Source organism: Furipterus horrens, unplaced genomic scaffold, assembly GCF_987537825.1.
Source record: "Furipterus horrens unplaced genomic scaffold, mFurHor1.1.pri manual_scaffold_7, whole genome shotgun sequence".
Lineage (NCBI taxonomy): Eukaryota > Metazoa > Chordata > Mammalia > Chiroptera > Furipteridae > Furipterus > Furipterus horrens.
In genome coordinates, this window is record NW_028327177.1 from 21,055,662 (window position 1) to 21,116,609 (window position 60,948).

Consider the following 60,948-nt stretch of genomic DNA (forward strand, 5'->3'; position numbering starts at 1 on the left):
AAACATATGAAAAGATGCTCAATGAAACTAATCATTAGAGAAATGCAAATCAAAACCATAATGAGGTATCACCTTATACCTGTTAGGATGTCTGTAATAAAAAACAAACAAACAGAAAAATACTAGTGCTGGCAAGGATGCAGAGAAATTGGGATCTTTGTGCAATGTTGATGGAACTGAAAAGTGGTGTGACTGCTATGAAAAACAGTATAACAGCTCCTCAAAAACTTAAAAATAAAATTACCATGTGATTCAGCACTCCCACTTATGGGTTGCTATCCAAAAGAATTGAAAGCAGGATCTCAGAGATATTTGCACTTTCCTGTTCATAGCAGCATTATTCAAAGTAGCTAAGAAGTGGAAGTAAACCATATGTCATTGACAGATGACTGTGTAAATCATGTGCAATCCATATATACAATGGAATATTATTCAGCATTAAAAAGAAAGGCAATCTTGTCACATGCTACAATGTGGATGAACCTTGAGGACATTATGCTAAGTGAAATAAGCCAGTCTCAAAATGACAGATACTGTTTTATTTCACTTATCTGGGGTACCTAAGGTAGTCAAATTCAGAGAAACAGAAAGAATGGTGATTGCTGAAGGTTGGGAAAGTGGAAAATGGGGAGATGTCCGATGGGTACAGAGTTTCAATTCTGGAAGGGAAAACGTTCTGGAGATCTGTCGCACAACAGTGTGAATATATGGAACACTGCTGAATTTTACACTTATCAATAGTTAAGGTTTTAAAAACTTACCAAATTGTGTATTTTCAATATGTGGTTTATTGTATATCAATTATATCTCCATAAAACTGTTTCAAAAATATATTGGAAAGTGTAATTTTAGCAAGTGACTAAAGACCAACTCCAAAGTCAGAATGCCTGGCCTCAAATTCCAGCTCTGCCTCCTACTAACGCCATGGCCTTGGGCAAGTCATTTAATAACTCTGTTCCTCCACCTTCTCTTCTGTAAATTAGAGTTTATAATAATACCACCTTACAGAATTTTATTTGAGTTAAATAATCTAATACTCATAAAGCAAGTAGTCTAGTACCTTGATTGTGCTAAATAAATGCAATGACCTAGTAATCTCACTTCTAATGTATTTGTATATATGAATACTAACAGATTATTTCTAAGTGATTATTCTACCATAGATTTTAATTATTTTCTTAGCTTATCTGAATTTTAAAATCTTTTTATTACATATATTTTATATGTGTGATTTTATAATAAAAACAACAGAAGGTATTTTATGAATAAATTAGATAGTTTATCTAGTTTAGAAATTAGTCTCTTTTGGTAATACTAAGAAAAACATGGGTTATTCATTATATTTTAGAAATCCTTCTAATATTTTTAGCATTATTATTGAAAAAAGACACTATTAATATATGTAGGAGAAAAACAGCATTCAAAAAAAATATGCAACTGTTCTGAAAATGAAGGTTTATAATCCTCTAAATTTTTATATTCACATCATCAATAATAATTTCCTAATTGTGTGTAGGCCGGATGACAATAACCCAAATTAAATGCAAGGCTGCAGAGGTTTTTTATACGGGTTTCATGTTGACCCATTACCTTTGCAACACTGGGAAAGCCATGGTGGATTTGGTGTTGATCCTGCTTTTCCCCTGGATAGAGTCAGTTCTGGCCTGCTCTATCTCTCATTGCTGCGATGACGGCTATATCCAGATGCCAAATACTCAGGAGACACTCCAATACAGTGTGAAAGACTGAACACTTCATCCCCGAAGAATGTAGCATTCCAAAAGAAAACAGGCCTCCTTCTGGCACTAGTAACATTGTGAAGGTGTGTGATAAATCAGGCATCAAAATGAGAGCCCGCAAATTCTTAAAGGTGCTCTGCCCCTCACAATGAGTCCCTCCTCCTCTCTTTCCAACACAGAAACAGTCATATATTTTAAATAATGGTAATAATAACAAAGCATGTAAATATATGCTAGTAGAAACAACAAAATATTTTCAAATATAAAGTATTACAATAAGCTATTGTACAATTAAGAAGGCTGTTCTACATGGGAATTAGAGAATAGCTAGAAATATAACTAACAATCAAAACATGTGGAATATCTGAAACTGTTTGAGGGGACTTATTCTGAGAGCATGGGCAAGAATATTTTGTCCTTAGGGCACTGGTTTCTTCCATTCCTTTTCCTTCTTTTCTTTCAGGCATTCATTGGTTGATTCTTGTTTGTGGCCTGACCAAGGATTGAACCCACAACTTTGTTTTATCAGGATGACACTTGAACCAACTCAACTACTGAGTTACCTGACCAGGGCTTAAATAAAAAAAATAAAATAAAAAAAAAAATGTTATTTATATCAAAGAAAACATGATGGCTTGTTTAATTGCATTTCAAACCAAAAGTATGTGAAATATTGTTTCTGAAATGCCCAGTGCCAAAATTTACCTTAAAAAATGCTTAGTAGCCCTGGCCGGTGTGGCTCAGTGGATTGAGTGCCAGCCTATGAACCAAAAAGTCCCCAGTTCAATTCCCAGTCAGGGCACATGCCTGGGTTGTGCTGCGTAAGAGGCAACCACTCATGATGTTTCTTTCCCTCTCTTTCTCCCTCCATTCCCCTCTCTCTAAAAACGAATAAACAAAATCTTTTTAAAAAATGCATAATAATCTGCTTCAGAAAAACAGAAACAAACTACAAGTGTTAATCAAAATTTACTAAATAATAGATTTACTTATTTTGCTAAAGTAATGTATAATTCCAAGTATTTTTTTTGTTTCTTCTTACATTGTACTGTGGTGTAACTTACATAAAGTATACAAGTATATGTCTTGATAAATTTTTAAGTTATAGCCATAATACACCAACTAGATCAAAATAGATAATTCTTAAATGATGATATTTTCTTCAATTTTAGGTATATAAGTCATCCCTGAGGATATTGTTTAAAATGTAAATTCCTATGCCACACTCCCAGGGATTCAATATCAATAAGCCTGGCATAAGTTCCCTGAGACTGAATATTAAATAAGCACTACCATCTGGAGAAACTACCCATGAAGGAAGCCTAACTTGAGTCATAACTCTAGATGTTCCATTACTCTCAAGATAATTTTACTGGAAAAATCTAGGTGGTTTTCTACTGAGGAAGAATATATATGACATTTGCCGTCTCTAAGTAATTTTAAATTTTAGTGTTATTTTCTCCTTCTTTGAAACAGAGTCTCCAAATGAAGTTTGTACCAGTTCATGGCAAAATAAAAATTAATTGCTTAGTGAGTTTTTCATAAAAGTTAAGTGTACTTAAGGATTGTTCTTTATTTTTGATATTATGTTCTTCCTGCTTTCTGGATTTTAAAATCCCCTTTATTTTATGAAATCATTCACAGTAAAATGGTTTTGTTTTTTGTTTTTATTAATTAAGAAAAGTAAGGATTTAGAAAGTCTCTGTTCTCCAAATTTCAAAAATCTGTGCTACTCTGCTTTCAGGTCTGCTCCTGAAATTTGAGTGCCATCAGGTGAAGCCGAGTGCTGTAGCCTGTTCAACCAAAAAAATGGGGCCATTTTTCTCTGCCAGAGCATATCTGATTTGACTGAAAAATGTCTACTGCTTAAAAAAAAAGGCAACTTTTCTCTCCTTACATAAGTATCATATCTGGGGAGACATAAAACCACCAAACCATTGCTAATATATTAATTTATTTTTCCCAGCATTTTTAATGCACATTTTTAAAAACAAGTCAAGGATATATATATGACCACCTGATATTTTCTGCAACATTTTCCAATGGCACTAAAAGTCTTTTCAATGTAGTTTTGTTTGTAGACTGTTCTCTCCTATGAAAGCATACTAATTTATTTTATTACTCTACATATAAATTTTAAACATAGATGTTGTTTCCACTTTAAAAATATATAAATAACAATACAGTGAAAATTTTTTGTACACATTTAAAAATTCATTTAAAAGCATTTGAGCCCTGGCTGGTGTGGCTCAGTGGATTGAGCACTGGCCTGCTAACTGAGAAGTTGCCAGTTCGATTCCCAGTTTGGGCGTATGCCTGGGTTGAGGGCCAGGTCCTCAGTTTGGGGTGTCTGAGAGGCAACCAATGGTACATTAACGATGTCTCTCTCCCTCTCTTTCTCCTTCCCTTCCCCTCTCTCTAAAAATAAATAAATAAAATATTTTTTTTTAAAAAGTATTTGAGCGTTAAAAGAATGTGGGGTATTAGCATTTTTTATATATACATATTGTGATTCAGTTATCTATAGCTGCATAACAAAAACTCCAAAACTTAGTGGCTTAAAATAAGAACCATTTGTTATTTCTGTATATAGTTTTAGCTTGGTTCATTCATGCAACTGTATTTAGCTGAAAGTTCAACTGAGGCTGGAATCTCTAAGATGGCTTTGCTCATGTGTCTGGTACCTTAGCTGGAGTAGCTGGGGGCTGGCTTGGTCTCTGTCTACATAGCCTCTCATCATTCAGTAGTCTAGTCCAAACTTATTCATTCATGTGGCAGCTGGATCCCATGAGAGTGAAAGTGGAGGCTGCCAGGCATCTTATGACCTAAATCTAGAAGACAAAGCAAGTCATGACACCAGACTGGATTTAGGAGGACGAGAAATAGACTCCATTTTTTAATGGAGGAGCTACAAAATCACATTGTAGAGCACATGGGTAGAAGATATTGCTGTGGCCATCTTTGAAAGCAAATGACCATATATTGTTATATTTGTATTTTTAAAAGCATCAATTTATAATAAAAAGTGTATGCAAAATATACCTCTGTCAGATTGGCATGAATTATAAAGTCAGCAAGAATGTAACAACGATTCTCATATGGTCCTAATGGGAATGTTATTTTGAATGTCCAGTTTAGAAAACAGTTTGGCAGTAACTGCCAAAGCTCATAGGTATATACCTTGAAGAAATGGGTGCACAGGAAGAGTAAATAAATATATAAGAAGGTTCAAAGCAGCATCATTCATAGTCCATTATAGCCCTAACTTTAAAACAACCCTGAAGTTCACTGACCCTAGAATAGATTTTAAGAAGAAAGTGGGATATTATTCAGGAATGAAAGTAAGCAAATTATATTCTCCACAACATGGATGAATCCTTTAAGCATAATGCTGAATATAAAATACGAGTCCCAAAAGGATGCATACAATGTGACTTCATTTATGTAAAGTTTAAAAAGAACCAAAACCATTTTCTGAGTCCAAGGTTTTTCCCAGCTTTGAATGCAGTTCACGGGGATTCAGGAGAGCTGGCGGAAGCCCAGGTTTTAACGCTCTGAATGCCTACAAAACAAAAAGCAAATACACAGTAACTAATGACGAAGCTAAAATATCAGGGCAGCATTTACAACAAACCTAGGGGACCCAAAATAACAAGTGGGTGGGGCCAAACCCCTGCTAGTCGCGGATTCTCAGGGTCTGTGCGGGGGGAGAAGAAGGGAGCCAATTGAAGAAGGGAGCCAGCTGACGGCAGGGATAGCCTCGGGCAGGTGAGCTCAGGTGCCGCAGGTGCACCTGGCCCCCGAGATCGCGCTCCGCACTCGGCAGTGGGCAGCGCTCAGCCCACCTGGGAGCGAGCGCTTAGTCCGTTCCCTCCGGGCGACGCTAAGCCCGCCAGAGTGCAGGGACCAGAGCAGCACACCCCCCTGTAACTTGGAAACTGTGACTGGACGGGGCTCCGAACTGGGACACGACCCCACACAGAGGAGGAGAAGCTGTGAAAAGAGTCAATCTCAGAAGCACCTGTACAACTGGGATGAAGTAAAGGTCCCCGGGGATCCCAGAGCGCAAGCCACCAAGGCTCCCACCACTACACCGAAACAACAGAAGAGGGAGCCTGCTGAAGTCGGAAAAGCCCTTCTCCACCTGCCTCCCTATAAAAGTTCAGAAGAAAAATCAGTTTCCCAGAGAAATGAGCGCGAGGGGAGTGTCAAGGGAAAATCCCGTACAAAATTATTATTTAAAAGAAAAATTAAGGAGCAAACTATCATCTCTACAGACAAGGAAAGCGGGCCAGGAAGATGTGATCACAAAACACTGAACTGTAACCTACCATTTCAAAAGCCGAAAAGACATGAAGAAAATGAATCAAGGTGTGAATGGACTCATAAATCAGTTAGAAAAGCTCAGCCTTGAGGTTACAGAACTCAGAGAAAAAATAGAAATAAAAGGAAAAAAATCATTTCAGAAACAAAAACGAAAACAAAAGGAATATTAGAGCATATAAACACAAGAGACAATGCCCGAAAAGACATAGAAAGTGAAATAGAGAAATTAAAAAAAAATTAAATTATTAAAAAAAAATGAATATCTTTTCCAGCTGCTCCAGACGGGGGTCTCTGCTTTTTACCTGTTGCTGCTTCACAACCTCCCTCTTAGGCATCTTTGTCTCTTGTAGCCCCACTTAGTTTTTGTCACATGGCAGGTACAGAATAATACTTTTGTTAAATAAATGGTGTTTGCCTCCTGTGGTAACTCCCTCATCTCCTATCTTCAGGAGAAGCTTTCAAAGATAAGAATACCACTAAGCCTGCTCCTTTCCTTCACTGGCATTGAGTTAATTTTTCCATTGTCACTTAGAAGGATAAAAAGGGGAGCGTGCCCTTTCAGAGATCAAATACCAGAAATTAAGGCATTTTCCATGTTCTTTTCTTTTTCAATAGTTCTACTTCCCCTTGTGCCCACTGTCTTCTGGTATGTAAGTTTTTTGCTGTCATATAAGAAATTTTCAGGACACAAACATTATTTTGGCCTACATCACATATATTAATTCATTCAAAGCAAATAATTATAATGAAACAAAGAGTTCGTTATTGAGCAGTAATAAATAAGATCACAGATTAGGTTCCCGCCTTCACAGAATTACCTTAAGGTGAGAAGGATGTAAACCAGTAAACACATAAACAATATCATTATAGATTATGATAAGCACTGGGAGGGAAATAAACAAGGAGTGAAATGGGGTAAGTGATTCTAGATAGCAAATCAAGGAAGACTTCTCTAACCATGCCATAGTTTGATAATATTAAAATTTCACGTGTCTTTCCATCGGTCCCAGTTGTTCTTCTCTGGGGCTACCTACAGGCCTTTTTTTCCTTTTCTTTATTTCTTCCAAAAGGTACATGAGTATAGAAATAAATACACCTCATTCCTGACCTTTTAGAAGGTCATAGTTTAGTGGGAGAGACAGCCATGTAAACAGACAAGTAAATACAATGTGACAAAGGGTATACCACAGCTATGACATTGTTACTCTTCTTCCTAGTTAACTCTTATGCCTTGGGCCTCTGGAATTACTGGAAAAAATTCTGTTTTCCTGTTTGGGTTCCAGGCTGAAATTCTGCCTGGCTCCCTATATCATCTCAATATTTACTTTTTATTTTTTTGGCTAGATCAGAAGAAACTTGACTTGCATAGATCCTACGATTGGCTTGAGACACATAACCTAAAGTAACATGGAAAATTAACTTTAAAATGCCTTTCTTAAAGAGCCCATATTTTTCACATCAAACTTTTCGAATAAGTGCTAAATAAGACTTTTAGCCAGATAATTGAAGCTGGTTGTTATCACACAAGAGAATGTGTGCAAATGATAACCATCACTGTTAGAAGTCTGTACTGCATTTCGGTATCACTGTATTTCTATCAGTATGTTAACCAACCATGTTGGTCTGGTAATCAAGCAGTGAATGTTTACTTGGACTGCAGGAATTTTTAAAGACAGATAACACAGATACCAAATAGCATATAAAAGACAGAGAATCAGAAGTATTTGAACAAATACGTAGTAGGTATTTTATGTTCTGAAGTGGCTAGTCATTGATATTAGCTTGTCGACTCTTAGATTCATCACAATTCTTTCAGATTCCTCTCAGATTCTCCCAACTACTAGGAATTACTGCTTCTTCCCCAAAGAATGGAGAGCCACATTCCAAGTCCTAACACTGGGGACAGATGAGAAAGAGCAGTGAGAGTCCCTCTGTCTAATATCCTTCACTTCGCATACTATAAGGCCCCAGAATAGAGTAGCTTTAGCTGTCAATCCTAGCTTTATATGAGGTGGTAAGTGAAGAAAGAAGGGAGTTAAGTCTTCTGAAGCCGCCTTCTCTCTGTGTGATTTTTTCATGAGGATGACAGCAAGACAGAGGCTTCTGGAAATTCTCACACAGGCGTGAGGTGGAGTTCCAACAAGGTCCCTCCAGAGCAAAAACACAAGGTCAGGAAAAAGTCACCTTCTTAAGATACACACTCCAAGAAGCAATAATTATTTGGGGAAAAAAAATAAACTTAGCAAACACCTACATGTAAGAAGTGTCTGTGCTTTCCATGTAAAGAAAGCCCTCTGTGAGTCCTGCACGTACATCTCTGTCACTGCACTTACTACAGTGAAGTATCATTGGTCTATGTCTCTGTCCCTTCTGCCTAACTGCAAGTTCTTCTATGCAGGAACAGCATTTTACTCATTTCCGTAACTTCAGAATCTAGCACTGTGTCTGGCACAGATGAGGAAGAAAATAAGTGTGTGTTGAATAGACAAACTGGAAATGTAACCAATGGAGACACACATATTAAAATGCAATAGCCATGTCCATGCAGCATATAAAAAGTGATTGGATTAAAGCAATGTTATTTAGTGTTATTTAGTAATATCTAAGAGAGCTAATCAGACATGAACATTCTAAAAATACATCCACTAAAGTAGACTATTACAAACTACGGGTTAATTTCTTTCAAGATTGTGCAGGTCTGGATATCCAGGCTCTATGCACACTTACTCATCTATAGAGCATTTCTTGAGTACTTGTTATGTGCCAGGGACTAAGGTTGGAATTGGGTCTACAATGACAGATATTCATAGTCCTTCTATTCAATACATTTACAGTCTAGTAGGAAGAAACATTCAAAAATGGGCTCAGATATTACAGACCCTGAGATAAGTTTGTTGCCAGCAAGGGGTGGGGTGGGGATGTGGGTGATTACTTCATATACGCTCTGCGAATGGGCTGCACCTGGATCTTAAAAAGTGAAGATGTCAACAAGGTGGGAAGGGGCAGAAATGCATTTTAGACTAAAGGAGTTGCTGAAGAGCAAGTAAAGAAACAATGAGCCTGGTGGCCTATGTGAGCACAGCTAGTGTGGAAGGGCTGTAGGGTTCTGGAGAGATCAGGTTCTGAAGAATTTGATACATTATGCTGAGAAGGTTCTGCTTTATACGATATAAAACAGGAAGTGCAAAGTACATTAGTTTGCTCAGACAGCCATAACAAAGTATAACAAATCCTGTGAACTAAACAACAGACATTTATTTTCTCACAATACTGGAGGCTATTGGTCCAAGATCAAGGTGTTTACAAGGTTATTGTTTCTAAGTCCTCTCTCCTTGGCTTGTAGATGGCCATCTTCTCCTGTGTCTTCACATGGTCTCTCCTCTGTACATGTCTGTGTCCTAATCTCCTTTTATTATTAGGACACTGAGCACATTGGATTAGAGCCCACCTAATGACCTCATTTTAATTTGATTACCTCTTAAAAGACCCTATCTCCAAATACTAGGGGTTAGAGCCCTCAACATATGCATTGTGGGGGAGGGATGGGGACATGATCCAATCATGACATGGTTAGATGTGCATTTAGATAACCCAGGCAGGAGGGTAGAGGACAAGCAGACAGGTGCAGAACCCAGGACAGAGAGACTATGGCAGTTGTGTATGTGAGAGACAGTCAGAACCTGAACTAGAAAGACAGAGGAATATACCAAAAGACTATGTGAAAAGAGTCACCATAAAAACTGGCCTGCAGGATACAATTCATACTTTTCAGTAGAGTCCACAGCATCTTTGACAATAGACTCCTACATGCCATTTGACATGCTACCCTCTAGGCACGAAATTCTTCCCAGAGTCCCCTTTTCTCAGGGCTAAGCCTGTGTGCCTGCTTTGCCCAGAAACATTCTTTCCTCTTCTCTCTCTCTTTTTTTTTTAAAGATTTTATTTATCATTTTTTAGAGAGAAGGGAAGGAAGGGAGAAAGAGAGGGAGAGAAATATTGATGTGCGAGAGATACATTGATTGGTTGCCTCTGGCATGCCCCCAGCCGGGGACCTGGCCTGTAACCCAGGCAAGTGCCCTGACTGGGAATTGAACCTGAGACCTTTTGGTTCACAGGCTGGTGCTCAATCCACTGAACCACACCAGCCAGGGCTCTTTCCCTTTTTCTTAGGCAGCTGAACATCTTTTCAGGTCGAGGTAGTCATATGTTGCCTTTCCCATGAAGCTCCAATTTTCTCTGGTAGCACGACATTTCCTCCCCTGGACTCCCAGGAGCACTCTAGCATAGACTCTCTCATATTGGGCTATGATTATTTTCCTTTTTTACATTCTTGCTACTTCCATTAAGCTGTAAACTCCTTGTGGATTTGGATTAGTTTTTGTTCTTTGTTTCCCCAGAGCCTGAGATGGTTATCAGCCAATTAAAAGCATTCAATAATACTCAATGTATGTATGAGAAAGTCTTCACCTGATTCTACCTAGATACTAGCAGGTGAGCCCTTGCCTGTCTTTCCAATGTACTCTCTCTTTTAAACTAAAACACTAGGAAGAGACTAAAGTAAAAAGTCAGATTTTCCACATTTTGGGCTAAATCTCTCTTATAAAAAAGAAACAAGATATTTTCAAAAACCAGCAAGGAAAATTCCAGAGGAAAAGCCAGGCAAATCAGCAGAGTTTCCAATCTGTCACCACTTTAAACCGTCTTGTAAATCACTTCCAGTTTAATTTTAAAGGACAAAACACCACTGTCTTCATGTCTTTTTCTTTTTAAGAATTTAATGAGAGGCTCCCATTGCCTATCTGATCAAATCCAAGTTTTCCAGTCTGGTTTTGAAGATCTTCCACAGCCTGGCTGCATTTCCTCTATACAATCCACTGTCCGTGAAGCTATCAGAATTGCCTTCCAGAAACACAGATTGAATTATTCACTTCATACTTAAAAAACACTTTAAGGGGCCTCATGACCTCAGATAAATTTCAAATTCCTCACATAGGCATTCTACTATTTGGCCCTGGTCTTTCTTTTCTGGTATATCTTCCCTGGTATCTTCAATCTTCAGCTAACTTTCCAAGTTGTCTTTCTCAAATATTTATTACATTTTCCTAGTTTTGTGACTCTACAGTTTAAATTGTTCTTGAACCACCTACACTACTCTCTTGCTTATCTATTGTAAAAGTCAGCAGTCCCAATAGAAAAAAAAAATCCTATCTACCAAGCTTCCTCCACTTTTTTCTACCCCCATTGAGTATCAATATGTTTGAGGCCAGTCTGTTTGGAACCTCAGGTTTTTCCCATATCCCTATTTATCTAACACTCTATCTTTCCATTACAGTTGTTTAAATAAGTATTGTATCATGTCTATCAGCATACATACATCTTTTAAAACACCCTCCCTAGACCCCATATCTATTGCTATATTTCACTGCTTCCCTTTCATGTAAAATTCCTCAAAAGATCTGTTTATATGTATTACTTCACTTTCTTTTCTCCCATCCTTAGAGCTCACTCCAGACTTTCATCTACCGCTCATTGAAACTGCTCTTATCAAAGTCATCAATAACCCGCATATTTTCAAAGCCACTAGGCAATAATACTCAGTCGTCACCTTGAACTAATAGCGCCATCAGACATAGTTCATTGCTTCTTGTTGCTTGGACCATTCTCCTTTGGTGCCTGAAACACCACTTTCTCCTGCTCCTCTTCTCTTGTCCCTCTACTGGCCAGTCCTTCTCTGGCTTCTTTATTTGGTCTTAACTGTCCCGACCTCTAGAAATTGAAGTGTCTAAGATTTAGCCCTGCTCATCTCTTTCCCAACATATTCACGATCTGATCTCATCTAGTCCCATTGGGTCTAAATTTCACTAATAAATTGACAGGATCTAATTTTCCCTCTCCAGCTCTTACGTTTTTCTTGAATTCCAGTTTCATATGCACCACTGCCCAGTCAATATCTCCATTTAGATGCCTAATAGGCATCCCAAACATAAGATGTCCAAAACTAAATTCTTGATTTCTCTCCTCTTTAAAACATGCATCTATCATACCCCGCCTATTTTAGCAAATGACCCCTCAGTTCTTCTACACAATAGAATCATCTTTGACTCTCCTCTTTCTCGTCGAATCCATTAGCAAATTTTGCTAGTTTTGCATTTAAAGTACATTGAGATTTCACATGGTCCGCAGCTCTTTTTCACTGTTCAATCAGCTCTTGAATTTCTAGACTGCTTGCTATTCTTCAAGGATACCAAGCACACTTTTGCTTCAGCACCTTTATAATTACCTTCCCCTGGAATTTTCCTCCTCTAGAAAATCACAGGCTCCCTCTCTTTCGTTAGGTCTCTTCAAATTCTACCTGATCAGAGAGGCCTTCCCTGACCACTTTATATAAATTAACAACCTTTCCCCATCATTCTCTAACTTTTACCTTGCATATTGTTCTTCATAGCACTTATCACCACCTAACAAAGTATATATTTGTTAATATGTTTTTATCTCTCCTTCCACTTGAATATAAGCTTCTTTAGAGATAGATGGTGGCTTGCTTTCTTTACTGGTAAATTCCCAGGACCTAGAACAGTGCCTAGCACATGGTCAGTATTAAATTTATATTGAATAAATGAGAATTTGTCACCTATCAGATAGAAAGCATTTGTGGCTAGGGATTAGCTCTGGCTGATTATATATTCCCATTAACATCTAGTTTAGTACTTTTCATATGCTAAAAGTTTAAAATGTTTGTCAAATTAAATTACATCTTACCTCTCTCTGATTTTCACAGATGCCCTGGTTTTCTTTTTTGTTTGTTTGTTTGTTCGGCAAGTTTCTATAATGTCACCTGCTTCTGTCCCCACTCTGTCACAGTTCACTCTTACTGAAAGCCTCAGTTCTTGCTATTTTTCTCTTTAATTTCCCCTTTTCCTGTCTGTATTCTATTACAACTTTTGTCTCTGGGATTCCAGGGAACTTCAGATTACAGTTGTCATTTCTAAGTTCTGAGAGGCTTCAAAGACTATCCCCCAGAGCTTAACAGCCTCTATGATCATGTATTCTCTATTTCCTGGAAATTCTGCCCTACTTTCCAAACAATACTATAAATGGCAAGATGACAGAGATCATATCATACTCCCAAATCTTGAAAACATCTAGCTCAAAGTTACATTCAACTTAAATAACTAACAACTATACCAACTGATCCAGAATAGTACCTCCATTTGCATACTTGGCATTACCTCTTAGATATCTAACAAGGATCTTGTCCTGTCTCAAATAGAACTCCTGATTTTAGCACCCATACATATTCCTTTGCCATTCTCCCCCATATTCCAGTTACCAGCAGGTATCCACTTTCTTAAGTCCAAAGTCTAGGAATCATCTTTAAAATTAAAATTTTATTTTATTCTAAGATAGTAGCTTCACATGCAGTTGTAAGAAACAATACAAGGAGATCCTGTGTACCCTTTCCCCCAGTTGTAACATCTTGCAAAATTATAGTACAGTCTAGCAGTTCCTCTAACAATGAAACATAGTTACTACACAACCCAGCAATTCCACCTCTGGGTATATACCACATACCCAAGAGAACTGGAAATATATGTCCACATAAAAATGTGTACAACACTGTTTGTAGCAGCATTACTCATAGTAGCCAAAAGGTAGAAACAACTCAAATGCTCATCAATGGATGAATGTGTAAACAATATGTAGTATACCCAGGAAATGGGCCTTATTTGGCCACAAGAAGGAATGAAGTACTGATACATGCTCCAGTGAGGATGAACCTTGAAAGGATTATACTAAGTGAAAAACATCAGACACAAAAGGCCACATAAAAGTCCTGAATAGGAAAATCTACAGAGACAGGAAGTACATCAGTGGTTGCTTAGGGCTAGGGGAGAGTGGTCAACAGGAAGAGATGGAGAAAATGATGTCAGAGAGGTAATGCATTTAGGGGAACTAGGGCTTTTTAGGCCATTATTAGACGTATCTTTTAGAATGAGTGAGATAACAAGGCTTGGAGGGTTTTGAGCATAATAAAACTTTAAAAGTCACTCTGGCTGCTGTATGGAGAATAAACCATAGAAGGAAAAGAGGGGAAGCAGGGTGATTACTGAATAAGCTATCCAAAAAATAAAGCAAGAGAGATGATGGTTTGGACTGGGGATTAACTTTGGAGGTGGTTTGAACTGATTGGATCTGGATGTGCTTTAAAAGTTAGAACCAAAGGATTTGTTGGATTCAATTAAGAGAAAAAGTCTGACAACAAACTCACAACTATCAACAACTGAATCTAAAAAATAACAAAATCCAACTAAGCAAACCAGAATAGGAACAGAATCATAGGTATGTGGCTCACTTGGAGGGTTATCAGCTGGGAAGGGGAAGGGAGAAATGGGGAAATGGTGCAAGGATTAAGAAGCATAATCAATTGGTACAAAATAGACAGGGGGATGTTAAGAATAATATAGGAAAGGGTGAAGCCAAAGAACTTATATGCATGACGCATGGACATGAACTAAGTGGGGTGGGATTGCTGGACGGAAGGGGGGTACTGGGCAGAGGAGAGCAAAGGGGAAAAATTGGAACTACTGTAACAACATAATCAATAAAATATACTTAAAACCTTAAAAAAAAAAAAAAAAAAAAGAGAGAGAGAGAGAGAAAAAGTCAAGGATGACTCCAAGGTTTTGGGTCTGAGTATCAGGACAGATAGAATTGGCATTCACTGAGCAATGAAAAGGAGCAGGTTTTGATGAGCTCAGTGGGGGGTTTGGTTTTGGCCATGTTAACGCTGAGATGTTAGGTAGGCCCGTTGGATATATGTGGATCTATGGTTAACTAATAGTCTCTGTTGAGGCTGTAATTTGAGAGTTGTCAATATGTAGATTTCACTTAAAGCATCAGGTTGAATGACATCACTTAGGACACTGGCCTAGAGAGAGAAGAGGTAAGACCCCAAGACACTCCAAAATGAAGAGGCCTGAAAGGTGAGAAGAACTAGTGAAGGAGACTTCACAGTACTTAGAATAAAATCCACCTTTCTTACCTTAATCATGACCTGGCCCTTCTCATTGTCTTTAACCTCACTCTTCAATCAAACAAGATATTAAGTTTTTGACGCACACGAAGTCCTTTCCTGTGTCATGGCCTTTGTTTTTGCTGTGCCTTCCACCAGGCATGTTTTTACCCAGGTTCTAATTTTGGTCACCTCTTTCTCCTACCACAACTCTCAGGTAAATTGTTACCCTGAGTTTTCCCTAACCACCTTAATTTCCAACCGAGTTTTTCTCTAACTACCCTAATTCAAAAAGGACAAACCTGACCATCTCCACTAAATTATGGCTCTTCCTATAATCTGAAATTATTTTGCTTGTTTTCTATCTGGGAGCAGTTTAACAAACCATTACTGCCTGCCAAATAGAAGCTCATATTCCTCCCTGCATGTAACTTTCTGAAGAGCAGGGACCTCAACCTACACTGGCTCAGCAATCAATTCTGCGTCTTCAATATTTATTAACGGAATGAATCGCAGGACACCGACAGACTTTCAAACACAAGAAACGCGCCAGGAACTCCGCCCTGTCTCAGAGTAGCCTAGAGCACAGAATGCTCTGCGCATGCGCTACTGTTCTCGAGCGCTAAGGCCTAAACCCGCCCTTTTCCCGGGGCTAGCTTCGCAGTGCGCACGCGCACTGCAGGGACTGTCTGTTCGTTTGTCGCGCTGTCAATAAAGTTTTAGTGAGGAGAGGTTTTCCTTTTCTTTGGCAAGATGGCGGAGTACGACTTGACTACGCGCATCGCGCACTTTTTGGATCGGCATCTAGTGTTTCCGTTGCTTGAGTTTCTCTCCGTAAAGGAGGTGAGTGGGGTTTTAAGTGCGAGGAAGTTGTAGGAGTGGGTGAGGTGCGGGGCAAGGCCGAAAGGCGGCGGCGGCAGCCGTAGGCCTGGCACACGTGTGGGGCGGCCGCGAGCTTGGTCCCGGCCGGGCACTGAGGACCTTCTGTTAATTTAGCATCGTCGGATTCGATTGGTAGAGCGGAATTCGGTCTCGAGGAGGGGTGAAGTGGCAGTATGAAAGAAATTCAGGGAAGAAAGCTGTCTCTGCTTTACTTGTTGAGGTGCTAGTGCCCAGGGGACTTCCGCGTCCATTCCTTTCGGGAGTTGACGATTCGCTGCTGGCTTTGCTGTGGTGACGCTTCTAAAAGCAAATGGGAGGGTTAGAGATTTTTATTTTTCTTTCGTGAACTGCGGGAAGGGTGTACTTGGCTTGCCGGGTTGTTTGGATTGATTTTCTTACACTATCCACTATGTACTTTAATTCCATAAAGTTGTGAGTTCTTTATATTGAGTTTTTCTGGTCGTTTCGGTAAGTAGCCACTTGTGCAAGTGTGGCATATTTTGTCGGATGGGGACGGGGACCCCGACCCTCCAAAAAAGCAAAACCGACAAGTTTGAACTTGGAAGTTCTTTTCCCGTTATAGATAGATAGACTTCCAGTGATTTGAATTGATGGGTGACGTTCATTTAGCTATTCAAGCGTTACTGAATAAGTACTTTGTGACTCTGGTACCTCAACTTTTTTTTTAATGTCTCAACCCTAAAAGTTTTGAAATAGTGAGCTTAGGTTCTACTTTGAGTTCATTGGGAGATTGATGCAGTTTAGTAGTCAAAGTAGTATTACTGTGATGAGGGGATCAGAATACAGGCCAGAAAAATGAGTGAACTCTGTTTCTGGAAGCAGATTGCAGCATAAGTCTACTTTGGGAACTCTAGATTTGGCAAACAAATTCGGTGTCCCAACAGCAATACGACAAAACAGCCCTAAAAGTAAACATTATATTGTTCTGAGAACTTTTCAGGTTTAGGTCTTCCTGGTGGTTAAGGTTTATTAGATAAAATCCTCAAATTCATATGATACGAATTTAGAGTTATATAGATAACTCTAAAGTTGTTGATGTTAGGGAATACCAAATTTTCGAAATGTTCAAAAATGTCATACAGCTTAATCTTGAAAAGCTATATTTTTGCCTTGGTTTTTCTTCACATAGGATATACCTACCACCTATATTTTAGAGTTTGGCCATAATAACCCAGTTTGCATTCTGTTCTCTTTTCTGGATAGGTAAGGATAACTCACCCCAGCTTAAGGATAGGGAAATAACCATATTTTGAAATCTTTGCCAGCTACTTGTAGAAGTGCTTTTTTATATTTCCATTTTTCAAGACAGATAAAGGGGAGGAAGATAAGTGTAAATTAGTATTTCGTAGGACAAAACAAAAATCACAAATGGCAGCTGAGAATCAGTACAAGGGCCCAGGGCTCCCCTCCTTGGTGAGAATGTTTGTGAGGTGGCCTAATGCACCCAAGAGAAAGACAGTTGCTGGGATATTTGTTTAGCAATTTACCAAGTACAGGGCTACCGAGGAAGTGTGACAAATCCAAGGTAAAATCCAGACACCTCACCGCTAAAACCTTACCTGTACTTTAGAACAGAGGAAGGTCTATAAGTATAAGGCAAAATATGATGTGTCAAAGTTAAGTACTAGCAGAGTTCTCTCAAAATTGAGGAGATTCTAGTCAGTGGGCGAAAAGACTTTGAGGAAGAGAGGCTTTGAGTTTTGAAGGCTAGGTGGTTAGAGTCCAGGATCGTGATACATGAGGGCAATTCGATACGTTGGAGAATATAAGCACCATGAGAGCAGGAACTGTGTTCTTTGCTGTGTTCTCAGCACATAAAATAGAGTCTGGCATAAAGGCATTTAATGATTATTTAATAAATGAATAAATGAACATATATTTGTGTGTACTGTTTTTTATTCTCATGTGAAATGAAAGGCCAGGTAAAGTTTAGGGTTCTGGGCACTGGGGTCCTACTTGGATTAGGATCTTGGCTCTGTCGCTTAATACCTCTGTGCCCTTAAGAAGTTTCTTTTTCATCTTAACTAAGCATTTACTTATGGATAAAGTGTTGGTACTACCACCAATCTCATGGGTATAGAAAAATCACATGGGATAATGCATATACGAGGGGGGGATCCAAAAAACATAATTTATTTATAAAAAGTTGTGTATTCTTCCATGTTTAATTTCAGTCCCCTTCAAAGTAGTCTCCATTTGATGCAGTACACCTATCGAGACATTTTTTCATCTGCTTGTTGTATTAAATGTGGTCGAGGGCATGGAAGTAATTCCAGCAAGGAGAATGAGTCAGTTGGAGGGCTGCCGCACGCTCTGGCAGGTCAGCATCAAGCGGCGCAAAGACCTCTCCTTTTATTGAGTTTTACAAGTATAGAAATCAATAGGGAGGGTAAGGAATGAGCTCACAGGCACATTCCAATATTGATTACAATATACAATTACCTGGGATTACAACAAAAGGAGGTTAATATGTAAACTATAAAGAATGATTCCTATCAAAAGCAAAAAATAGGAATTCAATCATCTATTCTTTTAAGACTATGGGAACAGATACACTGTTCCTTAAACATTAACAGAAAGCACGCAGGGTTAAGCACTACCTGTGCTCGGCTTTGTTTGGTTTCCTTGCCAACATCAGGGAAGATGGAGTACTCAGCAAGATTCCTTTTAAGTCACAGAATGTCTTGAAACCTTGAGGCCTGATCAGTCAAAGACTGTCGGCACTGGCGAGGCCAGCTCGCCAGCTCGGGTCACAGAATACCTGGACCGAGAGGCATGAGAACATGCCTCAGTTTAGGAACCTTGATTTCCAGCATCACTGCTCAAAACAGTTGTTGAACTTATCAATTTTGATGCCTTTTGTGCTTCTGCTGTTCTTTGTTTACCTCTTAACACAGGGGACAAAAGGGTTACCCTTGAGGACTTCTAGGAAACAGTCGCTTGGGCAAAATCAGATGAATAGGGAGGGAGGGGTATGGGGGTCATGCCATTTTCTTGGTCAAAAAACTGCTGAACTGCGGTGTGGACAGATGCTCGTAAATCGCCCATCATGAAAGGGACGAATGTGTTGAAAGTCTTCAGAAAGTTCACTGAAGCTGATTACAGCCTCTCACAACGACACCAGCTGGTACACTGATACACGTGGGTACCTAGAACACTCACCTGGGGTGATGGGGGAACCTGTACTACAAAGGGCCCATCCTTCAGAAGATAATTCTAGGGGTGTTTTTGGCATGCCCCCCCCCCGCCCCCCTTGTAAAGCACTTAGCCTTGTGGAACAGAGGAAGTATTCTAATGGTTCTTGTTAGGAGATTAGCCTCCCTGTATTGAGAGGGGAGTGATATAGCCAGTTTGGTTTAAAGAACGAGGTAAAGATGAAAATGGTGACAAGGAAACAGACTAAGGAGAAGTACAAGGATTGATAAGTGTGGAGGACCCAACGGAGATTGGAAATTTTATATTTATAGAACTAATGGTGGCCATTCTCAGAGTAAGGGGAACAGTGGATGATTATTGTAATAGTATAGAAATGTTCGGCGGTCGTCTTGTAGATAAATATCATTTAGAAATTAATTTTTTTAAAAAATTGCTCATCAACAGAGAAAAGCACAAATGTGACATTATATTTTGAAACATTTTATAGTCATAGTCATCCAGAACATAGAAAATAGATGATTTTTTCCCCCAGAGCTAAAGATTGATATTGAATTTATTTAGTTGGAGAAAATGGATGAAATCAGTGATACCACTAACAAGAAAAATCTTTGAAGTAGCCAAAAATGATAGTTAAACTCATGTAGAAAATAACAACCAAAAAGGGTGATACAAAAAGAGCAGAGGGTAAGCTGAGGATAACAAAGCATTTTTTAAATGGTTTTTTAGAGAGAGAGAAACATTGATTTGTCATTCTACTTATTTATGTGTTCATTGGTTGATTATTGTATGTGCCCTGACCAGGGATTGAACCCTCAACTTTGGTGTATAGAGATGATGCTTCAGCCAACCGAGCACCCTGCCTGGGTGGTAAGAAAACATTTTAATGGTAATGGTAGAACAGGTGATGGATTTAAGTTGGAAGTCTCAGAGATGAGGTACTGGATGAAAGTTGTTATAATTTGAAAGGTAAAGGACTTGGGTTTTTGAAGAATTATCATTATGGATGTAGGATTTGTGGAGGGTGATAGCAAGAAGAGGTGTCAAAAGATTTTTAATCTGTTAAAAAGTAGGAGCTGTTTTCAAGAGGTTACTAGACCCATGGTTGGGAAACTGTATCTTGTAAACCAAATACAGCCCTCTGTGCCTGTTTTGTATAGTCTGTAATCTAAAAATAGTTTTTAACAAATGAACTTTGGCAAACATTTTCAATTATGGAACACTAAATTTGTACCCCAGTTAAGTGAAATACTTCCTGCCCCAAAAGAATTCCATACTTCTCATTAGTAGATCTATATTACAAAAATTTTCACTCCATTATTATTATTGCATATTAAAAAAAAAAAGAATTGTGAAAACTTGTTTCTTACAGTATTTACATGCAGTATCATTGATTTTTGTTTCTTGGCTCTCAAAGTGTAAAATATTTACTGTCTGTCCTTTACAAATTAAGTGTGCTTATGAGGCAAAATTTAGAGAGGATGATATAAGTAGAGGCCAGTAATGTCTGATGAGAGAGGAGCAATACTTTGAATGTACAGTTGAGAGAGACAATACAAATTAAAAGCTATTGATGGTTGGCAAGGAGAGGTGGCATGCTAGGAAAAGGATGTTTTCACCTAAGACTTAAGTAGGGTTTTTATAGGGCAGACTGAAAGCTTCAATTTTTTAAGTAACCTTTTTATCATGTATAACATTTATACAGAAAAGCACACAGATATAAATTCTTTTTTTTCAAAGTGAACATAATCCAGATCAATAAATAAAATATTACAAAATTCTTAAAACCCTTTTTCTGACCTCTTTTAGTCATTACTCACACCTCCCAAAGGTAAGCACCAGTCTGATGCTAGAATAGTTTTGCCTGGTTTTGATTTTATATCGATGGAATTAAGCATTCACCAGCATGTACAACTTTGTATGACTGCTGTTATTCAACGTTGTTTGTGAATATGATTCAAATTTTAGGGTGGCAGTAGTTTGATTTTCAGTGCTGAATGTTAATCCATTTTGTGTGTATGTCGTAGTTTATTCAGTCTGATGTTGACAGACGTGGCTGTTACAAATAGTGTCTCTTTGACCATTATTGGAGATGTCAGTTCTCTTGGTACCTAGGAGAAGAATTGCTGGGTCAAAATGTATGTTTAACTGTAGGGAATAAAAATAGCTTTCCAAAGTGGTTGTACACCTGCCAGCAGAATAAATGTTTGTTACTCTACATCCGCACTAACCCAGGTATTGTCGGGTTTTTTAGGTTTTAGTGTGGTTTTGATATGCGTTTCCTTTTATGATTAATGAAATTGAGAACCTTTCAAATGTTTGTTGACCATTTGGTTAAATTTTTGGAAAGTGCCTATTAGTCATTCAGTCATTTTCAAATCCATTTGTCTCTTACTATTTTCTAGGACTTCTTTATGTAGTTTGGAAAATTCCATTTTGATCGCATGGCTATACCATTTGACTGCCTTCATCTTTTCTTTTCCTGGTGTGAAATGTGGGATCTTCCTGTGTTTTTTTTTTTTCCCTTGGCAAAAGAATTAAATTTAGTATAAAACATTTTTCTTTTGCTGAAGCCTTATATTGATGACTATTCAATTAAAATTTTATTTTTATTGCTTTCTCTCTCTCTGAGTACTTTTGTGTGGAATTTCTATATATTGCTTAATACAACTTTATGTTAATGTGAGTTTGCTTATTCAGTCCCTGTACTCTGGGTTAAATTATATTTCTCAAACTCTACATAGCAAAACCTGATGTGACATGGTTGAGTTAGAGAATGGGTGCTGATTATGTTTCAGTGGTGTGGATGGAGAACAATTATAAAGAATTGTAACTAGTGAAAAAATATGTGGTGGTAAAGGAGATGCTACCTTAAGTAGAGATGTGTAGGCATCACGTGGGTGTGATATACTAAAATGATAAATAGCTGATTTCTAGTTACCTTAATGTAGAGAAGAGACAACTGTATTTGCTTACCAGTGAAGTTTGTGTGGTTGTTTATTTAAGCACAGTCTTGTTCTAGAAAGGATAAAAGGTGGCCTGTAGGGATACTTAAGACAAGATAATCAGAAGTAGGTGGGAATGGCTCTGCAGTGTACAGGTACTTTCATTTTTAAATTATTAGGTAAACAAAATATTCTTATGTTTCTGCAGGTTGATTGCTTGCCTTCTGACAAGAGGTTGAATTAATAGTATGTAGTATTTTATTTTAAAAATACTGTTTCAGGAGGTATACTTCTAGGTGAACTAATTTTATTATTAATCATTTTATTTGGAAGAACTTTAGCGTATTTATTAGAACATAATTTTCTCTTGCAGATATATAATGAAAAAGAATTATTACAAGGAAAATTGGATCTTCTTAGTGATACCAACATGGTAGACTTTGCTATGGATGTATACAAAAACCTTTATTCTGATGATATCCCTCATGGTAAGTTTTGTCGTTAGGACTGAAGTTTGTTTTGTGGACTGAGGATGTGTGAATTAAAGTTTTGTGATTTTTAAAAGCAGTTTAGCCAGAAGTCTTAGTCATTATTTAAAAGTTCTTTGGATGAAAGGTAATATTAAGATTATAGGTCTTTTAAAGCATATTATTTTCTTGCCATAAAAGGTGTGAAACTACAGTATTCCCTCACATATCGTGGGTATTACGTTCTAGACCCCGCCCTCCGCGATAGGTGAAAATCCACGAAATAGGAACCTTACATTTATTTTAGTATTTATATATATTTTAAGGCTTTATAAACCCTTCCCACACACTTATAAACTGTTCCCAGGCCCTTACTAACCTTTCCCACTCACTCCTTTATTAACCTTTTCCACACTTTTATAAATACTACTTATGTTCTTAAACATATTCTACACTCTTAAACCCATGTAACTAACAACATATGTATATAGTACCGCAAAATCCTGTGATATAGCAAAAAATCTGCGATAAATAATTAAATATAATATTTTTTAAAATCCTGCGATACAGTGAGGCTGCGACAAGTGAACCGCGATATAGAGAGGGACAACTGTAGTTTTAAAACATTGTCATCAAAGATCTTTAGTTCATAATATCACCAAAGTTATGCTTTTGAATCAGATTGTTACCTTAGAATTATCTGAAAATGTTTCAGTGTTTTGGTTTGCTAACTTTTTCAGTTAGCATCTTGTGTGCCTTAGAGATTTATCTTTCATTTTAAGCATCTGGGAATAGCTATGGTCTTCAAAACTACTGTCCCCAGGACTGGCACCATCAGTTTACGTGGGAGAGTTTGAAATGCAGATTCTCCAGCCATACCTCAGATCTACTTAATCAGAAACTTGACTGAGACCCAGCACCCAAATTAGAGAACTACTGGTTCAGTGTTTTCCAAATCCCTGTTTTCTGGTAATAGATGTTCCTTAAAAAAAAAAAAAAAAAGTGGTTTTTATAAATTTGGAAATACTAAAAAATTCCATATCATTCCTTTATGCACATGGTATTTTAAAACAATCTTAAGAACTCTTTCAGTAGAGAAATACAATGTATTTTGTTTAAATTGAAATTTCTCAAAATTTTATTACAGGTCCCCTTCTGTGTTTGAGAAACACTCCAAATTTATACTTTATAATATTTAGTGTGGAATTATTACACTAAACCTTTTTACTTATATTACAGTTTCCTGCAGTAACATTTGCTCTTTAAATTTTAGTTTGTGATGAAAAAGTAAACTGTTTCTTATTGAAACTTTAAAACATATTAGCAGGGTAGGTTATGTGTGTTTTCTCTGATTCTTCATGATACAGTAAAAAGAAACTATAGAATTGGGTTTGAGGGATACAGAACTACATTTATAGTAAAAAGAAAGATTATTGACTGGGTTTAAATTCCATTAAACCTACTTGAAAACCTGTAATAATAATAATACGTAAACTCCTTTGAACCTCTGTTCAGAAACTCTGGGATAACATATTCACCTGAGAGAATTCGGTAAGGATAAATATAAAAACACTGGGAATGTAGTCTCTGAAATGAAGAATTAGATCACTGTTCCCTTGACTGGTCTCTCTCCCCTCCCCCAGGTTGGATCTGTATATTCCCCAGTTTTTCTTAAAAGAAAAAAGAAGATTCCCTCTTCCTTCATGTGCCTTTGCAGAGCTAGAAAAAAGAAATTTGATCTAGGGAAGTTACTGAGTTGGTGGTTACTGGCATATGAATCTATTAGGGGGGATACATACATGCAAAATTTAAATAAAATGAAAAATTTTGCAGAGACATTCTACTGCGGAGCAGTATAGTTAACATTATAGTACTCCTTTGCATTTTTAATTAGCTTTGAGAGAAAAAAGAACCACGGTTGTTGCACAACTGAAACAGCTTCAGGCAGAAACGGAACCAATTGTGAAGATGTTTGAAGATCCAGAAACGACAAGGCAAATGCAGTCAACCAGGTAACCTCTGCTTAAGTGGAATTATAAACATTCCCTTTTCTAGATTAATACAAATGTTAATTCAAACTTTAATTGATTTCTTTATATATTAGTTTTCATTAATCATTATTGTGTAGTGACTGAAAAGTCCTTAATAATAAATGTTAATACGTACTAAATTATTTTTAGAACTTTACCATTTACCTAAATCTGATTCTGTTTTATCAGTTTTATCTCCTTCGCCCCTTCTCAGTGTACATTTGGCAATGTCTGGAGACATTTTTGGTTGTCACAACAGAAAGGGTGGGTTCTGGCACCTAGCAAGGAGCAGCCAGGGATGCTGCTAAACAGCCTACAATACATTGGATAGTATTCTGCTCCCCCCAAAAGAATTATTTAACCCTTACGTTAGAAGAACTGAAGTTGAGAAATGCTGTGCCTGGGCAATACCTAGAGCACACGGGTTGCTAGTAAGGAAAACCTGAGCTCGCTTTATCAGTTTGCTACATTCTCCTGTATCCTTCCAACCTGATGCCCAGCCCAAGGAGGGTAGTGTAGAGCTGATAAGGTTATTTTATTCCTAATTTCTCCTTAGCTAGAAATAGACTTATTGTTTGGCTTCCAAAGAAAGCATGTTGCTTTAGTCTGACTTAATATATATCATTAATTGAAGCTCTTTAGGGTATTAGAAATGTTTAAAAATAAAATTATTAAATCAAAAATTGCCATTATGGTAAATCTAGCTATCAGTATATTCACTTGAGGAATTGTGAAAGATTTTGCCGTGTTGTAACTTTAGTTTTTATGTGATCAGGCCACATTTTAAAGAGGTTGGCTCTGAATTTTCATTTGTGATTTGGGAAAGTGTTAACAGGTATTTTTTTAGAAAGGCAGCAAATACTACACTATTACTATACCATATTATAATGTAATCTACTGGGCCACACCATATTTTACTACATGTTTTGCTAAGTTTTTTAGGGTACAACAGAAAATTTAGGATTTAAATTCCAAATGTAATCAAGTTACTTAAACACTGGAAAGTAATGAGATTAGGATATGAATAAGGTGAATATGGATTTGTTCACCAGATATTAGAAGAGAGGACTCCCGTAGCTTGATAGACACTAAATTGGAGATAAATGAAAAGATGGAATTATGTGTTAAAAACTTGTAACCTAATTAAACATATAAACTACTTATTTTCAAAATACGAACTTCTCCCTGCCAACTCCCCATTTTTAAATTTTATTGAACACATAATGTTTTGCTTCTCATACTTCCCTAGAAATACCCCATCAGCCAGAGGACAGTGAGAGTGTAAGGAATGTTACACAGTTATTCACTATGATCCATAGCAAGTATTACTTTTTTTTTATCTTTTTATGTTGAATTTCATACACATTTCATATTCTGTAGTATAATTTTTTCATGTTAATTTTCGTGGTAACATATCCACCCTTCATTAAATCTTCAAGTAAAATTAAGGTCCTTTTAAATACATGCCATAGCATATCTTTTTGTGAGAAGCATAAAAAAAGTTTTTATTTTTGAAAATGCCTAGAAGGTAGGCAGTTGTACCCATCTATCACTTGTTTCTTGGTGTCTTTTTATCACTTTACCATCCTGCTAACATATCAAATTATGCAAAGCTTTAGAAATTAAATTGGGTTATTTGACCCTTTGGTATGGATAATAATTATATAGGGTATGTAGCAAACATATCAGGTAGATTAGGCATGATTTATTAATCTTGTAAATTTGCTAAATCACAGTCCTTGTGAAAAATTTACAAATTGGGGGGGCAAAATTTATATATAGGATTAGTTCCTGCTAGTTTGTATAATACAGATATTCCAATCTCTGTTCTATAAGAATATTTTATCTATTGGAAATGTACCCTCAAGAGAGCAAATACAGATACTCTTCACCTTATAGTGGGGTTATATCCTGATAAACCCACGGTTAAGTTGAATATATCGTTGATCAAAAATGTATTTAATACACCTAACCTACCGAATATCATAGCATAGCCTAACCTATGTTAATTGTGCTCAGAATGCTTTCATTAGCTTACAGTTGGGCAAAATCGTCTAATGCGGTGTAGAGTGTCACTTGTTTATCCTCATGATCACTTGGCTGACTAGGAGCTTACTGCTGCTCTCTAGCATCATGAGGGAGTTATCACACCACTTGCTGCTAACCTAGGAAAATATTAAAATTCGAAGTGTATCATTTTTGCACCATCGCAAAGCTGAAAACTCCTAGGTCAAACCATCTTATGTCTAGGACCATATGTATCCTTCTCAGTAGGTTACTATTGGGTTGGCCCAAAAGTCCGAACGGTTTTTTTCTGTAAAAATCACATTTTTTACTTTCACCAATAACTTTATTGATTTGGATATTTTGAGTATGTCGGCTATCTCCCACTATTGGCTTCTAGTGGGTAAAGGCCAGGGGTGCTGCTGAACATCTTCCAATGCATAAGATAGCCCCACAGCACAGAATTATTTGGCCAAAATGTCAGTAATACAAGAAACTTTGAAAACCACTGTCGACATATTTGATCAGTCACAACACCCTCTCCATACACTGCATGAATCTTTGTGTTTTTGTTGTGTTTTTACCTTTCTTGAAATAATAAAGCATAATCTGAAAATGTTGCATATTTTCTTCCATCTTCAATATTAAAAGGACTGCATAAAAATTCACCAATTTTGCTTTTTTTTTTTTTTGCACACTGATATGACAGCTCTCACACACAGTCTAACAAAATTGTTTCAAACGAAGTTAACGACAACTAAGCACTAGTAGAACCATCCTGTGGAAATAAATGAAACGGACTTTTTGGCCAACTCAGTACCTGAGTGGACTATTGACCTGACCATAAAAATACTCAGAATGTTCTGGTTTTATTATTGAAAACATCTCTAAAGGCATTACCTTTGATGTGAAACAGAACACATGATTTTCAGTTGGGACTCAAAACATCTGAAATGAATTTTAAAATTTACTGTTCTTGAGTTTCTATTCCTTGTTTGAAACACGTAATGTTCTGCTTCTTCTATTCTGGAAATCTTATTTTACTTCTGGTGTTTAGGTATTAAGATAGTGGAAGTGGCTTATTATGTGGATAATAAGTTAGAAGTTGGATATGCTTATTTTTTCCATGGACTATAAAATGCAGTAATTTTTGTTTTTTATTAAGGGATGGCCGGATGCTGTTTGACTACCTGGCAGACAAGCATGGTGTAAGTGATGTTTTTAAAAATTTTGTAGTTGTTATGTTATAAAGATAATTAAAGAATAGTGCTATGTAGATAGATTCTTGACTCAACAAGAATATAATTTCCAGATTCATTTATTAAGTATAATACCTGGTATATTTTTGAATTGGTGGTGATAGGAAAATAATATACTTAATTCTCAGCAGAAAATCTCAAAACTTTGGATTTAGTTTTCCAGAATAATCAAATAGCATTTTATATTTCTGATGAATTAACAAATAAGTAAAGACAGAACTAAATTTGAATTAGAAATGCCTTGAGTAATTGTGTAATACTTTGGTTGCTTTGTGGAATAGAGTAGCTCTTAACATTATTGAGTCCTTCAGAAATCCCCAAATTCAAACTAAAGGAATGTTATGGGCTTTTCTAGCCATCTCCCAATCTCCTTTCCCTTGTGTTAGCTCAAAGCATGAGGTTTTGTGTATAATCACTTCTGTAACTGAATTCAAATTTTATCATTCATTTAACAATCACCATAACAAGAGGCATGCTGACCGCTGTGTACATCACCTTTTCTGGCTTCCACATAGAATGTTTAGTGGATTTGTTAATCTAGTCCAGAACCCTTCTCTTGGATTTCTTCACTTCTGCGTGCATCAGCGTAATTCTGGGGCCAGTTTCCACAGGGGATAGTTTACTGTACACATTATTTGTACAGAATCACAAAACCTTACCGGGATGGAGAACATATGTTTGTTAGTTGTCTAAGCTCAGTCAACCAGTGAAGAGACTCACTCATCAAACCTTCAGCAGCAATTCAAGTTTGTATCAGTTGTAACAAAGTAGGTGTCATTATAATTCATAATATTTTGAGGCCGGAACTATGAATGTTAAACTTACCAATTCCTAATTTATGTGTTAAGGGTTATGGTTATATGATTCTCTGGTCATTTATTTATTTTTGGTGGCAGCTTTGGGGATGCTTTGAAAGAATTGATTTCTGAGGGGATTTAAAAAGGCAAATTTTAAAACTCAAAATTAAAAAGTACAGCTTCATGTTTTTTTGTTTTGTTTTGCTTTTAGTTTAGGCAAGAATATTTAGACACACTCTACAGGTATGCAAAATTCCAGTATGAATGTGGGAATTATTCTGGAGCAGCAGAGTATCTTTACTTCTTTAGAGTATTGGTAAGTAAAATTTTTTCTTTGTCCTCTTTTGTAGGATATCCTTGACCTCTCAAAACATGTCTATAGATTTGGGTTTGTCTGTAAGTTTTCAACAGTTGGTAAAAGGAGGGAAAACATTTTTTTCCACAGCAAAAACCAAATAGATATCAGAAAACCTATACAGAGATCAAATTTAGGAGGAAGAATGAACTTGTCCTTGAAATCTACAGATGTGGGGATGACTGATTTGTTATTTTATCTATAATTGTATTTTAGCATTAGCAGAATTCTCTTGTAATTGTTTTAATATTACTGTACAACACAGTGAGTTAATATTTATTGAATAAATCCATTATTCCTGGATAATTCAATTTATTAGCTATTATCCTGGATAATGAATCCAAAATTCAGTATTTAATACTATATGTATTCCTTAAACTTGTTCTAAACAACTACGGAAATGATATTTGAAAAGATTTTATGCCTTAACTTTTTTCTATTGTTTCTTTTTGTAATCAGCTATTAGAATCTAAAGCTAAATGGTTTTCATTATGCAGGGGTAGATGAATTTAAATGGCATTATTAGTGCGAATTTTTAGTCATAAGTTGCTCTGTTTGTTATTACTTGTCTATTTGACAAGTTCCTAGATTCAGTGCTTTTGTTAGGAAAAGAGAATTGTGTGAAACTAAAGAAAAAAATCAGGTCTTCAAGTTGACACTTTTCCTCACTGCCTTCTCGTTAGGTAATTGTATTAATAAATACTCTCTAGAGTTGTCAGAATGCCCTGGTTTTAACTGAACTCTCATTTGAGAAATTATAATTTGTTACTCACTTTGGATTAGTAAGTAAGTGCCTAAGTCTCTGATTTCTCTAGTTAATGCTAGAAGTTGGGAAATGACCTCCTAAGACAGGGACTTTATATCTTCCAGCCTTGGAAGAGTTTGTTTCTTTTTTCTATTTTCTGCTGCTTTTTTGCTTTTAGCCCAGCATGCCACAAGAAAAGAAAAGCCGCACAAAATGCGGCTGCTATTTTGGTGGTTTTCTTGGAAATTAACTTTATTTTTTTGTGAGGTTTGGGATTGGTGTTATTAATTCAGATAATTTCTACACTTTACTTTGACAGCTTCATTTTTAAAAAGTACCTTTCTCTAAGGAAATAAGATTTTTAGTTTATTTCCAAGATTAATTTCAAATCAGAATATTTTTCTCTTGCTCCCATTTGTAAGCAAATTCTTAATTTACAGAATAGCTGTGATTACCTTGCAAGTGCATTGAAGGTAATCAGTGATGCTAAACTTGTAGTGACTTATCAGAAAATTCCATCAGTTTTACTTTGAATATTATGAAGGATTTAGGAGAGCAAAAGTTGATTACTTTGGAAATGTAAACAGCTTAAACCAGGATTGTAAAATCAGAAGCCTGATATGATTACAGGTACATGAAAAGAGCTGGTTATTCATATCATTTGTTAATGCTGGGAGTGAATTTTGAGAATGAAGATTTAGTGTCATGTTAGAGTTCTAGCACAGTAAATTTATTGTTGCCGGTCAGTGAGTGAATGTGCCATTTTGCTAAGACATGGAAACTTAAGGTAACTGCTGGAAATCCAGATATTGAAACTCTTCTAGCATATCCACCCTTGAAAGCAGGTTAGTATGAAGAGCCAACTGTAACGACATGGACTTGAGCCAGAGTAGTACGCATGAACCTTTGGGGGATTAAAAAACCTGCACTGCTACAAAAAGCTTTTATCCTAACACATATAACGTATTCTAGTTTTAATAGTACCATTATGTTTATGCAATATGGTTTTATAATTAAATCTGAAAATTTCTACAAGTGATAGCTATATACTTAAAGCTTGGGGGAGTTTTTATGTTTACTTTTTTTAAATATGAAGATCCAGGTTAGTTTCCAACCTTAAAAAATTCTGGGTTGGTTTTAAGCTTTTATATTGCCTAACAAACCTTGTGCTGAAACTCATGTGACATGTGGGTAAGTGATTGAATACCATGATCTGAATACAAAATAAATATTTTACATGAAGAGCAGTCAACATATAGTAATTGGATAATGCTTAGAAATTAAGTACAATTCATTTAAAAATTTTTGTCCCATCTTGTGCCACAAAACATTTGAGGTAGATAGGAGTTGGTTATCTCCTGTTGGTGTATTGATAGAGGCTAACAAAGCTAAGTTTAAAAAAATAAATTATTTTACTTCTGTTTTTCTTTTGATCGAGGTAGGCAGTACTATAAAAATCTATGTATGTGTTTGAAATTTTGTTACTAGCAAAGATAAAAATCGTGTTTTGGATTTGGGATGAATATTATCAATGTTTTACTTATTATTTATTTATTTTTTGTTTTTTGCAATAGCCTCTTTTCATTTTTAAATTCTTCTCTGGTGATTGGTTATTCTTTTAAATCTATGGTTAGGGAAACATAAGCTATGAAAGAACCATTGTAACTGTGATCTGAGATTAGAATTTGACTCTCTGAGTGACCTATTGTAGGTCAGTGTTGTATAAATTAAAGCTGTGTGACCCTAGAATCTACCTTTATTTTAAAAAGACTTGGTGGCTTTTAGAATACATCGAGGAATGTTTAGATAGTACCCTATTTAGAGGTGAAATGTCTTTGATTTATGCTTTAAGAAATGCATTAATTTGAAATGACATGGTGAAGCAGACTTGGTAGAAATTTTTGAACATTTTTGTTTTAAAAGTTATTAACACTGTATTTTAATTGTTGTGTTAAAATCTGCCCTCACTTTGGTCTTTGATCTGGTTCCAAAATACAACCCCTCCCCTCAACCAGCAGTTATTTGAAATAAAAGTGATTTTAAGGTACTAGGACTGTTAGTGATCGTCCTTTTGAAGGTTTTTATTTTTTCCCTCTGAATTTCATATTTATCTACTCTTAAGTACATGCCAATTGATTTAAAGGTACTTTTCCTTGGGTCAGAAAGCTTGAGTAATGATGATTTTTGGAGGCTTTAGGATATTGACCAAAATTTTTTATCTGATTTACCCAGTTCGATAATGTTAGTTTAAAAGATGTCTATTTCGTATTGATTCTCAAACATACAGTTTATCATTTTCTGAAATTGGGATGTGTCTTGAATTGGTTGTGGTTTGGGTTTAACAAACAAAATAATAGTGTGTCCTTAAAACTGATGACATCATAGATGTCATGAAATATTTAAATACTCGGATTTCTTTGTAAGGATCAAATATTTTAGCCTTTATAAGTTGAACACTTACTTTATGGATTTTTATAAATCACTTAAAAATTCCACTGAGTTTTGATAAATGCATATATCGATGGAACTGCCACCAAATCATGATAAAGAATATCTCTTTTTATATCAGAAAGACCACTTAGGCCCTTTTGTAATCATACCTTATCCTAGTTTATCCATTGATCTCCTTTTCATTCTTAGATTAGTTTTGCCTGTACTAGAATTTTACATAAGTACAATGATATATGTAAGCTTGTGTCTGCCTTCTTTTGACAAGCAGGTTTTTAGATTCATTCATGTTATTGTGTGTATCAGAAATTTTGTTCTTTTGTTGCTGAGTAGTATAAATTCTCTGAAATGGTTACACAAAAGCTCCGGTGCTGTATCTTAGTTCTGAGTTACTCTGTATTTTCTGATCAAGGCTGAACATTAACGGCCTGAATATTCTTAGTATAATTAAGTTAAATGAAAGCCGTTTGAATCTGTTTAACCAGGGTGGTCCAATGAAGACTTAGATAACTGGAGTTCGGGGTACAGAGCCGCTAGTCTTTTAGTAGGCTGGATGGATCTATAGGGCATAGAATATAATTAATTATTATATTTCAAACAGGTTCCAGCAACGGATAGAAATGCTTTGAGTTCACTCTGGGGGAAACTGGCCTCTGAAATCTTAATGCAGAATTGGGATGCAGCCATGGAAGACCTTACGCGGTTAAAAGAGACCATTGATAATAATGTGAGTTCAGCTTCTTTAAGGTGACTCAGGAAAGTGTCCTTCATACTTTCTGATGAGGAAAGCACTATGTACTTTAAACAGCAACTATACCAACAGCAACAACAAAGACAGGAAAAAAAAAAATAAAACCAAACTGTTTAGATTAGCTTTTGTTGACCTGGCATAAAAATCACAGTGGATTGACTAGTCTCATTGAATCTGCTCAAAGGAAGCTGTCGCTTCTTTTGGCTTTAGAAAAAAGAACTCAGTTTCCATTTTTGTTACAACTACTGTGCTTTTTTATCTGTAACAGCGAAAATGACAGTACTGCTAGTGTCACCTATTTTCGAAAGTATTATGCAGAAGATGACAGTTTTCATCTATAATGTCTATTATAACCATACTTTCGGAGCTTTTAGTTCATTTCTTGCTTTTAAAATGTCTTCTGAAAGAAATAGAATTTACAGCCTCTGTAAAAATGGCTTAGTGGACATTACTGACTTTCTCTGAAAACGGGGAAATTTTGAATGTTAAGATGGATCATGCAGAGTAGAGGTCCAGGATATTGGACTTTGAACATAATGACCCTAGCCCATGGCTTAGAAGGTTCTTCTTCTTAACTGAAATTCTGAGATAAGTAATGTTTATTACCTTGCCTCTTTCTCATATATTAATATTTCCTATATATACATTTTTGACCCTTTAGTCTGTGAGTTCTCCACTCCAGTCTCTTCAGCAGCGAACGTGGCTCATTCACTGGTCTCTATTTGTTTTCTTCAACCACCCCAAAGGGCGTGATAATATTATTGATCTCTTCCTTTATCAGCCACAGTAAGTTGATTTCACTATGTAATATTGGCTTTAATTATATGAAATTCTTTAGGTTTTTAAAATTTAGAAGTATACTTCTAACATTTGAATTTGTTGCCATTCTTTCCCTCTTCATGTGGTATGTGCTTGTTTATTGAAAAAGCTTAAATGTGGGGGATCACTTTATATATTATATAAATGTCTAACCACAATTCTGTACCAGAGACTAATATAAAATAATGTTGAATATCAATCGTATTGAAAACATAAAAAAATGAAAAAATGGTTAAAAAAATAAGGAAAATGCTTACATGTAATTCTTAATGGAAATTACTTGATAAAGTGTACTCTTAAGTCTCTAAAGTGCTATTTAAGTTTTGTTCCTGGGCCAACAGCATAAGTATCACGCAGAGTCTTACTTACCCTAGAGGAACTAAACCAGAATCTGCATTTTAAGAATTCCATGGTAATCCATCTATACATTGCAGCTTTAGAAATAAGGCTCTAGGCCATAATATTTGGAAAGAATATATATATCCCAGGAGATCCCTTTTATATCATCTTTGCTTTTGGTGGTAAGTTTTACTGCTTCATTTTTAGCTAGAAATCATTTTTAAAAATGTATTCTTCTGATTGAGATCAGTGCCTCTGAATCCCATGCCCATTATTTTTTATTTAGTTGGAATAACAGAAAAAAGTCTTCTTTATTTGAAAGGCAGGCTCAGTTTATTTTCTAGAAAGTATCTTTCAAATACCCAAATCTAAGTAGCTTTGGTTTGTCATTCTTTTCAAGTTAAAATAGTGTTCTGTGAGAAAAACAGCTAGTTCAGCTTGCAACTAACTCAGTCATGCAAGTGCTTTTTAACCCAAGAACCATGATACTACAGTATATAGCAGAAGAGTTTTATAATACTTCTCATTTAGTCATACACATTATTAAAAAAGTTAATGTGCAAAGGTTGGAATTTAAAAAATTAATAATTTGTACTGCCTAATAAAGGACATAGTTGAAATGCATTTTTTTAAAACTGGAAAAGTATAGTGGTGAAAAATAACAGTGACATCACTGTCTTCATTTATGCTAAGGTTACCAGAAGGTGTTATTTGTTTATAATTCAGTGATGTTTAGCATCTTTACCAAGTGGTACAGTGATCACCATACACCAGTTTTTTGAGCATTTTCATTTGCTCAAAAAGAACCTTCATGCCAATAGAACTTTTTTTTTTTTTTTTTAATAACAGAAACAGCCTGTCAGAAAAATATGGAAAAGAAAACTATTCAGTAGATTACAGCTTTCAGTTCCCACCAAAATAGTGTGCTTACTGTTTTCACTTGTCATAGGGTCAGGTAACCATCATATTTTATTCCTCATTAGTAATGTCTTCATGGCTTATTTTTATTTTTGCATGATTCTGTTTTCACATGAGAATACGCCCAGTTGAATTGTATATTCTTTAAGTAGAATAGTTACATAGCTTGTAATCTGCATTTGTATGTCTTCAATCATTATGTATTTTTTAATTGTCTCTGATAGTAGAACTTAATAGAATAAGTATCGTATTCTTTCAGTAATAAAATTTAATGTGGTTTAAGAGTATATGGTAAATTGATAATTGATATATAATAGATTGTGATTTCAGGCTTTTTTTTTTTAATGAAAGTACTTTGGCGATAAATTTTGTCCTTGAAGTGAAAGTTTAGATGCAAGTACCGGTTAAAGTCTCTTTACATCATATATATTACCATTTCTGCCACAGTTTATTCTGAATCTAAAATGGAGATAATTTACACATTTGAAAAATGTTGAACCTTTAAATGTAACATAATACATAAGATAAGATATCAGCTTAAGATAGAGTAGTGTTTGTAGTCTCTTAGAGATGAGACTTGGCCACCAAATGGAGATATTATTAGGGAAAAGAATGCATTTGCAATGCCTTGGTTACTCTCCAGTTTTGTTTTGTTTGTTTGTTTGTTTTTAAGAGAGGTTTAAAGTTTAGTTAGCAGAAGAGTGTTTAATTTGTTTTCTAAATAAAATTTCAAGTTTTATTAGATAATGTCAAGAATTTATCCTGACTGACATTTCTTTCCTGTTTCCCCCTTATTTTCTAATTGTTCCTGGTGTTTTTGAGGCAGGTATTTTACCTGCTCTAGTTCAGCATGACCTCTAAGGTCCTTGTTTAAAAATTTATCCTTTTTTGCTCCTTTAGCTTGTCTTTCTGAAAGTGTCCTTTTCTTCTTTTTACCTATCCAAAGCTTGTCTGGTTTTTAAGCTCCAATTCAGGTTTACTTTCTTCATGAAGTCCTGTATATTGTGTCTACCTTATATTTGGTATTTAATTATGTAATACCTTTAAAATAAACAAAAAACTTACAGCTATTTGCCTTATCTGCCCAAGTCTATAAGTGTACTTGAGGGCGGAATTTTTATTTTTTATATTCTTAACATCCTGCGCATAATAGTTAGCTTAAGTTTTGTGTTTTTTTGTTTTTGTTTTTTTTTTAATTTGGGGGCATGTTTTGTCTTATTCTTTGATTACTAAGCGTTCTGGCTTGCAGTTAGAAAACTCTGTAGAAAAACTTTTATAAAATTGCATAATTGGAGCTAGGTTGTGCTAGAGAAAATATAAACTAAAACAGTTTTACTGAGCTATCATGATATTACAAAGTGAGAACACCATAAATACAGAAGCTCTTATTTTAAAAGAAAACATAATAAAGTTAGATTTCAAAAATAGGAATAGTATAGCCTCTGTTCTTACATAGTTTATAACCCAAACAAATAACACAAGAAGTAATGTAAGTACATATTTAACTAAGTACAGTTATATTGTACATGCTAAACACACGGTAGGTGTAACAGCTGTCATTGAAACCTGGAGAAGGTAGAAGAGTCCAGTGAAGATGAAAGTTGATCTGGTCTTTAAATTTCAAATGACAGTGAAGGAGATGGTAAGAAAACGTAGAACAGAAGAGAACAATGGTCATGTGTAGACAATTGAAGAGAACAGTGGTCGTGTAGACAGGCAACCACATCTGTGATTGCTTGTATTTTAACTAAACACTAAATAATTACTGATTCTACAGGAATGAGAACTAAGATAATTTCACAAGAATCACCATCAATCCCTACTCCCCTCATACACACACACATGCACATGCACACGCACATATATATACACACTTCTGTGCATACATGGAAAGGATCACTTCTGCCATAGAAGATAGGAAGTCCTGGCCCTGTTTGGAAGTCAAGAGCAACATTTATGCTGTATGCCAGGGGTCTGCAAATTATGGACCGTGGACTAATAAATCTGGACTAATGCCTTTTTCCTTAGGGCTTGCAAATATAAGAATGACTTTTACATTTTAAATGGTTGGGAAAAAATGAATAATTTTTTGTGACTTGAAAATTATTTACATGAAAGTAAAGTTTTAGTGTTTATAAATTCTTTTTTTTAATTCAATTTTATTGTTTTTCTATTACAGTTGTCCCATATTTTCCCCTATTTCTCCCGCCCACCCAGCCCACCCCTTCTCCCACAGTCATTCCCCACCCCGTTGTCCATGTCCATGGGTCATTTATACTAGTTCCTTTACTAAACCCTTCCCCTGTTTACCCCTTCTCTCACTGTCCATAAATTCTTTTTGAAACATAGCAATACTCATTATTCTGTGTTCGTGGGCGTGTATTCCAAGACCCCCGGTAAATACTTGAAACCATAGATATTATTAAACTCTGTTTATTCTATATATACATTCCTATGATGAAGTTTAATTTATGAATTAGGTACAGTAAGAGACTAATAACAATAGTAAAATAGAACAATTATAACAAAATATGTAATGAAAGTTATGGGACTGGCTTTGGGACCATTATTAAATAAAAAAAGGGTTACTTGAACACAAGCACTGTAATACCACAACGGTGGGTCTGATAACTGAGATGACTACTAATTAACTGACTAATGGGCAGGTGGCATAGATAGTATGTGTCCACACACACACAGTGTGGATATGATGGGTAAAGGGATGGTTCACTTTCTGGGTGGGATGGAACATGACAGCATATTTCATCGTAATAATTAGAACAGCGGGCAGTTTAAACCTTCTGAATTGTTTGTTTCCGGAATTTTTCATTTAATGTATTTGGATTGTGGTTGACCACAGGTAACTGAAACAGCAAACCGAGATCACGGATATGGGGGGACAACTGTATTGTCTTTGGCAGCTTTTGAACTGTATGGCAGAGTTGAGCTATGACAGAGATCATGCATGATTGGACTCTCCTTGGCTCACATTGCTACTCTGTGCACTCTGAGTCCCAGTGATGCTGCAGGTATACTTAGATGATGTTTCAAGTGCTATTTATCACCATACTGCAGCATTTCACTTTTTTATCACCAGTTCATGCTAATGTGTCAAAGCAAAAAGAGAAGTGGACTTCGATGGGCTATTGTAAGGCACATTTGGGTGGGAATTATTTTATATCAAAATGGACAGCAAAGCTTGAATTCACACTGTGGGTAGGCTAAAAGAATACAATATAGATCCACATTACCAGGCTATAAGCTCTCATAACATTCCCACTGACAGCAAAACAACTGTCAGAAAAATTAGGAAATTTAAAACAGAATATCTTATCAGCAGAATTTCCTCACAAAAAAGAATTAATAAAAATGAGGCTTCAACCAAAATAAATTTCCGAGTGGCTGTTTGATTAGCCAAGTAGGAAAGCTGTATACCATGGTGATTCAGTTTCATGTTCAGTTGCAGTAGCCAAAGAAATATGTCTAGAAAAATAAAGTTGTTTAAAACTATTAGCCTTCATTGAGAATATGTAGTTTTAGGATTGAAGATACTGGAAGCAACATCAACAGTCAGTTAACACGTGTGATTTTTAGTGGCTTTCCTTGGCTCTTGATGCATCAAAAGATGTTACCTCTATGGCTAATTTGTTGATTTGAGGAATCTGGTGGATGTGAAATGCCTGAATAATATGCCTCTGTGAATAGTCTGTGTGAAACAACTATAGGTGAAAATATTTTCAAAGTTGAGAAAACGTTAATTTAGTATAGCCTAAAGTGGAATCTGCTAAGTTGTGCTAAAACTTTTATTGGTTAAATGTGTGGAGGAAGAAAAGACTTAGTTCAACAAGTTTAAAAGCTTGTGAAAATGTGAGATGTTTACATATTATGGTTATTGATTGCATTGTTCATCACTATGTATGTACTTTGGGAAAATAAGGTGTATTACTGAACTGTTCAAGTCCACAGTGAGTGTATTTGCTCTCATGGGCAACTGTTATCAACCAGTCTGTGAATTTCTGTCAGAAATAGAAGTAGAATGTCTTGACTTCTGCTTCCACTACACAGCAGTTGAATAGCGTTGCAATGGGATAGTTAAATAGTGACATTTCTGAGCTGAAGCTATTTTTCTGAGCAAAATGTATTGCCCTCAACCACTATTATCATGTCCTGAATGCTCTGGAAATAAATTTTGCTATATCCTAGAGAATGTTTCTTTATTAATTCAACCTAAAATTGCAAAACAAAATAGTACTTACCATGCAAAACTTATACTGCAGTAGTCATTTGGCAGCTAACATAGTATGAATTACAAGTAACATCTAACCACTTTACACATTTTTTTGTTCTTGTTCAGTGAATCCTTTATCCCCACACAGATTTGCAGCAGATATATTTTTTGAGCTTAAAATATAATTTTAGATAGTTTTAGGCCTCATTGTAATTACAAAAGAAATTTCTGTATGTCAAAATTCATTTAACTGTGCAATTGAATTGGAAGTGACTCATCTGCAATGTAAGGATATGTTAAAAGACACTTATCAAAAGAAGAATTTAGCAGAATTGTATGAATTCTTGCCAAATAACAAATAGGTGAAATTAAAATCATATGCTTGTTATTTATTCAGTATTTGGTGATACATACTGACGTGCACAGAAAACATAAAGATTAAATATGTAAAATCTTGTTACAGATCAGTATTAACATATAAACATTTGCCATAATTTTTAATGATAGAAGTCTCTAACTTTTGAACTCAATTGAATAAAGGTATACCCAGTAAAGAAATTTAATTCTTCTCATTAGTAGACTTGTATTTAAAAATTTGCTACTGAACTATACATTTTTTACTTTTATCAATAAAATACTTAGGATATTTAATTTTCTTATTATATAAGTACCTGCATAAGGTTCTCAATTTTGCCTCTTGGCCTGCAAATCCTAAGTCTTCATTATCTGGCCCTTTATATGCACTTTGTTAACATCTGCTGTATGTTCCCAGAAAGAGAGAGATGATTTCCCAAGGAAGTCATCTTCCAGAAAAACAGTGAAGATCTATGTGGGGCCATGATATAAAGTTAGGATGAGTAAAAATAAATGTTGAACATCGTAGGCAATGAACTTAATTTTTTATCGTATATAAATAACTTTATGACAGAGTTCCATAAATGCCTACTAAAATTACCTCCTTCAAAACATAAAAAAAAAAAGTTATATGCTTTCCTGAACTTCTGCATGAGATCTCTGGGAAGACTGTAGGGACAAACAGTTGTTCTGACCCAAGGTGTAGTTTAAAATTTTTTGCCTGAATCTCAGGCTTTATTTTTCAGGTAATAAAACTTTTAGCTGATTTGTTTAGTTCTCTTTTCCTAGAAATTGTTTTACTGTGTAGTGTTCATTCTTCTTATGCCTTGTCTTGTTTAGAGAGGATTTAAGGGGGAGAACACTAAGAGGGACTAGATATTGTGTTGAGTTATTGTCAGTTTCTAGGGTCCTCTAAAGAGTTCAAACAACATTTTATGGGGAATTACAATAATATAAAGATGTATGAGTACCATAGTTTGAGGCCACTGGGAAGAAAAGTTACCTGAGCTTGACCTTGAAGGATGGCTAGAATTGAGGTTTCAGAGGTTTGTATTTGGGAGAGCAATCCATGTACTGTAGAATAAGAACAAAGAAGGAAGTTGTTAATGATGGTACAGTGGGAGATGTAGCTGGATGGGTACTTTGGGCTTGAATATTTGCCTAAGAGAAATGGGCTTTACTGACAAGCATTTCCAAGCTTCTCATAGTGCTGGGCATTCTGAGGTACTTATTGGATAAAAATTGGGAAGCTATTTAAGGAAACTTGAACAGGAGAAATACTGGATAAACACCATATGACACTGGGTGGCCAGCTGTGGATCATCCGAATAGTAGGATTTGCTAAATATTAGCCAAGGCCTAGTTGTCTTAACATCTAGTATTTCTTTTCTAATTCCCAGCACTTCCAATTTAACCAAAGCCCTGTAAAACTGTAATAGTTTCTCTGTCTGTAGTTTCCAGTTTTTCATTTCCTCCATACTTTTAATTTGTGTAAGTAACTGAATTTCTGATTATGATGCATGATTTGTTCATAGAAGTTTTTCGCCCATTTGTCCTAATAGGGTTCTGAAAATCATAGCTTAGCAGTCTTTTGAAATAAACTGATGGCATATATAAAGGTCTTCCAAAAATCCTTTTACTCAATAATTATTACTTACCTTTAAGTAAGTGTCACTCTAAATTGGAGAACATCAGCTGGCATTCTCATCATTTAGACTTCTGTTTCTTTATTTCCTTGAAGGAGATGGCCTTGTACTCATTCTAAAATGCTTGCAGTCTTAGGTTACTTAATGCAATTTAATGGGCTGTTTCCTTGCTTTCTTTAAGTCAGGTTTAGGATAACCGGTTAAGTTACTAATGTTAAATAGGCTTTATATCTTTGCCATAGGTATCTTAATGCGATTCAGACGATGTGTCCCCATATTCTTCGCTATTTGACTACAGCAGTCATAACAAACAAAGATGTTAGAAAACGCCGGCAGGTGTTAAAAGATCTGGTTAAAGTTATTCAACAGGTAAAAACTAAAATATATTGATTTTTTATTTTTTTTTAACATGTGAAATTTTAGGTTTAACCTTTTTTTTCCTCAAGTACTACTCTTCTTTAGGTAAAGATGTTTTAAAAATTGAAGGAAAGTATACATGAAGAGAGAAGAGCCCCTGAGCCCCAAATGGACATTTACTATCTTTAAGTTTGAGATATACTTATGCTAGATGGGGTATGAATGAATACTGCTCTCTGCTAGGTGGATGCTTATATACATTGTATGCTAGTGTTGCTTTTATTGCAAAGAGTGAAGGAGATTTGAGCCTAGGACTGTTTGTTGGGAGGTAACTACCTACGTAATTCCAGAGTAGTGACCTTTACTTAAGAGTACAATAGTAGTAGTTTCCAAGTTGTGCAAAAGCTTCAGCCCTACTGGTTCATTTAGTGAGTTTCTCAGCAATAACTGTGGGTTAGGAAAATAACCTAAATATTTGTTTGATATAAGAATAAACTCAAAAAGACAGCTTCATTCAGTAGGATATAAATACCATTATACTTGGGTTTCATCACTGTTGATTAAGGAGTCCTTGTGGCAGTAGAGGAATTTGGAAGCGTTCGGAATGGTTCTAGGGCAAGAATTAGAGAACTTGGTCTGGAAGGCATTAAAATTAAAAGCTGAAGGTACGGCATGGAATCAGGATACAAGCAATTGCTTTGAGAAGATAAATATGAGGAAATTTGCTAGAAATTAATGGTAAGAGAGGAGAAAATAGGAAGATTGGGATAATCTAAGGGCAATCTACTAAACAATGTTGAATTAGATCCAATTTTACCTTTGACTTTATTTTACAGGAGTCTTACACATATAAAGATCCAATTACAGAGTTTGTTGAATGTTTATATGTTAACTTTGACTTTGATGGGGCTCAGAAAAAGCTGAGGGAATGTGAATCTGTAAGTATGAATTTTTACTTATAAATTTATAACATTCTTAAATTTTTATATATTGTAAGAGTTAACCTTGCTGTGTTTTATTAAAGTAACTATATCAGAAATGTATATTAATTGTAAAGTGACATTTTTTTTAGAAATGTGTTCGTGTGAAGACATTTTTAATGTTGCTATGTGTGTATCCCTTTAGTTAGGAGAGTTAAACATTGGATGTATTATAAATTCACACATACACCCATGATTCCATGTCTTATCCTGACTGAGTAAATATGTGAAATATTTCATATGGGCAAGGTTGTTTAGAATTGCCTATCACAGTTGTGATTCTCAATTTGTTTTATAAATAGGGCTATTTTTATAACTTTCACATGGTTATATTTAATGTTTGGTATAAACCAGTCAAGCTAAAAGTGTGATTTTTGTAACCAGAATGTCTTCTCTTGCTTAGTAGAAACTTAGTGCCTTCCAAGCAACTCACAGTTAGATTTATGGATTTTTTGAATAAGTTAGTTTTCAAGTTTTAACAAATTAAATTAAGAATTTACCTGTTAAATGCATTTACCAAATTCTCAAATTACTAGTTGTCAATTTCATTTTTGAACTCACATGTTAGCACAAAGATGGACCAAGTTTGTTGAAGGTCTGAGATATTACTTCTCTAAGAAAGCAAAAATTATCATGTAAATATACCTCTGAGGCAATTTTCAAACATTGGACAAAATTTAAGTTATAATCCAGTGCAATATGTGTCCATGGAATCATCAATATTAACATGTCATACGGCATTATTAAATATTTGTGTTTATCTGTCATGCTAAGTGTGTAGGTCTTGCTAAGGCAGAGGGGCACTTGATTGCTATTCTTGAAGTTTTAAAATGCTCTTTTTTAATTACGATATCATCTGTGGAATAGGAGTAACCCCTTGAATTTTTTCCTTTGTAGATTTTCAAATATACTTGCTATCAAGAAATATGCATATTGTTACTCCATTCATAAATATTCAAAAATGGCTGAAAAAGATATGCTGTCTACAGAGCATTTATGTAGGATCATGGACAGGACAAAGCTATTTTGTCACAAGATTGCTCACTGTCATCAGTGGAACAAGGAAACATTGAAGTTCTTAGTCTTTTTTTTTTTTTTTTGCATTTGTTTATGTAAGTTATTAGAGGCTTCAACACAGTGTGCTAGAAAGTGCTGTGATATAGAACTTGTGATAGTAGATGAGAGTTCTGGTAAATGGAACAATGAGTAAGGTTCACAAAGCTTCTGAGTTGTTAAAAATTGCTTGTCAGGGCCATTGATTTGTTTTTTTTTCTTTCATATTTCATAAACAGGTGCTTGTGAATGACTTCTTCTTGGTGGCTTGTCTTGAGGATTTTATTGAAAATGCACGTCTCTTCATATTTGAGACTTTTTGTCGCATTCACCAGTGTATCAGCATTAAGTAAGAACACCCTGATGTGATTTATGTTTTCTAATTTTAAATTCCTAGAGATTTCCATTTATTGAAAAACTACACTTTATAGGAGTCAAGTTAAAACTACTAACCTTTGTTTGAATTATGGGTTGCTACAGACTCAAAAAATAATCTTCTTTGACTTCTATGAGTTGTACAGCATGATTTTGGAAAATGGTAATTGCAAGGCAATATTATGATTCTCAGTTACTTTTTAAGAGTACTATTATACTGTTAGAAAAGAGAAGTATCCAGTTTTAGAATGATTTTCAGTAGGAATTCAAATAAGTATTTAGCTCTTAGTAAATCTGAACTACTGTTGAAAGACTACATTTGGTAATCATTTAAGTTAATTGAGTTTGTTTTATTTGATTATATATTTTAATTCTTACATAGTAAACTCCAGTGACATCTTAAAATGTTGAAACATGGAAAAATTATGGTGAATTTTAGTTGAAATGTTCTCTTTTGTGTGAGAAAAGTATCGGGGAAAAATATGAAACTTACATAACCTATTAGAAACTAATTTTACATATTAGAATTTGAAAACTAACCAGTGCCCGTTGGCCACAGATGAAGTCAAACAGTAAATACTCCATAAATATTTAAAAACTTACTACTTTAATGTTTGTCTCTTAGGAATTGTGTGTAGACCAAAGTTTTTCTTCAGCAACATTTGTTTTTGCTAAGGCATCCATCCTTGCTTGCCCAATTTTATTGGGTTGTGACTGAAGTGGTTGTTCAGAGCTAGAAGTATAGTGTGGTCATGGGACTTTTCCTGTGGGGATTGAAACCTTGACTTCAGTTTTTTAGTATAACTAGCAGACCTATAATTTTAAAAAACTGTTTCTCTTAAAGAATACATACAAATTCCTAGTATGTTACAGTTGTGAAATACTAGATAGGTGTATCATGCCTGTATGTGGGACTCTGGTGGACAATAAATAGATATCTGAATGCTAGAAAAAAAACTTTTTTTAAGATTTATAATCAGACTTGTGAAAGGATGCTAATATTTTGGTTTCTCTTGTTGAGTTTTTCCCATTTTCATTAGGATCACTTGGGTTGTTTTTTTGTTTTTTTGTTTTTTGAAAGCAGATTTTCCTTTTTATATCTTTAGCACCTAGTCTACTAACTTTGTACAGTATAGATGCTTATAAGTATTTATTGAATGAATAAATTCCTTTTTTAAAGTACATTTTATTGATTATGCTGTTACAGTTGTCCCATTTTTTTTCCCTTTTCCCCCTGTCTGCCTGGTACCCCCCCTTCCCTCCAGCAATCCTCCCAACCTTAGTTCATGTCCATGGGTCATGCTTGTAAGTTCTTGGCTTCACCATTTCATATGCTGTTCTTAACTTCCCCCTGTCTATTTTGTTCCTACTAGTTACGCTTCTTGATCCCTGCACCATTTCGCCCTTTCTTCCCCTTTCCCCCTCCCAGCTGGTGACCCTCCAAATGATCTCCATACCTACGATTCTGTTCCTGTTGGTTTTGCTTAGTTTGTCTTTGTTTTTGTTTTTATTTTTTAGATTCAGTTGTTGATAATTGTGATTTTGTTGTCATTTTAAAGTTAATAGTTTTAATCTTCTTTTTCTTAAATAAGTTCTTCAACATTTCATGTAGTGTAATGGCTTGGTGATGATGAATTCCTTTAGCTTTACCTTGTCTGGGAAGCACTTTGTCTACTCTTCCATTCTAAATGTTGTATTAGTGAGTTTATGTTTTTGTCCATGATAATGCTTTGTCACTTTGGTGTATGCTTCTGAGGATACCATGCATAAGAAGGCTTGTTCAGTTTTAGCTCCTTTTATTAACTCTGGGACCTTGTATTCATTCTTTTGTTACTTAGTATTTAGTTTACTATCTTTATCAGTAAAATAAAGAAAGTATTTGTCCTATCTACACATGAAAGATGTGTAGCTCAAATAAGGTAAGACTGCTTCTATGAACTTTTATGTGGCATTATCATTACCTAAGAATTTTTTAAACTTATATCAGTATAGTTTTATTTTTTCTTAAAAAAAATTTTTTTTTTTTAAATTACAGTTGACATACAATAAATTAGTTTCAGGTGTACAACATAGGATTATAATCAGTTTTATATCTTCTGAAGTGATCAGTCCAACAAATCTAGTACCCATCTGATACATACCATAGTTATTACAGTATTATTGACTATATTTCAGGGAAGGAAAACTCTGACTCCAAAAAACCTCCGCTGCCTTGCGGCATACCTCTTCAGGGGAAAGGCTAAGGGAGTAAACCCCGACAGAAAATCCGGAGCCGGAGTCCCTAAGGCGGTTTGACGTTGTAGTCAACACCGGCAACTCCTGCGGCGCACCTGAAGCCAAGCTGTATTGACTCCGTCTTTCCCTTGGACCCTTCAGCTGCGAAGAGAGGGGGGGTCTGCTGCATGGGCAACAGCAGACCCTCCATATCACCCTGCCCAGGCTCTGTAGCTTCAGCTTCACTGGAGAGGACACTCCAGCGTCATCGCAAGATGTCGATTCAGCACGGGAGGAGACAGATACCGTGTCACTCCCGAGTCGGACTGCACAGCCATTCTCGGCGGTGCAGATAGACTCTTAAGAAGCTACACCATCGTCTCTCGAGACGGACGGCTGCCGACGAGGATTGACTATATTCCCTAGGCTGTACTTTACATTCCTGTGACTATTTTATTATAACTGCCAAGTTGTACTTCTTAATCCCTTCACTTTTCTCACACATTCCCCCAATCCCTCTCCTATCTGGTGATCACCATTTGTTCTTTGTATTTTTGAATTTGTTATTTTTTGTTTATTTTGTTTTTAGATTGCACATATAAGTGAAATACGGTATTTGCCTTTATCTGTTTTATTTCACTTAGCATAACTCTGTGTCCATCTATGTTCTTGCAAGTGGTAAGAATTTATTCTTTTTTATGGCTTAGTAATATTCCCTTATATATACATACCACACCTCTATCCATTTATCTCTTGATGGACACTTGATTGCGTGCGTATTTTTGGCTATTTTAAATAATGCTGCAATGTAGAGAGGGGTGCATACGTCTTTTTGAATTTGTGTTTTGGGTATTTTCAGATAAATATCCATAAGTGAGGTTGCTGGGTCATATGGTAGTACTATTTTTAATTTTTTGAGGCACCCTCATACTGTTTTCCAGAGTGGTTGCTCCAATTTGCATTCTCACCAACAATGTACAAGGGTTTTCTTTTCTCCACATCCTAGCCAGCACTTATTGATTTATTGGTGATAGCCTTTCTGACATGTGTGAGGTGATATCTCATTGTGATCTTAATTGTTATTTCCCTGATGGTTAGTGGTGTTGAGTTCTTTTTATATGTGTGTTGGCTATTTGTATGTCCTCTTTGGGGGAATGTTTGGTTGGTGGGTTTTGTGTTTGTTTGTATGTGTGTTGTGAGTTATATATTTTGGGTATTAACCCCTTATTGGCTGTATCATTGATGTATATCTTCTCTCATTTAGTAGGTTTTTTCTAAAGTCCAGAAATTTTCTCTCTTAGTTATAGTACTTCCTTAGTTTGTTTAAACATTTTTGGTTACCTGTGGAATGTTTTACTAACTTAGATGATTTTGAACACATAGGTTAGTGCATTTTTTTAATATATATATATTTATTAGGGAAGATTTATAGAGCTGGAAGAAATCCATAGGGTACCTCTTGTACAACAACACCCACCATTGAATCATTGACAATAGGACTTTTCAGTAGAACTTTCTGCAGCGATGGGAATGTTTTGGTTTTTCATTGTTCAGTATGGTAGCCAGTAGCCACATGTGGCTTTGAGCATTTTAAATGTGGCTCAGATTTCAAGTCCTAGAACCATGGTTTTTAAATTGTGTTTGTGTGTATGACTTGTTTTTAAATGCAATATTATATGAGGATGTATCTTTATGTACAGTTGACCCTTAAACAACACAGGTTTGAACTGCCCGTGTCCACTTATATGTAGACTGCCCCCCCCCAATAAGTACAGTACTGTAAAGGTATTTTCCTTGTGATTTTCTTAATAGCATTTTTTCTAGTTTATTATAAGAACACAGTATATAATACATATAACATTTAAAACATGTTAACTGTTTGTTATTGGTAAAGATTTGGTCAGCTCAGTTTTGGGGGAGTCAAGTTATACACAGAGTTTTGTGCAGAGGGTTGGAGTCTGTAAACCCCCCGCCCCCCGCCCCTCATTGTTTAAGGATAACTGTGCACGTGTAAGCAGATCAAATCAGAGCTCCTTTACCCTGTTTAGCCTGTACCTTTATTCAGCTTCTGTCCTGTCTCCTAAGGCCCTTCTGTGACACCCTGGAAACATAGTTCTACAAAACACTGATTCCTCCTTGATTGTAGGTGGGAAACTTAAGGCTCAGACATTAAGCTGGTTAAGTTTTCTTTAACCGTAAAGCCTGGGCTAATAGGTCTCTGACATTCTTTGTACCTCACTATGAAAGCTTTATTTTTCATTGTGAACAATTGATATTTTTAGAAATAACAGATTTAGATGAATTTGTCATTAGTGTATCACTTCAGCCAGAGGATAAAAATGGAAACCATAAGTCATTTTTTAACTTTGTGTCTCAGAATCTCTGTGTAGTTATATTTTGGTTTATTTTGCAAATATAGAGTTTGTGAAGTCACCCAAACTTTCTGGGTCAGATTTTCTAAGTATGCCGTGCTATGATATGTAATGGGGCTACTATGTTGTAGCTTCAGGATGGTTATTCCAAACACATCCAGGATGGAGGACCGCTGCATCAGGTTGCAATTTTTTAGGCATGTAATTACAACCTTCTAGAGTAGCCATTTTATTTTTCAACTGGCGTGCCGCAATAATTTTTAAAACGTGGAATACCTGACTGTTTAGTCAGGGGCACTGACCTCTTTTCTCTTAGATTGTCATAAAAAAATGACAGCAGCCAGCACAACAATAGCCGTCCAGTGTGAATGAATCAAAATTATACCTATTTTTTGTTAGATCAGCAAAAATAAATTATTTTTTTATTTTTTTGGTTTGATGCAGAATTTTAGTAATTAGTTTATGTGTGCCATGAAATGAAAAAGGTTGAAAATCACTGTGCTAGAGTAATGGAGTGAAGAATCAGTGGTGTAATATCTTTAGTATATAATGAATTAGGAAGCTAGGAGCAGGACAGAAAGCTTCATGTGAAAAAAGAAATATTCTTAAAGCAACAATGAGAGCTCAGGTTGTAAGTTTCAAGAAAGGGTATTCATTTAGTAAGACTCAGTCCTGAGGGTAGGCCTCTTCATGTTCTTAATGGGTTAGGGATATGGCTGAATTGTTAAGCGTTTAAGTTGGGCTTTTATAAATAGGGCAAACATCAGACACCAAGTTAATGATCAACTGAGTTTATGTTTTACCTTTAAACAACACATTTTTAAAAAATCATTCTTCTCTAATTTGGAGGTTTTTAAACCTAGCTCTACATCAGAATCATCTGAAGAACTTAACAAATAAACTTAAGAACAATAGATTTTCTTGGCTTCACCTAGACCTTCTGTTCAGAATCTCTGGGACCAGGGCTGGAGATTCTGGGTTTAAAGCTTCCCAGGTGATTGCAGTCAACCTGGGTGAATCATTGCTCTAAATCAGAGATTTGTAGTCCTAACTGTACATTAGATCAAGTAAGAAGTTTAAAAAATAAATAAGGAAAAATAACACATGACTGAACCCAACCCTAAAAAGTAAATCATTCTCTGGGGGAAGATTTTGGCATCTGTATTTTTTAAAGCTCCTGAGTAATTTTGATACAAAGTTTTTATTACACTTTTTATTTTGAGATGATTATAGATTCACAAGCAGTTGTAAGAAATAGAGATTGCCATGTGTTCTTTATAGTTCCCTGGTGATAACATCTTGCAAACTAGTATGAGAACCAGCGTATTGATATTGATCCATTCAGATATGCAGAGCATTTCTGGCATCACAAGGACAGAGGGTAAGTCGCTGTAGCCATACCCACTCCTATCACCGCCACCTCTCCTTAACCCCTGGCAACCACTTGGGTTCTCCATTTCTGTTATTTTGTCTTTTCAAGAATGTGCAAAAAGTGTTTTAAAAGGTACTGTTCAACTTCATATAAAGAGGATAAATACACTATGTGTCATGATTATATAATTAATAACAGTATAACTAGCACAGTTGTTCAAGAAGAAAATATCACAAATGTGAGAGAACAACTCTTCTGGCCAGGCATTGGGTAGATAAGATAGTAGGGAGCACACGCCCCCAGAGCATAAAATCTAGAGGAAGAAACAGATGTTAAAATTACGAACCATGTAGATGTTTTAAAGAAAAACACAGAGTAATTAGGATAACACAGACATAATTTGTATATTGGAAAGTCAGAGAAGAAATTTGTGATGAAGGTTCATTGAACCCTGATAACTCTCCCAAAGGATTATCTTTAAGTCCCAAAGTAGACTTATTTATTTCCACTGTATTCTAATTATGACATTACTTTTACTAGTTTATGCTGGCCTATCTCTGTCTCTAATTTAAAGTTATTTGATATTCAGTTTTTGTTTTTGTTTTTGTTTTTTTAAGTGTGGAAGGGAAAGAATTAGTCTCTGTCCTCTTCTCCCCATGCCCCACCCTAGTGTACAGATTTTAAATGTTGAATAGAATAGTATTGTAAAGCGCATGGTTGTTTATTGAACAACAACTTTCATTTATGATTTGGAACATTTCTCTATTGATAGGTTTCTTGACTAAATGGCTCTAGGCACATGTGATAATCATATCTTTATTAAAATGCATATTAAGAATGTTTTTATCAGTTCATATACAACTTTATAGATTTGTCAGATAAGTTACAAATCTGTTTACCATAAAGTATGCAACATCTGTCAAAAAAGATTACTGCGGTGGGATTTAATTTAGTATAGCTGAATAGTTTATCAGATATGGTGTGTGTCTGAAATTTAAAAGCTGTTCTAGAATAATTCTTGGACCCGTTTTCAATTGTAGATAAAAGCAAAGTATGGAAGTAATATTTTGAATGTGTATGATAAACATGTTGGAGCATACATTAATATAATTTCCCTATAGGGGGTTAGTTTTGGCTTTTCAGAAAATAAAGAATTTGCTAGCTGCTCTTGCATTTCTTTAAGTTATGAGGTCATTCTACTTTGCTTATTTTATTAACATTTTTTGCCTTAATATGTTTTTTAAAGCTCTTATTACCACATAGCAATTTATAGTCATAATTATACTTCCTAATATTAGAGAAAAATAGAAAGGCACACTTCCAGGTGCAGATAATAGTTTCAAAAGCCATTATTGCATTTCTTTGTTAACTGTGAAATAATACTTTCTGACTAACGAGATGTTACAAAATTCAGTGAAAATTTTAACTCGTCGTTAATCATTTCACAATTTTCTCCTGTTGCTTTTTCCTAATCTTACAGATAAACACAGTTTACACTTAACATTTAGTTTTTAATTGGTGTCATAGCATACTCTTACTAAAGACTATAATACTTTGGATAAGCTATTGGGTTGGACAAAAAAGTTAGTTCCTTTTTTTCCATGTGATGGCTCCAGTAGCACATAGTTGTCTTTAACTTCATTCAAAACAATTTTGTAAGATTGTGTTGTGACAGCTGTCATATCAGTATGCGTTTTTTAAAAAACATCAAAGTTGGTGAATTTTTGTGTAGCCATTTTAATATTGAAGATGGAAGAAAATATGCAACATTTTTGGAATATTATGCTTTATTATTTCAAGAAAGGTAAAAACGCAACTGAAACAGTGTATGGAGAAGGTGCTGTGACTGATTAACTATGTCAAAAGTGGTTTGCGAAGCCTTGTGCCAGATATTTCTCACTGGACAATGCTCCACGGTCGGGTAGAGCAGTTGAAGTTGATTGCGCTCAAATCAAGACATTAATTGAGAACAATCAATGTTACAACACTTTTACTTTCCTTTCTAGAAATTTGGAGGATTTTTTTCTCTGTTTCACAATGATAAACCTTAGTATAGGTGTATTTTAATTCTTCATACTGGACCCTTTTAATTTGGAAACTCAGACTTTCCAGTTCTGGGAAGTCTTCTTGAATTATTTCTTTATGATCTTGTGTGTGTATTTTCACTGATTAATTTTTCTGGAACTCCTGTTGTTTAGTATTGGACTTCCTGGACCAACCTTTTCTTTTTTTTCTCTTGTTTTTCATCCTTGTTTTTGTGCTCATCACTGAGATTTTCTCAGCATCTTTCAATTCTGTTTTAATTTATGGATGTAATATTATAACTTACAAAATTTTTCCAAGGATATTAATGATAGTTTTTGTTTTTGTTTTTATTGAGTTATAATTAACATATAACATTATTATCCATTTCAGGTATACAACATGATTTGATATTTGTTTATATTTTGAAATGATTGCCACAGAAAGTAGTTAACATCTGTTTACAATAAGGAGTTAATCACATATAGTTACAATTTTTTGTTCTTTTGATGAGAACTTTTAAGATCTCTCTGGAAACTTTCAAATATATGATAAGATATTATTAACTATAGTCATCATGGTGTATATTAATTCCCTTATTTTATAACTGGAAGTATGTACTTTTTTACCCATTTTCTCCAATCCTCCGCCCCCACCTCTGGCAACCACATCTCTTCTCTATCTTTGAGCTTGGTTTTTGTTTTTTGTTTCGTTTTTGTTAGATTCTACACATAAATGAGATCAAATGGTATTTGTTTTTTTTCTGTTTGACTTATTTCACATAGCACAGTGCCCTCACGATCCATACATGTTGTTGCAAATGGAAAGGTTTTATTCTGTTTTATAGCTGAATAATATTCTCGTATGTGGGTGTGTGTATCTCGCATTTTCTTTGTCCATTCATTTGTCTGTGGGCACTTAGTTTGCTTCCACGTCGTGGTTATTGTAAATAATGCTGTAGTGATCCTGGGTGGGCATTTATCTTTTCATGTTAGTGTTTTTGTTTCTTTCAGGTAAATATCCAGAAGCAGAATTGAGGGATCATGTGGTAATTCAGTTTTTAGTTGTTTAAGGAACCTCTATAGTGTTTTCCATAGTGGTTGTACCAATTTACTTTTCCCCCAACAGCACACAAAGGTTCCCTTTTGTTCAAATTCTTGCCACACTTGTTATTTCTTGTGTTTTTGATAATAGCCATTCTAACAGGTGTAAGGTGATATCTTTTTGTTTTGATTTGTATTTTCCTAATGTTAGTGATTTAAGCACCTTTTCACATACCTGTTAGCCTTCTGTTATGTCTTCTTTGGAAAAATGTCTATTCCAATCCAATGCTCGTTTTTTAAATCAAATTATTTGATTTTTTGCTATTGAGTTGTATGAGTTCCTTATATATGTTAATCTCTTAGATATATAGCTTACAGTATTTACTCCCACTTGGTAGGTTGTCTTTATTTTGTAGATAGTTTCCTTTGCTCTGCAGAAGCTCTCTATTCTGTTCCATTTTGTCTATTTTTAATGCAATACCATACTGTTTTGATTACTACAGCTTTGTAATGTAATTTGAAATCAGGAAGTGTGATGGCTTCAGCTTTGTTCGTCTTAAGATTGCTTTGACAGTTTGGGATCTTCTATGGTTCTGTATGTATTTCTTATTTGACATATTCACTGTCGTGTTGCGTCACTTGAGTAGAGTGAGTAAACTAAAAGATGAGATGAGCGTAACGGATTTGCACATAATATTTAAAGGTCTACTTATACTGCCTGTAGATAAGGTTGAGATTTTTTGGTGTAATTAAATAATTTGGAAATTATTTTTGTGTTTAAAATCTAGAGTGAATTGAATATTTTTCTCGGAGTCTGCATTTGATACATGTTATCTTTTAGGTATTGATAAATGAATGCTTTTTAAATAACACAAGATAAGCATGGTGTAGAATAGCTTAAGGCAACTGTTTCTATTTTACGCTTTAATAGGATATTACATTTTTATTTTACATTGAGTATTTTTCTTATTGATTATTTAATTTCTTCTTTATTTTTCTATTAAGTAAAAGAAACTGCTCTATTGTCACATTCTCTAATTTTCTCTTAGCGTGATTGATAGCCCAGATAACCTGAGATGCTATTAAGAACTTAATACTTCTGGGACCTTATTTCAAGTTTTTCTTTGACTTGATTCAATAAGTAAAGGATCGACAAACACAATGCAAAACACTAAATCCCCAAAGTATAATTACAGGTCAGAGCACGTAGACATTTATGGGTCCTGATGCATGTTGCCAAATTGCCCAGCCATGTTCAGATAGGAGATTTAGAATATGGATGTAAAGAAAGAGATGGGATGGAGAATTCTAAGTGGAGTTATATAGAATAGAATTTATTTTATTTTAAAATCTGAGCTTAAATATTTTCTTAAATAAGCTGTCCCTAAACCTCTAAGACGAGAACTGGCAAACCGTTCACATCTTACGTAGCTCCTTCTACCTTTCTTTACACTTAAAATAGTTTATATATTTGAGGAATTAGGTGATTGTTCCCCTATATCCCAATAGGTGGAGAATAGACTGGGTTTTGTCACCAGTTCTAACACAGTTCATATTTTGTTGAGCAAATGACGAAGAAGGAAGAGAATTGGTTTGGCTTGCCTGGCATGTGGCATTTATGAAGGAGAAAAATGGGAGGTTGGAAAGTTAGATTATAGCTAAATTGTAGATAACCATGAATGAGAAACTTGGAGAAGTTCGAATTGTTTTGGTAGAGGGACTCTGTTAAAGTTTTGAAAGGTATTTGGGAATAAACTGGTTTATTGAGTTTTAGGACTAACTGGCTACTATGTAAAATGGATTAAGGAGAGACTGAAGAGGTAGATTAGTTGGAAAACTAGTTAACAGTAATGGAACCTGAACTAGGGTAGTGATTAGAGTAGGAACCAAAAAGTAAATATTCATTGCCTCCTGTGTACTGGGCATTGTTCTAATTGCTGGATATATAGCAATGGACAAGGAAACTATGGTGCATTGCTCTTGGGTTTCATATACAATCTGTCGTGAAAGCAAATGTTCAATAAAACAACTACAGCTGTTTTCATATACAATCTGTCGTGAAAGCAAATGTTCAATAAAACAACTACAGCTGTTAAGAATGCAATGGAAAAAAAATAGGGGCTATGAAAACATCAGGCAGCTATGTCATGGTTGGGAGAGGTGTCTTGTAGGGCTTATAAGGGTGCTGGTTTAGCTGAGACACATGTAACAAATAATGAAGAAAGAGGTGGATGAAGGCAGAAGGCATATCATGCATGTTCAATGGCTCTGAAGTGGATAAAAACAACATGTTTAAAGAACAGAGAGATTTAGTACAGGTGGTGGAGAGAAGAGTCTTTGAAGATGGGAGAAGATTGGTAAGGAATTTACATAAGAGGCAATGGCTAAAGAGATAATTGATAGGAATTTTCATTTGGAATGCACACGAAAAGGAGTTTGGTAACCTGCACTTCAAGACTGAATGTTTCATTATAATTTTAGTTAGTTCACGCCTTCATAAACTGATAGTATATTATAATTTTTAAAAAATCTTTATAATAGCCATGGCTCGTGTGGTTCAGTGGACCTAGTGCCTGCCTGTGAACTTAAGGGTCACTGGTTCGATTCCCAGCCAGGGCACATGCTTGGGTTGCAGGCCAGGTCCCCAGTTCGGGGCATGCGAGAGACAACCACAGATTGATGTTTTTTTTTCCTCCTTTCCCCTCTCTGTAAAATAAATAAATAAATAAATAAACAAGACCTTTTATAAAAAAAAGAAGAAAAAGAAACATTAAAAAAAAATAATAATACCAACCCCTCATAATTAGAAGCTTCCTGGGACTGATGTTTCTTTTTCCTTTTATAGAAATTTTGTTATAAATCTTCAGCTGAGGATATATTTACTGATTTTAGGGAGAGAAGAGAGAACGAAACATCAATTGATTGCCTCCTGTACCCGCGCGAACTGGGGATCGAATCTGCAACCTTTTGGTGTATGGGATGACACTCCAACCAACTGAGACACCCAGCCAGGGTGTTTCTTCGTTTGAAAAGTAGCATATTTGGAAATCTTGAAAATTGGAGTTTTAATATATTTAGTGCAAATTGTTTAATTTATGCTTTTCAGAGCAAAATGGCCTTGGCCTTACTTTAAAGATAAAATAATGAGTATGTTTCAGAAAATCTTATAAGAGTCATAAACACCTAAAAATCTGTATGCAGAGTATAGGTCAAAGACTATATACTTAAGACTCAGTTTTTAGACTTAGTTAATGTCATTTTTACTTTTTTCATTAGCATGTTGGCAGATAAACTGAACATGACTCCAGAAGAAGCTGAAAGGTGGATTGTAAATTTGATTAGGAATGCAAGACTGGATGCCAAGATTGATTCTAAATTAGTGAGTATTATGTTAACTATCCTACATACTGGAAATCAGCTGTTGGTTTTTTTACACTTTTTCCTGCATATTTATTAGGACAGTATTCTACTAAGAATTTGTTTTGTTTTAATGTATAATAGTTCTTTGAAGGCAATGGAACTTCCTGTTTTTTGTTTCTGGGTGACTATTGTTGCCTCTCTACAGTGCATAAAGATATGTGCAACAGTCATGTATTGTTGAGCTGTCATGCTTACGACTTACTTGAGAAACTTGGTGATTAACATTACAGGATCAATTTTCCTCCGTCTTATTTTAGGGTCATGTGGTTATGGGTAACAATGCAGTCTCACCCTATCAGCAAGTGATTGAAAAGACCAAAAGCCTTTCATTTAGAAGCCAGATGTTGGCCATGAATATTGAGAAGAAACTTAATCAGAATAGTAGGTCAGAGGTAAGAACCACACAATTTTCTATTCTGTATGGGATTTAGCAATAATGTAACATAATTGTTACATGGACTTAATTTGAGAACATACCAACATCAGTTGTATCTGATTTTGTATTTCTGTTTGTTGGGGATGAGCATTTTAAGAAATTAATAAAAGAATTTTTCTTAGATGTGTTATTGGGTTGGCCAAAAAGTCTGTATGGTTTTTCTTGTAAAATAAAAGACACATTTTTTATTTTCACCAATAAATATTGATTTGGTTATTTTTAGTATGTCAGCTGTCTCCTGCGTGGTAGAGTGAACGTTGATCATTCTCAGTTAATGTCTCGATTTGATCGCTATCAACTTTCACTGCTCTACCCAACCGTGGAGCGTCATCTGCGAGAAAATCTCCAGCACGAAAGTTATAACAAACCACTTTTGACATGTCACAGCACAGCACCTTCTCCATACACTGCACAAACCCCACCCCCTTTCTTTTTTTCATTTCAGTTGTCCTTTTACTTTTCTTGAAATAGTAAAGCATAATATGCCAAAAAAATGTTGGGTGTTTTCTTCCCAACTTCAATATTAAAATCGCTACAGAAAAATTTACTGATTCTAATTTTTTTTTTTTTTTTAATGCATGCTGATAATTGCGCTGTCAAAACACAGTCTAACAAAATTGTTTCCAACGAAGTTAAAAACTAAGCACCACTAGAGCCATCTTACGGAAAAACTAAACAAACTTTTTGGCCAACCCAATATATGCATTAGTTAGGGAAACTGAATAAATTAAGTGTTCCTAGTTTATTATAATTGTTTCTTTTCCTTTTATTCTTTCTGTGTGACTTCATTAAATCACTTCCTCAGGGTTTTCAACACATCATTTTGATACTGGCATATGATGACTTTTATGTGTTGCCCTCTTTCAAGTGCTTGAAATTTGTTTTTATTTTTTACATTTATTTTTTAAGATTTTATTTATTTTTAGAGAGAGGGGAAGGGAGAAAGATGAAGGAAAGAAACATGAATGTGTGGTTATCTCTCATGCACCCCCATCTGGGGACCCAGCTCGCAACCCAGACACGTGCCCTGACTGGGAATCAAACTGGTGACCCTTGGGTTCGCAGGCTGGTGCTCAATCCACTGAGCCACACCAGCCAGGGCTGTTTTCTTTTTAAATTTAAAGGAACACTTCTATAAAATGTTGGTTTTTACTATATTAGAGTTAATCTTTTAAAATTTTATTTTATCAGATATATTTAACTATTTCAAATATATATTTTCCTTTTTGATAGAGATCCTACAATTAGATATTAAAATAACTTGCATGGATTTGTAATTTTGGAATCCCAAACCACTGTTAATGCTTTTTAGCCATTGTGTTTATGTGCAACCAGAGAATAGGAATTTTTTCAGAAGCAGCTGTAGAGCATTTGAGGACTTCTTTTGGTTGAAGTTTAGCAACAGGTTTGTGTACTTACAATAGTCCTTTATTTTTAAAAGAGGTGGATGTATTAGAGAATTATTGTCAGTGCCTATACCAACCAAGTCTAGAATGACTGAGCCTGAAAAACAACTTATATAATGGGTTTTTGTGTGCTTTAGGATAATATTGATTTTTGGTATAATACAGATGATATTGTCATTGTTATACTTTATAATTGCTCAAAAATATCATTGTATGTGGATGTGTTTATTTTGTGTTAAGTGGAACATCTGACATTTAGTAATTTCAGTGGTTGTTAAAATCTTAGAGAATGGTTTGGCAGGAATAGTGCTAAAAGGAAATGCTAGTGTCACTTTTTTCTAAGTTTTTTCCAGAAAGTAGTTTATTTCATCCTGTTTTTTGTTTGTTTGTTTTTAATGTATTTTAGGCTCCTAACTGGGCAACTCAAGACTCTGGCTTCTACTGAAGAACTGTAAAGAAAAGACAAAAAGAACTATAAAGGAATGATGAAATAATAAAACCATTACATAAACAGTGACATATATTTTAGAAACAACATACTGAGTATAAATTTTGGAACATTTCAATAAAAGTGGCTGTGTTTCATTACCTTGTGAACTTCCTTGTGTATACAACTGTATTGTGTGGGAGAGGTTGTTCTTTTGTTTTTTAGCGAGAGAGGAGGGTTGGGGGAGAGAGAGAAACATCACTCTGCTGATCCACTTACTGGTTGCTTCCTATATGTGCCCTGACCAGGGATCAAACCTGCAACTTCAGCTTATCGGAAGAATGCTCTAACCAACTTAGCTACCTGGCCAGTGCTTAACTTTGTTTTAGCATAATTATAGATTCACAGAAAGTTGCAAAAGTAGTACAGAGAGGGCTCTTATAACCTAAACCTGGTTTCCACCACTATTTTCATCTTACGTTACTATAGTACAGTATCAACGAGGATATTGACCTTGGTACAATGTATGTGAATAATTCCATCATCATCATGAAGGTCTCCATGCCACCTCTTTGTAGTCATGAACCCCTTATCACCACACACTAACTCTTGGAAATCATTAATCTGTTCTTCATCTCTATAATTTTGTCATTAGAAGAATGTTATAGAAATTGAATTATACAATATGTCACCTTTGAAATTAGCTTTTTCTACTCATCATAATGCCCATGAAATGTATGCAAGTTGTCAGATATATCATCAGTTCATTTCTTTGTATTGCTAAGTTGTATTCCATGATTATTGATGTACCACATTGTTTAACCATGTGCCTATTGAAGGTTATTTTGGTTTTCATTTTGGGACTTACATATAAAGCTGCTGTTTATTAATTTATTAGTTAGTGACTCCTTAGTTATTCACTAGGCAACTACAGAGACTAAATAGTATAAGTTGAGTTTTATAAATGCCTCCTTGAATATTTTAAACACAGAGTTTACTGCATACTCAAGATTTTTTTAAAGTATAGTAAGGCCCCAATTGATCCTCCTTTACACAGAAGAGTTTGATTATCTCCAGTTTTTTAACTTAAATCCCATCCCAAAACATAAATTTCTTTTTTTACTTTCAAGGTGTGGTACCAAGATAAAAGATACATGTATATTGTTCTTTTATTTGACATCTGATCAGGTCATCCTCAACAGTCAGTTAAGTTCAGAGACTAAGGGCCATATTTGACCCATGTGCTGTGTTTCAGACCCCTGGTTTGCAGTATACTTCTAAACTGGAGCCCAAAGGTGCTGAAGCTAGGGGGAGGATTACTGGTCGGGATAAGCCAAATGCTAATTTTTTATTCATTTATAACCAGTGTGGAAGTGACCAGTTTAGATGATAATTTGTAGTACAAAATGTTCAAGGTTCATAGAGAAATTACCAAGAAGTAGCATATCAGTAACTACTTAGAAGTAGACCATTCTTACTAAGGATCAAAAGTATAGTTCTATAAGAAATAGAGTTTTAGTTACATGAAACTATATAAAATCACATACATTACTCAGGCAATGTAGAAATGGGATGGATGTTAAAATGCCTGTTTCCCTTTTTACCAGTGACCCAAGGGCAGAGGTTTTTAGAGACATCATTAATCTTCGCTTTTTATCTTAAGACTATACCTCAACCAAGCCACATTCCTAGCAAAGTCTTTTAGGTGATTACACAGCCAGCAGTTAAAAGCAGGTCCAAGAAACAGTTATTTAATGTGCCTTAGTGGACTATAAAAATCAGGGGGAAATAATAGGAAGGTAATCTAATTTACTATGTCTTAGACATTTTCACATATATATCTTTGAATTTGAGTAGCTGGAAAAACTGAAATTTTGGTGCTAATGTTTTTATATAACTGATGGAAGACACTTAGATGGTTACTTAAGGTCATATCTAGTAAATGTTGAAGCAAGGAATTGGAAGTGCTTTTTCAGATATATCACACTGCTCCTCCTATGTCATTGTTGTCATGAATCCTTCCAGACTAAATTTACAGTGAGTTAAGGGATATATGTTTAGTAAGCTGTAAATGAGGATCTTGATCCACAAAACTATTCAAGTCTCTTGGTACCATTATCTTCAAATGGAGCAAAAGGTATTTTATTTATATTTACATATATACAATATATATATATTTCTTCTACCATTATAATCATTGGATCCTAGTGGCCCCAGAAAAAGCAAAACAAA

General features: G+C 35.3%; 1 protein-coding gene across 1 annotated transcript; it reads left to right on the forward strand.

The window, feature by feature from the left end:
- The first annotated feature begins 15,800 nt into the window (after positions 1–15,800).
- On the forward strand, positions 15,801–58,877 carry EIF3E (eukaryotic translation initiation factor 3 subunit E). The gene is made up of 13 exons (XM_090283446.1): positions 15,801–15,921; positions 22,453–22,567; positions 24,441–24,558; positions 27,746–27,788; positions 28,848–28,952; positions 32,786–32,911; positions 33,597–33,721; positions 41,482–41,608; positions 42,433–42,534; positions 43,869–43,978; positions 56,304–56,406; positions 56,705–56,839; positions 58,696–58,877. Exons 1-13 carry the CDS (start codon positions 15,832–15,834, stop codon positions 58,732–58,734), a joined length of 1,338 nt encoding a protein of 445 aa, XP_090139572.1. The 5' UTR covers positions 15,801–15,831; the 3' UTR covers positions 58,735–58,877.
- The last annotated feature ends 2,071 nt before the right edge of the window (positions 58,878–60,948 follow it).

What these genes read in the sequence shown, in the direction of transcription:
- EIF3E (XM_090283446.1), top strand. Translation starts at nt 15,832, where the DNA reads ATGGCGGAGTACGACTTGACTACGCGCATCGCGCACTTTTTGGATCGG. An exon ending in TTCTGATGATATCCCTCATG is followed by an intron (nt 22,568 to 24,440) that starts GTAAGTTTTGTC and finishes ATTTTTAATTAG; the next exon opens with CTTTGAGAGAAAAAAGAACC. An exon ending in AGGCAAATGCAGTCAACCAG is followed by an intron (nt 24,559 to 27,745) that starts GTAACCTCTGCT and finishes TTTTTTATTAAG; the next exon opens with GGATGGCCGGATGCTGTTTG.